At 39.6% G+C, this 72,089-nt stretch overlaps 3 protein-coding genes across 3 annotated transcripts; 2 read left to right on the top strand and 1 right to left on the bottom strand.

Annotated features, from left to right (window-relative positions):
* Window positions 1-18,996: 18,996 nt before the first annotated feature.
* On the top strand, window positions 18,997-35,798 carry ctsk (cathepsin K). Its single transcript, XM_023274887.3, has 8 exons — window positions 18,997-19,154; window positions 20,880-21,003; window positions 25,078-25,200; window positions 27,126-27,278; window positions 32,111-32,329; window positions 33,809-33,974; window positions 34,635-34,743; window positions 34,952-35,798. Exons 2-8 carry the CDS (start codon window positions 20,881-20,883, stop codon window positions 35,049-35,051), a joined length of 993 nt encoding a protein of 330 aa, XP_023130655.1. The 5' UTR covers window positions 18,997-19,154; window position 20,880; the 3' UTR covers window positions 35,052-35,798.
* Window positions 35,799-37,867: 2,069 nt separating this feature from the next.
* Window positions 37,868-51,498, top strand: ctss2.1 (cathepsin S, ortholog2, tandem duplicate 1). The gene is made up of 8 exons (XM_023274886.3): window positions 37,868-38,003; window positions 42,323-42,447; window positions 42,556-42,678; window positions 45,619-45,771; window positions 46,927-47,151; window positions 48,837-49,002; window positions 49,241-49,343; window positions 50,128-51,498. Exons 1-8 carry the CDS (start codon window positions 37,991-37,993, stop codon window positions 50,225-50,227), a joined length of 1,008 nt encoding a protein of 335 aa, XP_023130654.2. The 5' UTR covers window positions 37,868-37,990; the 3' UTR covers window positions 50,228-51,498.
* A 299-nt stretch (window positions 51,499-51,797) lies between these two features.
* onecutl (one cut domain, family member, like) lies at window positions 51,798-65,620 on the bottom strand. The gene is made up of 3 exons (XM_023274931.3): window positions 65,188-65,620; window positions 63,347-64,741; window positions 51,798-56,737 (listed from the first exon to the last, which is right to left on the bottom strand). The coding sequence occupies exons 2-3, from the start codon at window positions 64,392-64,394 to the stop codon at window positions 56,427-56,429; spliced, it is 1,359 nt and encodes a 452-aa protein (XP_023130699.1). The 5' UTR covers window positions 64,395-64,741; window positions 65,188-65,620; the 3' UTR covers window positions 51,798-56,426.
* Window positions 65,621-72,089: the final 6,469 nt, after the last annotated feature.

The following is a 72,089-nucleotide window of genomic DNA, read 5'->3' as shown; positions in this document are numbered from 1 at the left end:
TGCAGGAGTCTGCAGACAAGTAGAGTTGTAAGACTGATATGAGGACACCTGTGTAGGCTTGTACACAGCTTATATAAGCTAGACTTAACCATCCTGTCTCCTCCTAATATCCCCATTTTTCGCCCTTGGTCTGTTTTTTCCATTTGTTTGTCAGTGATAATATTACAATACACATCTCAACCATCCATTTCCCACCACCAACTCATGCTCGCTATTAGTTGTCCTTATGTTCCTTTTGCAATTAAGTGCAGAATTGGCTTCCCAAACCTGTCTGCTCTCTCCTCTTTTTCACTGGCTATGAGCCAGCTTGTGACAGATGGTAATATCAAAGGGTTTCCTTTCCCAACTAACACGCTGTAGATCGCAATACAGTAAATTGCTCAGAGCCTCCTGATGATGACCATGGGAGGTGGGTGGAAGCACTAATAAATGCTAGTAAGTGGACCTTGAACTGTTTCCAAGGTCAGGAATAAACTTCCAAGCAAAGTGACAGTAAATATGAAGAATGTTGAATTATTTGTTGGGCTGTGAGCAGTTTTATATCTCCATAGGTGAATATCTATTTTTATTTTTGCCATTTTTCATTCTGATCTCTTATCCACTTCAGCCACAAATGCTGGCATCACCCATATCTGACCAGTCATTCTTGCGCTTTTCTTGAGATTAATGGTCTTTGAATGCTGTTCTTGGATCACAGAAATTCTACCGTTGTCTTTCTCAAGTCTTTCACACCTACCAAATTCCTATCTTCACTCCAAAATAATATTCCACTGTTTACTGGTCTATACTTAATGAGGATACTTCATGTAGGAGGGGTCCTGAAGCCTGGTGTTGCAAAACTCAGTAAATTTTTTCATTCCCCTCTGACTGACTGTTTGCTAAGGCAGTCTGTGGTTAGTGTTGATGCATGTGTTAAGAGAACAGTGGCAATTCATACAGCTTGAACTTTTTAGTAGTTAAAACAGGGATTCCTTGATGTAAGAGAGAGGTAAAACTGTATACGAGTCCAACTATCTATATACCAATGTTAAACTGAATATCATTGAAGTAAACCAAAATCAGAACCCTCCATTCAGCTGAAAAAACAACCTACCCCTGCCAGAAGCTTTACACAGATATTAGATGTTAGATTTGATGTGCATAAAACAGACTACATTATTGATAATGGACACAATTAATCAATACTATGTCTTCAAAGTGATCTGGAACTTGTCTAGTTTTTTGTTCATGCATGGAAGTTGTATATAGTTGCACATCAGCATCCAGCAGACTGACGGCTACCACAACAAAACCGCAAAATGGTTCAACACTTTTTGAGTAAAAAAAACTCAGCAACTGAAGTGGTACTGACTCAAATTTGTTGATTTTCTGATTTTTCAGCGCCATAAAAAGGTGAAAATATCTGCTTCATAAACGCTTGTTCATCAAGTGGTTCCTGACATCATTGTCATTTCATGAAATGCTTATCTTGTTCTGGTAATCCTAGCAGGTACTGGGTGAGAAACAGGGTGGCCCGACAAGTATCATTAATAATAAATCGAAGCATGTTAGCATGCTATGCTGGTGGGAAGCTCATGAAATATTGAAACGGAATTCATCTTCTGGGCAACATGAATGTCCATAACATATTTTCTGCAACAAACACAGACAGTGTACAAGAGAACACCGCTGTCTATCGCTTCAGTCTCAAGGGTTCAGAAAAATATCACCTCTCAATAACTGTCTTATTTAGAAGTTGACAAGCAGATCTTTTTTTCTTTCTACAATCAAAAACAGATACCTGAGAAAGTCTATATTGAAAATACAGATCTGATAATGAAAGCACAATGCAACAAAAGTGAATACACCTGTGATCACTGACACAGCACTTAGAGATCCTGGGATCATTGCAACAAAACTGAATACACCTGTGATTTTTAATTGCATGAACATGGTTAAAATGGCCAGTGAACACCAGAACTTTGTCAGTTTTGGACCTCTATTGTATCTGCCTGAATCTCTGCATCTTGACTCCACCTGAGAGAGAATTCCCAAAGGAACTGAAAAATCACAATGTAAGACTTCACAAAGATGGAACGGGATAAAGCAAATTTAAAAAAAATAAATAAATCAGTCCAACTTCAGTTGTGTAACTAGTCATGGGGTGTAATGTGATGCCCCTCAGTCTACCTCAGTGGGTAATTGACTGGCATGTGAGGGTCATCAGCTAATGTAGCTCACCTTGGTCTTCCAGGCTATAAAAGCTGGATTGTGCATTAACTCACTTCCATCTACCTAGCATTTACGCTCTCATCTGTTAGCGCCTTTGACACCTCTACAGCACACATGACGTATTCACTTCATCCCTCACATCGCTGATAATGCTGACTTCCACACTACATTGTTGATTTGTTAGTTTAGCTTCAATAATTTTCACCTGACTTGAATAAATTACTTGCATGAACTTCCTACTTGTCACATCCTTTGAGCCAGTGTGTGGCAGTAGAATGAACAAAAGAACCACATATCAGAGCGACAGTGGCCGTCCTCCTGAAATGACACCACCAGTGATGTGTTACTTGCATAATAGCTCTGAGACATTGACTGGCAAGTGCTTTAGACTTGTTGTAGTGGTTATCATTGGAAAGCTGTGTTTGTGTGACAGCTCAGATAATGCAAAGGACACTGCATAACATCAAAATCTATGGATACCGTCCATGTAAAAGAACTCGACAAGATTTAATTCAATAAGAAACATGTAAAGAAGCTTGGTGAATAATGGGGGCACAGTGTTTGGTCAGACCACACCAAGATAAATTTGAAAGATGGATTCCAGCTTGTTTGGTGTGAACCTAACCAGGACCACCACAGTGAATGCATAGTCCTGACAGTGAAACACAAAGGTGGGAGTGTAAAGATACGGGGCTGCATGAGGGAAAAAGATGTTGTGGAAATTACATTTATAGATGGTACTAGGATTACCTGTGGATATACCACAATACTGCCAGGCAAGATGACTTCCTGTCTGTTGGCAGAAGAGGAATATTCCAGCATAACAGCAGCCAAAATCACACAAGATTGTTTTAAAGAAGAAAAATGCTGTTGCCTTAAAGAAGAAAAGTATGTCGCTTCACTGAAAAATGACATGACATATTAAGTGGTGGATAGATAATGGATGGATGGATGGATGGATGGAGCAACACAACCCCTCCAGCAAAGAAGAGCTGAAAAAAAAATTATCCATGAAAAATTGAAATATTGGTGGATATAAAAAGTACCAAAAAAATACCAAAAAAACTTTAAAGATATGAATCTCAGTAATGAAGCGATGTACTATTATTTGTTCCACTGTTTTCCTACTTTGTGAGTTTTTCATATAATAAATCAAAAAAGTTTTTTTTAAAGTTTGACAGAAGTGCAAATACCCCATTATTTACCTTATGAATTAAGGAATTACCGTATGGTTGATACAATTTTTAATTCTTTGACAATATTGTGTGGCAGTGTACTCACTATAACGTTAAAGCTGCATGAATCCATTTTTTGCCACCAGGGGGCAGAAAAAAATGTTTTTAAATCTTTTTCAGATTCACAGGCTGTCCCTTGTTGATTCACTCACTGCTTTCTACTGAAATTTTCAACACATATCAGTCGTCACCCATATCACAATTTTTACCTGCCTGTAGAAAATGCAAGAAATTTATTCGCAGGCTTCTTAGCAGAGAGCAGCATGCATGCCATGGAAATTAATTCCATATATTTATTCAGTTGTGTAAATATCAGACACATAGATCCTAAGAGTGCACACTTGATTTCTGCACTAGCAAATCCCCCGACTGTCATTTGTTGCAGGACAGGTTGCTGCACACTGGGTTAATCTGTGCTTGTTTCATGAAAACAACAGCCTGGCACTCCTGCTGCAGGAAATGGAGCTAATGAGAGAATGTGAAATCCAAACAAAAAGTAAATGTGGCCAAAAACAACTCCAAAAAGCTCTTGAGGACTGCAAAATTGGGTGTGAATTTAGCCAGATTTTGGTTTAGCCTTTGAAATGACATAAGCACCGTCTTCCAGTGTTGCAGAAACATCAAATTTAAATAATAATCCCTCAATTGCAGTCACTCTTCCAACAGTTATCTGAATAACTTCCCCGAATCTCCTAACTTTAATCCCAAAAATGGTCAGAAAACAAACCCTATGGATGTATCGGTGATTCAGAGATGTGTGATGTGTGTACTTCTCTATTGTCTGTAAGTTCTTGCTTGGCCTATTTGTTATCCCACAGTCCCTGTGTGGCCAAAAGGGACTCCTGCATCTCCATAAGGATGATTAATTTGCCTTTAATCAGCTTGCTGAACATAGCTGGTTAGTGCAGACTCATTTTACATTCCACTGTAGTTCTTTGAATGCTTTTAACCGTGGTAATGAAATAAATACGCATATATTTTTTATGTGAGCGAAAAAGTTTCTTGTTCAGTTTTGACTTTACATTGCACTTTGATTCATCTGATGGCAACACTGACCTCAGATTGTCTGAATATTATTACAAAGATGCAAAATCAGATCACATTTTTCCAAATATAGCAGTTTGAAATGAGTCTCTTAATGCACTGTAACAAACATGAACAAAGTACTGCAGCATGAAAAAATAACTTGTTTTCTACCAGAACAGATACTGACTGATCTTTTCGGTATACAGTCTCTGCTTGGAATCAAAGGGTTCCAATTTTGATCTAATCTGTCTGGATGAAAACAAGAATTTAAAATGCTTTCTAATGTCTGGTGAACTCATGAACTGATAAGAGAACAGAACAAACAGTTCTATTGAGAAATAATCAGATTATAATATTGTAATCAGTTGGCTGCTGCTGAAGCGATTCTTAGGTCAAAATTATTTTTTATATATCTATTTTTTTTTTTTTTTTTTTTTATCCAAGTTGCCCCCATACGGCCATGTCAGCCTCCACCTCCCTTGGTTTAGGGATCAGACTCCTCCTTCTTTAAGAGCTATTCATCACTGGATCACATCACAGCTGGGAAAAGGAGTTGAACTCTTTGTATTTTTAAATGTGGCCAATATCCATCTAGAACATTCTGAAGTGACAAACAGAGTAATACCCTGGAAGAAATAACCAGGGATGAAAGTAATAAAAGCTATAAAAGACTATAAAAATGTTTTTATTACCCAGGAAGCTCATACCGAAATGTACAAATGAAAATGAAGGTCACAACAAATATTAAAGCTGCAAGCAGCGTTGGACGGGTCCTCGCATCCGAGCGGCCCGGCTTGCCCACTCATATCCACCAGGAGGTGCTGTAACTGAGAGAGTCAAGTTTCAGGCAGATTGGACCATGTAGAGGCTACTTACACAGCACTTCCTGTTTCATGGCGAGAAATCCAAAATGGCTGCCAGGTGGTGCATAGATATGATTAGGGCCGGACTCTGATCATACATGTAAAATTTCAGGCAGATTGGAGCATGTACAGGCTGGTTACACAGCACTTCCTGTTTCTTGGCGAGATATCCAAAATGGCCGCCAAGTGGCGCAAAGATGTGATTAGGGCCGGACTCTGATCATACATGTAAAATTTCAAGCAGATTGGAGCATGTACAGGCTGGTTACACAGCACTTCCTGTTTCATGGCGAGAAATCCAAAATGGCCGCCAAGTTGTACAAAGATGTGATTAGGGCTGGACTCTGATCATGCAAGTAAAATTTCAGGCAGATTGGAGCATGCACAGGCTAGTTAGACAGCACTTCCTGTTTAATGGCGAGAAATTCAAAATGGCCGCCAGGTGGTGCTATGACTGTGAGTATATATCGACCTATGGACATGATTAGGGCTGGACTCTGATCACACATGTAAAGTTAGAAGCAGATTGGAGCATGTACAGGCTAGTTAGATAGCACTTCCTGTTTCATGGCGAGACATTCAAAATGGCCGCATTCCACTGGTTGCCATGGCCACGCCCTCAGACTTTTGCGGAGCGTTTTGATAACATTTGATCACCCATGATTGGCATACATCCTGACCAAATTTGAGCTCTCTCACGGTTACGCTGTTTGAGTTAATAGCTTTTGAAAATGTCCAAAAATGACAAAATATGAATCATATTTCAAAATGGCCACATTCCGTGGCTCGCCATTTCCACGCCCTCAGACTTTTGCGGAGCGTTTTGATAACTTTTGATCACCCGTGACGGGAGTACATCCTGGCCAAGTTTCAGCTCTCTTGGGGTTACGCTGTTTGAGTTTATAGATTTTAAAAAATGTCCAAAAATGACACAAAATTGTCCAAAACATGACTCATAATTCAAAATGGCCGACTTCCTGTTGCATTATGGGTAATGATGCAAGAGGCTTTTTTGTGCGTCTTGATGAGTTACATATGTGTGCCGAATTTCAGAAGTCTAGGTCGAACGCTGTCCGGGGGCTGAATTTTCGTAATTTTCTAGGGGGCGCTATTGAGCCATTTTGGCACGCACACGTGCCATTCCCCTAAAATATCAAATTTTTCGCCAGTCCTGACGTGTGTGGCGATTTTCATGCGTTTTCGTATATGTTTAGGGCGTCAAAAAGGCCGTTTTTGAGGCCGACAAAGAATAATAATAATTAAAGCTGCAAGCAGCGTTGGACGGGTCCTCGCATCCTTGCTGGTCGGCGAATCCGCGCACGTCCACCAGGTGGCGCTGCGACCGAGAATGCATGTCGGCCTATGGATGTGATCAGGACTGGACTCTGATCACACGTAAAGTTTGAGGCAGATTGGAGCATGTTTAGGGCAGTTACACAGCAGTTGATGTTTCATGGCGAAGCATCAGAATTCACGAGGCCGCCATGGCCACGCCCTCAGACTTAAGGTGAGCATTTTGATAACTTTTGATCACCCATGCCTGGAGTACATCCTGGCAGAATTTCATATCTGTCGGTGTTACCCTGTTTGAGTTGATAGCTTTTCAAAATGTCAAAAAATGACCCAAAATTTAAGGTTGGTGTAAAATTCTAGAAAGAAGAAGAAGATTAAAGAAAGAAAATACATAAAAAAAGAAGCAATTAAATAAATGGGAAAAAGTTAAGACAATTAAACTTTTATAAAGTATGGGGGGGAAAAAAGATGTAAGAAATTAAAGAATTGTATTTAATAAAGAAACAGGAAATTTGTAAATAAGTGTTGTAGTCTTTTGCAGTTAATTGATGGATAGGCGTAGTGAGAGACAGCCAGACAATGGGGTAGAAATAAGAATGAGAACAATTCATACAGCACAGGGTTGCGAGCGGGAATCGAACCAGGGCCTCAGCGTTGAGGACCTACTACATGCGTCAGTGGCTTAACCCGCAGAGCTATATGATCACACATGTTGCATGTCAGCAAAGGTGTACCAACCCAATAGAAGTCTAGGGGAAGGGTTAGGGTTGGCGAGGTAGGTCCTGACAGTTGTAATGTATCATAAAAAATTGATATATAAATTAAAATTTTTTCATAATTTAATATTAAGCCACTCAACCCAAAAAATTTATAAAATAAAGTTGGGGTTTTCCCTTCAGCATTGTGGTTGCACGTCTCCGATAGAGGATATTTAGACCCACAATGCTGAAGGGAAAACCGTGGATTAATTTCTCGGATTATTCTGTTGCTTAGTATTAATATTAAAAATATTTATGTGTCATATTAAATTTACCTTATTTTTCATTAATGCTGTAAGGACCTTGCTCTGTAACCCTAACTCTATCCCTAGACTTTCTATGGGATTTATACACGTTTACAAGGCGAGAACATATGTGCTCATGTAGCTCTACGGGTTACGCCTCTGACGTATGTACTTGGTCCCCGCCGCTGAGGCCCGGGTTCGACTCCCGCTTGTACACCCCATGCTGTATGCGCTGGCCTACCTCTTATTTCTAACCCCGTTGTCTGGCTGTCTCTCACTACGCCTATCCAAACAAAAAGTGAAAGAGACTACTACACTTATTTAAATAGTTAAATGTTTATTTACAAATAAACACCTTAAAGACAATAACACTTTTACTAGGAATTAAACACAATTTACTATGAAAACTTTAAATATACAATTACACATTAAAATCTACTACAAGTTCTTAAAATTACAAACTACAACAGTTTATCTAAACATTTAATATTGAAAATAATATTTTAACTCATCACATCCAATAATACTTTTGACTCAACAATTACACATTAAAAAGACAGAACATTTGGACATCTAATCCAATATTATAAAATCATACAGAATGACAAAAGACCAAGACTACACTTTTAAGATGAATCTAAATACAGACAAAAAATTTGAAAAACACCAGTGACACTTTTGAATATCTAATTACACAGAAGACACGATAACAAAATCCAAAAAAACAAATAAATTTACATATCTTAAAACGTTTTCTATTCTGAAACAAAAACATCTGGTTGTTTCTTCAAACAGTTCCTCTTTCAATGTTCTGGGTTGCACTATGAATTGATTTACTAATAACTCTTTTCTCAAAACTGCTTCCCTCATAAAGTCTACTAATAGTTGAAATCATTGATCAAACTATTGTTACCTTCTGATCACCACTAACTATACTTTTCAGTGAATACAATCAAAGTTTCTGGACCATTTCTAAATAGCACACAGGTGAACATCTCACCAAAACTCAAATGGATACTCTAAATGTGAAATCAAGACTCATGTTCACAACTTTTAAGGCTTCGATTAAACAGAAATTTCTAACTAACAGAGAAGTACTAAGACACTTTGCACATTTCAGTCCTCACACTATCTGACATTTCAAACTAACAGACAACTACACATGGACATAGAAGACACGAGTCCTTGGACTATCTCAAGGTTCTAGTTTACAGACAGCTACTGTGAAACTTCGAAAATTTCAGCCCTCACACTGTGTGAAAGCTCATCTCCTCAGGACTCAAGAGGTCTGTACACTTAGAACATCTTGGAAATCAGGGTTCAACCCTCCAGCACAAAGCCGAAAGTCCAACCTCCTCACAAAAACTGTCGAGTCCAAACTCAAGTTAAAAATTAATTGGACGGGTCATCCATCTTTCTCTACAAAACTCCTTTATGTCCCCGAACTGTGGCCGTGAAAACAAAAAAAAAAACAAATAAAAGCTTTGCGCTCTTTGCGCTCTTTGCGCTCTTTGCGCTCTTTGCGCTCTTTGCGCTCTTTGCGCTCTTTGCGCTCTTTGCGCTCTTTGCGCTCTTTGCGCTCTTTGCGCTCTTTGCGCTCTTTGCGCTCTTTGCGCTCTTTGCGCTCTTTGCGCTCTTTGCGCTCTTTGCGCTCTTTGCGCTCTTTGCGCTCTTTGCGCTCTTTGCGCTCTTTGCCTTTTTCAGGCAACTTCTGGGTTTTGCCAGGAACCACCCTTCAACTCCAATCCACTGACACTCCACACCACAGACCACAACCTTTCCACTCCACTATCATCCTCCGCAACGTTCCCAGTGGGGATTCGAACCGTGACCCTCCACATGACAGACACACAACCTATGTGTGAGCTATCTTTCACACAAGGTCCTTCGTGGACTTTGTTGTAATGATGGTTGAAAGAGGTTGTCATACAGCCAAAGTATGTATATATTGTAAATAAAGCTGCTGTAACAATGTAAATTTCCCCTGGAGTGGGGAGAAATAAAGAACTTTATCTTATCTTTATCTTATCTTAAAAAGTGTCAAAAGAGCCCTGGGCTGGATTCGAACCAAAAACCTCCTGGATGACAGGCAGATAACTTACCACTGCGCTATCCTTCCTACTGGGTGTAACTCTTAGTTTTCGTAAATGATGGTACACAAAACTATTAAGGAGGTGAAGATAATAAAGGTACTAAGGTGGATTTCAACCGGGCACCTTCAACATGCCAGGCAAAAAACTTACCTCTACACCACCTGTCCTACAAGATGCTGCTCTAACTTTGCTTAAATGATGCTAGCAATTAGTACTGGAGCATCCAAAGGACACATAAAAAGTGTGAGTGGGGATTTGAACCATGGACCTTCAACATGTGAGGCACAGAACTTACCTCTGCACCACATTTCCTACAAGGTGTTGTTGTAAATTGGCTTAAATGATGGCATCAATCAGTACTGGAGCAATCAAAGGACAAATAAAAGGTGTGAGTGGAGATTTGAATCATGTGAGGTACAGAACTTACATTGTAGGTTTGTTTCTGAGACTGAATACACCCAATCTCATCTGATCTGCAAAGCTAAGCAGGGTTGGGCCTGGTTAGTATTTGGATGGGAGACTACCTGGGAATACCAGCTGCTGTAAGCTTTTTACTTCTCCTCACAACCTGAACAAGACACTGCTGGTCATTCACTAGAGACAGCTATCAACTAAAACCTCTTGGTTTCTTTATTATACACTCTATGAGGTGGATAAGCTGCAGCTCATGCTGATTTATTGCTGGTTCTGGTTGGAGCCAAAGAACAAAGGCGTCACCTGTTGGAGCAGCTGATGTCCTGCAGCCTCTTCACCACAGAAAGCCTCTGACAGCTTCAATTCTTTACACTCTGACTGCAAGACACCAATCACATAGGAACATATACATGTGTGGAACAAAGAGCTGAACTGACACTCAACATGTGTTTGACCATTTATTGATAAAGACATTCAAACATGTCTAGAGATAGAACACCAACGCACGGTGTAAGAAAGGTCAGAACAGACTTCACCTGCTCAGGAAACTGAGGTCCTTCGGGGTGCAGGGAGCAATTCTGAGGACCTTTTATGGTTGTGTGGTGGTATCAGCCATCCTGTATGGAGTGGTCTGCTGGAGCAGCAGCATCACGGCTGCAGACAGGAAGAGACTAAAGAAACTGGTTAAGAAAGCAAGCTCTGTCCTGGGCTGGTGTTAGACAGGAGGATGATGACAAAGCTGTTGTCTATCATGGAGGACATCTCCCACCCCCTGCAGGAAACAGGACCATCACCGGCAGCTCCTTCAGGGACAGACTGCTTCACCCACAATGTTTGAAGGAGGTCCTTCCTTCCTGCAGCAGTCAGACTGTGTTCAATCAAACCTGCTCCCAGTAGTTCAGATCACCCATGAAGTAACTGCAATAAAATGTAAATAAGTCAATATGTGCAATTTCACAAGGTTTTTTTTTTTTACAAGCATTTCTATTTCTTCTCTAAGGAGAAAGCATCTATTTATATCTGTGCACTGAGTGCTGCTTTTCTTTTTACTTTTTTTCCTATCTGCTACTGCCACACTGAAAATTTCCCCACTGCAGAATCTACCTATCCATCCATCTATCTATGGTCCATCTACCTCCCTACCTATCTATCCATCCATCCATCCATCCATCCATCTCTCTCACAGGTGTGGGGGTTGATTCACCTGTTCTCAATCACCTTAATCCACGAAGGCCCGGTTCTTCATTCTTCCGCTCTCTGCCAGACCAGAGACTTTGAAACCAGAACCTTTCTCCTACAATTAGTCTGGTTTCCCCTTTTTGTTTTCACCTTGGTTTAGTTATCCTTTCTGTGTTGGTTTTAGTTTCATTCGTTAAATAAACTCCTTGTAATCTTTGACCTGTGTCTGCAGATGTCCTGTGACACCAATGATCCCATCTGATATTTAGCATGTTTTCAATTATTGGTCCCATTTCTTAAAAAAAAAAAAAAAAAAAAAAAAAAAGCCCCCTGAAATCTGATCAGATAAATGAATGTGAAACTACTTTGTGTCTGCTGCAGCTGCCTCCCTCTGATCTTGTTCCTGCCCATAGCACAATCTGATCAGTGAAACACTGAAGGACAACTTCAGCATGTAAAACATAAATAAGCAAAGGCTGCAACTCGTGATTATTTTAATTTTAACTTAACTTTATGTGCTGTTCAAAAACTTTATTTTTTCTGCAAATGTGTAGTGATTCCAAATCTTGGTTATTGATCTCCTTGATTACAAAAAAAATCTGTATCGACCCGGAAAAAAAACAAACATGTCAGGCACCCTATGGTGTTAACTGTTTGCCTGAATGTTTTTGTTTAAAATCCTCAGTAATAACCTTTGACTGGTTGCTCTTAACCCTGTAAAACTCACTGCTGCAAAAATACAACATCAGCTTATTTTTTAATTACTTTTTCTATTATATATATCTGAAATAAACCCTAATCTGGGGTCTGACAGCAGCGTGAGGTCAAAGAAGCTGCCATCAGCTGCTGCACTTCTGTCCGTCCAGCAGATGGAGCCATGGAGCTGCAGTGAAGTGAAGAGCAGCACAAGGCAACCACCACTTCCATCCACTGACGCATTCAATTTGACTGACGCTAATGTTTTATTGACTTCCAACCACTAAACCAATAAAAGCTGCAAGCAGCGTTGGACGGGTCCTCGCATCCGAGCGGCCCGACTGGCCCACGCATATCCACCAGGAGGCGCTGCAACTGAGAGAGTAAAGTTTCAGGCAGATTGGAGCATGTACAGGCTACTTACACAGCACTTCCTGTTTCATGGCGAGAAATCCAAAATGGCCGCCAAGTGGTGCAAAGATGTGATTAGGGCCGGACTCTGATCATACATGTAAAATTTCAGGCAGATTGGAGCATGTACAGGCTGGTTACACAGCACTTCCTGTTTCATGGCGAGAAATTCAAAATGGCCGCCAGGTGGTGCTATGACAGTGAGTCTATATCGACCTATGGATGTGATTAGGGCTGGACTCTGATCACACATGTAAAGTTTGAGGCAGATTGATGCATGTCCAGGCTAGTTAGACAGCACTTCCTGTTTCATGGCGAGACATCCAAAATGGCCGCATTCTGCTGGTCACCATGGCCACACCGTCAGACTGTTGCAGAGTATTTTGATAACCTTTGATCAACCATGACTGGTGTCCATCCTGACCAAATTTGAGCTCTCTCGTGGTTACGGTGTTTGAGTTAATAGCTTTTTAAAATGTCCAAAAATGACAAAATGTCCAAAATATGAATCATATTTCAAAATGGCCGCATTCCGTGGCTCGCCATTTCCACGCCTTCAGACTTTTGCGGAGCGTTTTGATAACTTTTGATCACCCGTGATTGGAGTACATCCTGGCCAAATTTCAGCTCTCTTGGAGTTACGCTGTTTGAGTTTATAGATTTTAAAAAATGTCCAAAAATGACACAAAATTGTCCAAAACATGACTCATAATTCAAAATGGCCGACTTCCTGTTGCATTATGGGTAATGATGCAAGAGGCTTTTTTGTGCGTCTTGATGAGTTACATATGTGTGCCGAATTTCAGAAGTCTAGGTCGAACGCTGTCCGGGGGCTGAATTTTCGTAATTTTCTAGGGGGCGCTATTGAGCCATTTTGGCACGCACGCGTGCCATTCCCCTAAAATATCAAATTTTTCGCCAGTCCTGATGTGTGTGGCGATTTTCATGCGTTTTCGTGTATGTTTAGGGCGTCAAAAATGCTTTTTCCCCGTCCGTAGAAAAAAGTATAATAATAATAATAATAATAATAATTCCTAGGGTTTCAATAGGTTCCTCGCACCACTTCGTGGTGCTCGGACCCTAATAATAATAATTCCTAGGGTTTCAATAGGTTCCTCGCACCACTTCGTGGTGCTCGGACCCTAATGATATCGTTATCTGTTGTAAAATATTATCACAAAGCCCTGGTGGCTCATAGCTGCTTTATTACAACAAATGGCTCACTCGTTGTAAAATGCACACAGTCCTCCCACGGCTGCCTCTTTTTACTGCGAGTCTTCAGTTTCTTGACTTTACTTTCACATTGAGGTGACGATCTCTTGAGGCTGTCTGTTCGCCACTTCTTTTGGTGTCCTCGAAGATGCATTTCAGTTGTGTTTCTGTGTTATTTTTGCAGGATACGGGACGTATAAAAGATCATAAAATTAATTATTTTCCAGACGCTGTAATGGAACAAATCAACTATTAGACATAGGACGACTGTTAGAAGATACAAAAATCTTCTGATAATATGAATATTCCTGTAAAATCTGACACTTGGATACTTAGTATGGACACCAGCAACCACCAGAAGGTACCACTTTGGTACAGCTTTTTTAATATTTTATGAATATACAATATATGGCATGAGTTGTGCTGAATCTAATTTGAGTCACATTCATTTGCATAATAAGACATACGAAGTTTGCAGTACAACTCTCGGAAAAAAAACATCATCAGCATCACTGTACTCCTCGTTATCTTCATCAACGAAATCAGACAAGCCTGACCCCTCTCTGCTCCTGATGACATTAAAGCCCTCATTTCCATAAATATAACAATCAAGTGTGCATTGAATAGAGCAAACAGAAACAGAGATGATCACTGTGTTGAAAGCTTTCACAAAATCACAAAGAAACAGAGAAAGACTCGCGCATTGGAGGGCATCTGTTCTATTGCTGAAGTTTATGCTTAAAATAAGTGGGCATTTTTAGAGAAATAGTTCAATATTTTGAAAATTTGACGGCTTTGCTGTACTTGCATGAAAACTTCAATACCACTCAATTCATTGTGAAGATGCAACCAGCAGTCAGCAAACTTAGCATGGCATCAAGGCTGGAAAAGGAGGAAGCAGCCAGCTGGGTCTGTCCGAAGGGAAATAAACATGCCTGCCAGCTGAAGTGTAATAAAAGCTGTTGGTGTTTTGTAGGGGGGTTATGTCTCAGACTATCCTGCCTTTTCTCATCACGTCAGTGGCATTAGTTTCATATTTACCAGTCCCAGTTCTTCAAAAATGTCAAACTGTGCCTTCAAAGCTGTCTTTATAGCTTAGTTTTTCAGTAAGACTAGTGTATTTTTGGTTTGCATTTGAAAAAGTAGAAGAAAAACACACTTGCATATTAACCTACTTTTACGTATAGTAGGAACACATTAGAATTTCTAGAAATGACAAATCTATACAGCAACAGCTCATGACAGCTTCAGAGCGTGGCAGATTTTTTTCAGTTCGCTTTTTCAATGTGAAACATCCAAACCCGTTTACATAAAGAGAGAAGAAATCAGTGCTCAGACGACCACTGTGAATACATTTAATGTTTTTTCCTTCCAGACAATCTGAACTTTGAATGAAAAAAGACAACACAGTCTAATCTGCTGGAATCAAAACAAGCCTTTAAAACCTCTTTGGTGTCTGCTGCACTAATCTCTGAACTGGTCAGTGAAAAGTGCATACAGTTCAGATGAGGATTTAAAGCCTCTCGAGCTCTCTCAGTAGATTGGCAAGGGACAAGAGTCTAAATGAGGTCTGATATTTTCTAGTGCTGATACACAATTCATTTCAGCGGGGAACAACATTAGGGTTACATAATCTGTGCCCTGAGGGAGTCGTATGGATGCATATAGAAAATGGGATGTCATTGGGTTTTCGCTCTGCCTCACCGCTGTGATGTAAGATTACTTCTCGCTATTACCGAGCCAGCGTGGCTTTGTAATGGCAAGAAGCCGGTGTCCCGTGATGGCGTGAGTCAGTGGGTTGATCATATGACGGGAGGGGGGGCATTCTGGGAGCCGAGCTGTTTCCAGTTTTGCGGTGGGTTTTGACAGTATGAGCTGAGATGGGAAACAGATGTGGCCCAACAGAAGGAGGAAGCAAGAAGACAGGAATGTGCTGTCAGCTGGACTTCACATCACTTTTCATTGTACACAACAAAGAGACAGATTAGAGGAGAAAATCAATCCCAACTACAAAATAATGCCTCCCAGCGCTCACATCAGAGTCCAAGCGTTTGGATTGTCGAAATGCATTCTGAACATCAGTCCTGTGTAGAGATATTAATAGATTGTTTTAACACTCGGGATAAAAATAGAGCCATCCTCACTGCTTGCTAACCACCTTAGTAAAGGATATTGGATAATAAATCTTTCAAAACACACACACATACAGTACATTTACACACAGGTCATGACCCGCTGCCTGATAGATGCAGAGACGGGGGTTGGGTACCGGATGATGGATCAATCAGGACACCAACGTTCATGATTCTCATTATCTAAAGTGGCCCAAGAGGGTGAGGAGTCTTAAAGGAGCTTAAGATGCACTCTCCAACCTGGTGACATGAAGCGAACAGACCTTTTATAAAACAACATTGATCAGCTAGATAGTGAACTGTCAGCGATTAAAGCCGATGCCTGATGCTGCTCACCAGCGTTGCACTTAACACACCAGACATCTTAACACAACATAGATCTTAGAACTGCACCCGAGATTGTCCTTGAGGAGAGAGATAGATGTTCCATCTGTAGGACACTCTCATCAAATCATGTTGTTGGGCCACTGATGGCATTTTGCTGTGAGTAGAGTTTATTGCTGTATTAAGTTTATTACTATTTTCTCAAATCATTTCATTTGCTCCAAGTTTGACCTCAGGCTTTTCCATTCCATTTAAATTTGAAGCTGTATCATTTCGAGGCCATATGATACACCCTCCCAAACACGATACAAACTTCTCATTTGAATTCTGAGAAACTTTATCCAATAGTTGTACTTATTTCATTCGATTGTTGTGGAAAATTTTAACTTGTACATGATTTACAGGTCCATGCATTTTTAAACGTTATCGACTCTTTTGACTTTATTTGACATGTTAAAAGACTAACACATAAATGCAGCAACATCCTTGACTTAGTTTATCAAAGGGCATTGACCTCAATACTACTACTGCCTCTAATCTGACCATCTCAGAACACGTTTGTAGTAGGTTTGAAGCGTCCATTTCCACAGCAAAGCAAAGTATAAATCATCTTGTCAAGAAACTTTATCGATGTCTCTGCAGATGCCTTCTTTTCTGACATCATGAGTGAAATTACCAAGTCTCTCCCCTCCACCAGCTCCATACACAACATGGTCATTGACCTTAGTAGCCAACTTCTTGGTGCAAGAAAAGACCGATGGTGACACCTATTCTTTGTTGAAACAGTGGCATTGGAAATGAATAAGTGAATGTAGAAGAGCAGAATACATGAATTTTACTGTCTGCCATGATGTACATAAAGAACGTATTACTAACCATAAAAAAAACAGCGCAAGATGAGAAACAAACCTATTTCTCCAGGATTACCAAAGCCAGCTCGTATCTACCTGTTATGCTGCCTCTTGGCCAGGCCGTCATTGTAAATGAGAACTGGTTCTCAATTGACCTACCTGGTTAAATAAATGTTTACATAAACAAATAAAAAAAACTTAAACAATCCCAGAATACGATTATCAACAGCATTTTAAATCCATCCAACCTCACACATATAAAACCAGGCTTGTTCGAGTAAATGTCTCTTTCTTGAACAAAACATATATATATATATATATATATATATATATATATATATGTATATATATATATATATATATATCACCTAAATCATTCAATATTAATGGCATGATGGCACTCTGATAAGAAAAGTCCAATCAAACATAACAGAAGCATGAATAATAACATATATTGCGTATTATGTTGCATTAGGTGTAGGTAATATTATCGTTAGTTGTAGTGATCGCAGAGATGGTGTTAGCTATAGTATTATTGAAACTTTTCTATTCAAACTAAAGGTATTGTTTGTGGAGACATCATTGCATGTGTGAGTAACCTGCTGCAACACAGCCATGTATCATTGGACATATGAGGTACACGGGACGCTCTTATATTTAGACCAGTGACTACATGTGCTAGACTTCTGTATGACTATAGGAGTCACACGACATGTTCATATATACACACATGACTAACGGCACGAGGAAGTACCCATCACCAAAAACCAGACAAAATGTCATCAAATATAAATATGGTAAAGATCTATTTAGGTTATGCCATGAGAACTTTGTTTCAATAAGCTGTTGCTCGTGATCAAGTGTGTCCCGTTAAAGCAGTGACCCAATTGTTCTTTGTCTGCACATAAATGGGCATTTTTTTTTAAACATAGCTTTATCTATGCATTTTGGCCTTTTGCTTACAGTCAGTTATACTAGTTGTGCTGGTTTGGCATGGTTTTGACAGTGTTTCAACTGTGTTTTTGCAAGAGGGACAAACTGTTTTGGAAAAATGATTGTGTATGTATAAACAAGGCCTAACACTTATGGTGACCCGTAATACTGAGCAACAATCACTGCCTTGGACACTTGGATCATGCCAGTTTGTTGCATTTCTTTTTTTCTTTAATTGTCACATTCGTACTTTTGGCATCAGAAAGACTTCAGTCAGTCATTAATCATGGCCTTATTACTGCAGAGGTGCATCTATTTTTCTGCATAAACACAGAATTAGTACTGTATTTTGACTCTGCTGTGGGGAATTTATTTTTATAAGTTGTTGCTTGTGATCAACTTTAATCCTACTGGAGTAATGATCCCATTTCTCTGAGAACTGTCCACACTGCATGGTTATTTTTTTGTAAAACGTTGCGTTTTCTACGCATTTTACCCTTTAATCCACACACAAATTCAGCTCTGTTGGTTTGGAATGCTATTGATAGTATTTCAATAATGTTTTTCAATCATCTTTTTGTGTTTTTAATGTTGAAAACAAATGGGGAAAGGCCCCTACAGGCCTAACACTCATGATTCACCTCACCACTGGCTGACACTATGTACTTACTTTTGGCAACCAACAAATGTCATTCAATCGTTAATCGCGGCCTTCCAGCTGCAGGGCTTAAGGTGCATCCATTCATCTACATACAATACAATGCAATACAATACAATGCAATACAGTAAATATTCTTGAATATCATTTCACAGAGTTGAAAACAAACTGCTATGCTTCTGAATCACTTTAAAAGTCTGATACTTTTCCTCTTTCATAACAACTTTTTCCTTCTATATTGTACATGGTCAGATTTTTCAGTGGTCTGGTAAATATTACAAGCAATGTCTGCGATGAAGTCCAAGGTGCAAGTTATTTTTATTAAAAATCCAAGAGGCTTTTCCATTTTTCAACAGTGACCCAGACTGCAGCAGTTCACCAGCCTCTGAGAAATTTTCAGACATGCCTTTGTAACTTGACACCTGACAGCTATTCTAGTGAAACCAGATGTAATTCCCCTGTATGGAAAAAATAAAACTCCTCCCCGGGACCTGGACCTTCCATTGTACTTCCTTAAAATCCAGGCAATAAAAACTCAAACAGTGACCTACTTCAACAGCAAAGGAAGACGGTGTCAGATTCAGAGGACTTCACCAAACTCCTTGACTTTTGGAAATAAGGTAAATTTTTTTGCTGTTGACTTCCTGGTTCAGAGTTTTACTTTCTGTTTTGTTGGTACCGTTTCTTGAACAGGGCTTTTTTTTCTCAGTTAGTCAAAACCATCCGTAACAAACAGTTGTCTTGTAACGTTTTCTACAAAAGTAAAGTAACTTATATAACTTGGCTGAAGTGAAGTGTAATGACAGAAAACACATTTTATTGTAGGCAGTGATTTCCCAGTAAAATCTTTGAGTTTGACTCTCTTTCCTTTTAATTCAGGCTCAGATGAATTCAAAAGAATTTGTCCAGCTAAAAAAAGTAATTAGTCTTAATAGGATTAGGATTAGAGACTGATTTTTGAGCTGCACCTCAATAGAGTGATACTTGGAACTCAGAGTTTCAGTCTTAACTGAGAGCCATTTTGAGCTGTGCAGAGTTAATGTGACACATCTGTGGAAAAATGCAACAGGGTTATGGAGGGAAAAGCTTACATAAATATTAATGCTTTATCTAAAGCAAGAATTCATTTCTCAAACATAGAAGAACTCCCAGGAGAATTTTCTTCTGAAACTCATGCAGCGACAGCATCGTGCACATACTGTACATTATTTGCATATCTCATGAAACTTTGCTATTTAAAACATGGCAGTTCCATCGAACTCACCTCAAGGTGAAGCCATGCTGGGTATAATCAATGTGTGTAGGAAGCTGACGTTGTAAAGTAGCGCACTTCTCGTTTTCTCAAAGCTGAAGAAGCCGATTGGCTTCTGCTTTTAGTTGAGTAAACCTACAAGGTCAGTGGCCTTTACTGGAAACGATGTACACAAATGCAGATTAGAAGCACAAAGTGAAAAAAAAAAAAACGGAGGAACTGATGAATGGCAGATGGTGGGAAAGTAGAGAGCAGCGAAGGTGGAGGAAAAAGTGCAGACTGCTGTGAATTTTTTTAAAGACTCAACTTAAAAATGCACAGAGAAAGTGTTTGAGTCCCTGATGACAGAGCGAGGAAACTTTTTCACCACACTTCACTAAAGTTTTATTCTCCGTCTTGTGACTCCTACTCATATGTTCAGTGTGAAGCCACTGTGAGACAATATCCATTAACTTCAAATTTACTCATACTCATTGCACGAGAAGCAAAAATCATCTGAGTGCAGCCTTTTTCCGAAAAAAGTTTTACGTGTAGCAGACTGGAAACAGACCTCAGACCAGCACTTACCTGTTCTGACCAACCGAGTGAAGGACGCTAGGAAGTTTATCCCTCCAAAATCAGCTGCTGGAGGCTTCCTTAGAAAAACAAACTAGCATTTTTTTTGATCTGCCGTGTGACTGAAACACAGGAAGTGAAACAATCATGTAACAGAAAATCACACATTTATGGTGTATGTCAGACTAATTGTAAACAGAAGTACATATTCATTAATGAAAAATTTAATTAACTCTATCTGTGGACATCCGTAATTAAAGGCTGCTTGTACAAACAGATAAAAATAATGTAATAAAACACTAGTAATAGTACAAATTTGTCTTTGATGAGCTTAATTGTCTTTGCATTTTGTTACATTATAGCTGCACACAACTACGCAATAGTGTGGAATTTTTTAATACCATCTCGGTAGACCGTCATTTATCAGTCCTCACTGAAAAAAAATTCCAGCCAATACCCAGGTCTTGATAAAAGGCAAATATTTGTACATATTTCAGTCTGGATTTTGTGCATATAAACTATGTGTTTTTTCTTCTAGGATGTTGTCGTGTGTGTGCGTGTTGCTGCTGGCTGCCACAGCTCTGGGCCATCTGGATGAAGCTGCTCTGGACACCCAATGGGAAGAGTGGAAGATGACACACAGGAGAGAATACAATGGCCTGGTTAGTGTCTGTTGGTTTGTCCTGTAAAGTACAGCAGAGGCAGAACACTTTACTGTTTATAGACCCTTTTTAGATTTGTGGTAGAAGTGAAGAATGAAACACAGAAATAGCTATTAAAAAAAAACGCAATTAGTGAGATGCACAAATTAAAGAAAAAATAATAAAACCGCACATAGATTGTTTAATACATTGTTCAGATTCAAAAAAACAGATTTTGCACTGCTGGCATAAGAGATGGGGACTTCTACAGCTAACAAGGGCGACTGAGAAACAAACAGCAAAACAGTTTTGAGCAATGGGTGGTTTATTCAAGTGTTTGGCTAAAGACATCATGCCATCACATGAAAATGCATTAGGTTTCAATATAAACAATAAAGTAACCTTTTAGCATGTTGGATTCTGGGAACCTGCTATTTGGTGAATATCACTATACTTACACTACACTATCTGGAACCACAGAACTTCCACATCTTAAAACTCACTTTGAATATATGTGGCAAGCATGCTGGTTTTCTGACTTGCTTTGGATGTTTTATTCAAGTGGAAAAAAGGTCATTGCGCAATGTTCAGAAACATGCCGTAATTTATAAGGTGCATACTTCAGTGAACCCGTGTGCTTTTGCGGTGAAGCCGAATGGTTTATTAACAGACTGCAGTTGAAATCTGTGGCTAAGATGGGCTTTGTACAAACAAAACTGTCCTTTAAAAACTACTCTGACATCCTGATAAGCAATTCTGACTTGTATACACATTACTCAGAACTGCAGAGTAGCAAATTTCCAGAGAATCTACCTCCATGTTTTACAGAATTTCAATAAGCAGCCAGGACAAAGAAAACGGGGAGCAGCAGAGTGACAGAGGGGACGATGAGAGTGACATTAATGGGACACGATGTCAATTTTTCATTATAGTGTGATCCTCAGTTGTCTCCACTAAAGGCATACCGTAGCTGCGTTTACTGAACAATTTCCTTTTTTTCAAAGCTGACTCGTATTCTTTCATCAGAGCATCTCTCTAGAAACTGTCTGATTTTACTCCCTTGACTACGTCTCTATGCATGAATGTATTGACAAGCTCTGTGCATTTATTCTTTTGTCTTCTCACTGTTTTCAGTCTTTTTGTGTTTCATCTTTCCTCCCTGTTTCTCTCTCTCTGCTTCGGTGAGTTGCTCGTGTCGACGTCTTTGACTCACTGTCTGCCTCCATCTGACTCAATTTAACGGCCAGTCAGTTCAGGGTTAGTCTCGTCCTCCTCTCAACTGGCCTGTTTCTGCTGCCACCAGTCTGGTGAGAGCGCATTAAACAGAGAGAGGAAATGTTCTTTAAGAGGTTTAAAGTAACTTGGTGCTGATACCAAATCTTAATTTGGCTGACTTTGAGGTTCTGTATCGTTGCCAGCACTCAGAATCAGAATTCTAATTTGCATCCATGATAAACTGCACTGGGCTATTTAAAAATGTTCATAATATAGTGTCTTGTCTAATTTCAGTTTCTAAGATCCACCTGACAGTACAGTTGAAAAACCAAAACAACAATCGGCGCTGTATATATGAATAGTTAGCAAAACAACACAATTAACTGCCACTTTCTGCAAGTCATCCTTCATTATTATCCGTAAATCTTGAACTCATATGTTTTCTGTAACCAGAAATGGAATAACTTCTGAGGGAAACAATGTTGCCTAGAAAAACAAGAAATATGAGGCTGTAACCGGTTGCTCTACTTCCTTGTTTTGGCCCAGAGTGGAAACAAGACAGATGGAGTTAGAGAACAGAGAAGCAAAAGTAAAGCAGGACATGCACAATGAGAATTTACTGTGACTCCAGCTATCTTATCTTTTGCCGGTAAAGTTAATTTCCATAAAGCTTCAGATCCTCTGACTGTGTCTATTTTGTTTACTTTGATTTAGGAGGTTTTAAAGGTTGAATCTGGCAAACATACGCTTTATAAATCATTGTTTCATCAGCTAATAAATATCTTAGTCAGTATAGCAGATGTAGGAAATTTCTAACAGGGGACACTCCATTCACCAAGGGAACTGTTTTCCTGGTGCTAAAGTTTCTAATTCTGTGGTTTCTTTTTTCAATTGATTTTTTTTTCATTCCTGGCCTCAAGAAAGCAAGTGAATGTAGCTTATTTGGTGTTAAACCATGGATGACTACGAATTTCCTTCCTGAATGCTTACTGAGCATCTGTTATCCCTCTGCTCTTCACCTCTGGCTAGAGGTCAGATCATCACAGCTGTGGAGAGTGTTTGTGTGTGTGTGTTTGTGTGTGTGTGTGTGTGTGTGTGTGTGTGTGTGTGTGTGTGTGTGTGTGTGTGTGTGTGTGTGTGTGTGTGTGTGTGTGTGTTTGTAGCTAAACTGCATGTGAGTGAACTGCATGTGTGCAAATGCCTTAGTTAATGAGCAGAACTGGACAGTGCGTGTGTGCGCTTTCTGTTGTTTTCATGTGTACCTGTGTGTACATGCATGTATTTACTGTAATGTGTGCATGTTCGTATGATCACAGCGTGTATTTATATTCCTGTGTAGTCAGCAGAAAACACATCTCTCCCCCTCTCTCACGGTGATTTTAATCAGTATTCATCCAGCACGCTCCTCTGATTCAACCCTCCTTGAACTGACATCACTGTAATAAAATCAAAAATCTCCATGCAGCATTTGCATTTTCCATTACTGGAATGGATATCAAGATAGAAATGATTATAGTTATGCTCATGATTGTTAAAGCCACGAATGCTAAGTAGAGCTTGTGTTTTTCTAGGTGGCCAACCAAGCATTTGTTGTATTTTGTTCCCATAATGTACGTTTAAGCAATAAAACTTGACATCAATAGTTGGTATATACTAAATTATAGCTACTCTTTCAAACAGATTTCTTATCATAAAACTGGCACACGGTGGTGAATAATGGATAAAGTCATATTTTAACACGTATCTGTGAAAGCTGCATGAGGGAAGGTTATTGTGTGAATGTGCACTGGTTTAATAGGCCTAATTAATGAAATGGGGCTGTAACACAGACAAGGTTTTTCTTTATTGGCTAATTATAATGAAAACTTGCTATGTTTACCCATATTAGTTTCTTTGAGTTATCAGGTGTAAGGAACAAAGGGAAGGAAAGGAGATTAGCCTGAAGACAGAAATAAAATTAATAGAATTATTATTTATTTCATACTTATTAAGCCCGTTCTGTTCAGGTGAAATGAAATGTTCCTGACTCAGTTACCTCAACCCAAAAGGGGGCAGAACCCTCAATCTAATAGGTTAAAATAGTTTTTTTTTTTTTGTAGTTTGCTTATAATAATTTCTGGTTTAAATAATGAAAGCAATGAAGAAAAGACCATATGAAGGTTGGTGTTTTTTAATGTAATTCAGCCCCCAACTATGAAAACTTGGCATGTTACAGTATAGAATGGCTTAAATCCCTGCAGCTTTAAGTTGTTGTTTTTTTAATCAAATAAATGTGTCTTTAAGCTGTAATACTGTATTTGGAAGCAAATCTGGAAGTGTGACTGAACCCTTACTGATTCAATATATTATCTTAAATATATTTTACTTCTTTTTTCAAGTCCAGTTAACTTAAATCAGTTAGTTTCACATTTTCAAAACACCCAAGATGATTCAGAGTTCACTTAATTCATTAAAAATGTGCTGCTACACTGAAAAAGGTAATAGAGTAGGAAATGAATTTCATTCTACCATTTGTGATGATTAGCATTGTGTTCTTTGTTATGAAAAAAAACAATCATTTAATGTGTCACAGCAAGATTCCATCATGAATACTTTCTTCAACATACAAAAAAGAGGAACCGCTACGGAGTTTTAGCTCTCAATCAGTGCATGCTGGGAGGTTATTGTGCGAACGCTCAGCAGCATATTCACTCGACAAAGTAACAAAATTTCTAGAATTACAGTGAGTTTATTGTTGAGTTTATTTTGTTGCTTTAGACTACTGGAACACTAAGAAAGATACTATTAAACAGATTTTGGATTCAAGGTGAAAAGTACTAGTTCAGTTTTTATTTTTTGAGTTGAAAACAGAACTTTATTCCTTGTTTTTGTTTGCTGTAGGATGAAGAGGGGATCCGCAAGGCCATCTGGGAGAAGAACATGCGCATGATTGAAGCCCACAACCAGGAGGCAGCGCTGGGGATCCACTCTTATGAGCTGGGCATGAACCACCTGGGAGACATGGTGAGTCCCTCCACGCTCAAAACTGAATGAAATCCCACTAATAAGCCCCCAGTCCAGCTCATATTTATGTCAAATTCCAGGCAGGTATAATGTCTTTATGCCATGTTAGTGCATCACAGTGGAGGACATGAGCCTCTATGTTAAGGAAAGAGAGACGAGCGTGTCAGCATTTTCTTTTCCTCCTCTCCCTTGTGTGCTCTGCGATGCTTCGTGTTCCACAGCTGACAGTTCTGTTAACAGGAGTCTATTTCTGGTCCAGACAAACCACAAGCTATGATTCGAGATGGAGTCTGACGCGTCTCTTTCCACATCACAGCACCGTGATCAGTTTTTTTGACGCTGTGACCAAACAGACAAACAATATTATGTTCTTTGATCCCAGCTTCAGTTTCCTTATTTTGAACACATTTCAGGTAAAGTGGTATGACCTCAAATGTGACATGACGTCACAGGTTTAGCTCAGCTGGTTTGATGCTTTGAGGGAGCTATATGGCTTCTGCATCATTTGCGTGCCACATGAGCTGATTTTGTATCGCACATCCCAGTTTTGTCAATTAAACAGCCAACAGTTCTTTTATTTTCTAATTAATATGATGATTATTTTCTCAATTCATTGATTTATCAATCAAAATATGCCTTTGATAGTTTAATCCAGCCTTAGGTGATGTCTTTCAATGTTTTGTTGTGTCTCTCCAACTGTTTATAACCCAAAGAGATTCAGTTTATTATCATGGATGACACAGAAAATCATGAAATCCTCACTTTAAAGAAGCTGGATCCAACAAAAGCAAATGTAAAACTCACTGAAAACTAGCTCCTTATTGTCAGAGATCTATATGTCCCCCAGTAGTTTTGACTTTTAGCTGCTGTAGTCTGTTGTCATCTCCTTCTTCTGTTTCACTCATGCGTGCTTCAGCGCTGTGAGGTGAAGCTGAATGGGTTTGGTGTCCTTAAATAAGCTCAAAAATCAGTGACAGTGCATGGCTGATGGTTGTTTTTGCATTGAATGTCAGCCATAACAAGCTGTAGATCAAAAATGAGTGGAAAGCAGGCTTCATGAAGTGCAGCATGTCAGGGCTCGGGCTCATTTATTAGTGACAGGAGCATGTATACGCATCTGAACTCTGGATAAATGGCCAATTTCATGTTTATGTAGGAACAGGTGGCCAGAAATGAAGGATGTCTTTCCGTTTCCAGTCTGACTGAAAGCACTTAAATTAAATGAAAGAAATCAACAGATGGCCTGTATTTCTTCCATTAATGATCCATTCTGCTTTTAGAGTGAGTAGTAATGAAAACCCTGGGGAATTCTCATAAAAATAAATGGAAGATTTCCTTTTTTTAAAAAAAATAACTGCTAAATATTGTATTACCAGCAATTCCATCCAAGCAGTGCAGAGATCTCTTATTTTAATTCCTCTTGTGCTCTTCATGTCCCTCTTTGATCTACTGCTTTTTTTTTTATGTGACTGTTTCGTAAATATTTCAGTTTCTTGTGTGCAGTTTTGTGCCTCCTTTTTGACATTTGCTCACTGAAAGGTGACATTTCACTTTGGAGTAAATGATGTTAAACCCATCTCTTCATGTACAACTTTTCATCCTTTGTCACCCCGCTGAATCAAATCCTCTCGCTCCCATATCTTCTTTTACTTGTTCTCGTCTTAAATCTAAAAATAAACCCTGCGTACCTCTCTCCTCTCTTGTTCCTGTCCTGAAACATCTTTTTAAAATATATAGATATAAACCAAGGAAAGATTCATCCCATCTGTTGTCAGTATGTTCCAATCTGTGACCCTTAACTTTTGAACCCTTTGTTTCAAGTAACACTTTTGATCTAGAAACTACTATCGCACATTTTCAACAAAGCCTCAGCAACTTCCCTAAAACTTGGAACCTGAAAAATGTAACTGTCTTTATTCACGCAGACGTCAGAGGAAGTGGTTGAGAAGATGACCGGTCTGCAGACTCCATTGAACCCAGACCGCAACTTCAACATGGCTCTGGACGACAAGGTGTCCAAGCTTCCCAAATCTGTTGACTACCGCAAGAAGGGCATGGTGACTCCAGTGAAGGACCAGGTCGGTAAACAAAAGTTTTTGAATGCAATTAGACTATTTTGAGGGCTTAAAATATATGGATTTCTTTGCCTTTTGGAGCCTTTGGCCACAACAAAACACAATCTGTCACACATAAATCACTGTAGTTTACATTTTAGAAAAAGCTGTAACCAATACTGTTACGTCATTGTGAAGAGGTTTCTCGAATTGATGAACCTAAAGAGAATTATCACTCTGAATTCACAGCCTCCTCACCCCACTTTACTGCTGTTGTGGTTCACTTAGCAGGAAGTATTTTTAGCTAAAACTTGCGAAAACCTGTTGATTTCTATCAACACCTAGTGGACATAGCAAAGTATTCAGGATTAAATGGGCCAAGTATTTCCGTCAGGAGTAGATCTGTGGGTTACTTTTGTCAAAGTGGACAGAAACATGATTCTAAATGAATGATACTACTGAGACGTTCATGTATCAAGAAGATTGTATATCAGTGTTGAGTTCACAGCCTGTTCTTGCTGATTTAAATAGAGAAGAAATGGGGGGTTGCCAAAAGAAACTTATGCACAAATCAGAGATTAGACTCTTTAGTTCAAGTTCAAGGAAATGTGACAGTGAGCACAATAAGTTATAAAGACTCTGCCAAGTAATCACAAATATTTGTCACAGGTGCAGCAGAGCAAGTGGGTGTGGAAACGGGTTGATTCTAATGTGGCATCAACGTCTTTACGACCACAAATCTACCATGAACAATCAGATATTCACACACTGTCACACAGAAAAACAACCGCATGGAAAACGCTTATGCTGAGATGAAGAAAAAAATCTCCAAAATTGGTTTTGATGTGGAATCATCCCATCACAAAGAGCATATTTACAGATATAGAACAGAGTCTTGGCCTGTACTCATAGTGGCTTGAAGATCCACAATGTTTCTCTTTGTAGCAGCTTCTGTAGTCTATCTCCTCTCTTGCACATTTCTATGGTCTCTGCACCTACTGCTTTAAATGAGTCTGGGTCATATAGCTTTCATCTCCTATACGAATGCCATATTTGTCCTCATTTTTTCTACCTTGAATCAAGAAGTACACCATTTTTTCAAGTGCCCATAATGTTACGAATACCAGAAAAACATACATGCAATAGATATTGAACTCCTTAGAATTCTAATTTCTTTCTGTGTTTGTCGCCTATCTGCTTTGTGTAAACATAACCTGCAGTTCACCCCAGTTCAGCAAAAAATTCCCTTCATTTTTTTGTCATATGACTGGTTAGTCACAGCTGAGTCAATATCACATCCTGCCAGGATGATCCTGACAGAATCTTCTGGTTTTTACAGACCTTTATTAGGGCAAACAGATTTTTTAAATGACATGAAATAAAGGGATTTTGATGAAATAGCACTATTTTGGGCTTAATTCTGGTTATTTTTCTGACAGAACAGCAAATTACACACAGATGGATAGTTCAAGGACTGTCAAAAAGTTTTGAAAAACAATGATTCTTTCAGTTTTTACAATTTCTGACTTAACTAACTGGTGTCTTTATGGCGACTTCTAAAAAATAACCTGCCTTTCAAATCTGTCTGTTTGTTACATAGCATCACAGTGATCTACCACACTAAAAACAAACCTTGTGGTCTGTGATTGAGCCCAGCCACTTTGGTCTCCAGGTAGATAGCTATGATCGGGCTGACTGCTTGTAAACGTCTCTCCTCTTTACAGTAAACCAACTTCAGAAAAACATTGGAACCTGTTTGTGAACACCTGATTGTTAATGGGGAATTTACTAGTTAGACACATTGATGCCTTGTTGAAAAGGTAAGCACGCCCATTTGGCAGCTGACACCAGTGTTATTAGATCTGTGAGCTGCTGCTTCTGAAGAATGCCAATTGAGTTTTTGGCATTTTATTAAAGACCAGAGGGGGAATTCAATACATTCATATTTTCCTAACTCTGGTCTTATGAACTCTATCAATGGATGAGTTCAAAAATGGGTCTTGAACATACACCTGATAGTGAAAAGCCTCTATATTAATCTCCAAGTTGAATGAAAATATTCAAAGACATTCTAAAACATGAGTGGGTGGTTTTCTTTAGAGATCAGCATCATGTCACCTCAGAAAGGCTGAATGAGATTCAGAGTTTGTGGTGGATATTTTACCAAGTTTCAGCCTTATTTTTACTGCAGAAGTCTTAAAAGGTGAAAACAATTAGAGTTAGAGTGTGATCATGTAACACCCCAGAGGAAGGAAACAGGCCAGTCTCGCTGCTAATGGACTTTGAAAACAAAGGATGGTTTTGATTATTGCATCTAATTAGTAATTATGATAGGCTTGAACATACTGGCCTTATTTATGTAAACAAGAGTTGTGCAGAATGTGAAGTACATAGATTTGAAATATGCATATGTGTGTTTTCTGCTAACAGGCACATTAGCAGCAGAGAGACGTCATGTTATCTAATGAACATCAGAGCTGATGGAGAAGCAATGAGCACTCAGCCCAGTTAATGTGTTGTTTAACTTTGTTTATGTTCAGTTGGTTTTCAGTTTGTCTCACCATTTTAGCTGTTTTTAGCCTGAGCAGACAGCAATAAATAATTTTCTAGTACGGCATGATCACACATACAGACCAGAGGGACTTTTTTGTTTTATATCCTGCACCAAGAATGCAAATGTGAAGAATTTATCTTAGCTGGTTTTCAATATGACTGATGTAAAGATTTGTTTTTATCAAATTATCCTATAGGATGTTTTGTTGTCTGTAAACAGAAAAGCTCCTGAATAATAGATGACTGTGACATTCGCTTTATGGGTTTGGCAAACAGAAGCACACAACACTAAAATATACATTCACTGCCAGATTAAGAGCGGATCTGGTTGCCTCAGTGTATTAAGTCAGACTTGTTGTGGATGACATCGTCACCCCCTGGTGGGTGAATTTAAATCTGCAGCTGTAAACAGGATTTATTGAGCTGCTCCTCTGCTTCCTGACTTTCATGAATTATGCAACAGACCAGCTACGCTCTCTGCATTCTAACAAGTCTGCCGCTTCATCTATACTCGCTTTTATGATCACTGAACAGTGTTTTGATGTTTTGTTTGTTTCAGGCAAATTTCAGTTATAACAAAACTCAAAGACGCATTCAGAACATCCCCCCAGTGAAAAGAGGCAATTACACATTTACAAAGTTTTTAATTGGGCCAACTCAGAGCAGCAGAATGTCAGAGTGGTTTTTGTTTTTTGAGGAGGAGGAGGAGGAGGAGGAGGAGGAGGAGGAGGAGAAGGAGGAGGAGGAGGAGGAAGAGGAGGAGGAGGAGGAGGATGAGCAGCAGAGGTGGTTTAATTCAAAGCCGGATGAGAGTTTGCAGTCAGACGACATCTCTGGTAGAGTTTTACGACAGTTTTTTTCTAAAAAGAAAAGAAAAAAGAATAATAAATGAATAAGAAAATCTGTAAAACAGCTGTAAACATCTGGCATCTAGAGTGTCATAGAAATACATTGAAAAAACAACACTATGAAAATAACTGAATATCTGCAAAATTATTATATTTTTTTTGTCAAAAAACAAAAAAAATAGTGTTTGTATGTTTTTTTTTCTTTTTTGATTTGCATACTAACTCCTCTTGCTAGGTTTTTTTTCAGCATATTTAATGTTTTTTTTTTTACTAGATATTATCTGTAAGATAAAGTAGGTAAAATCCATAAGATAACAGTTTCAAATGATGAACCATTTTTTGATCATCTGCCCCTTTTTTCTGATTTACGTACAAAAAGAATAATGTAATTTTATGCTCAAACATTATAAAATAAATAATTGGAAGTTTTTAAAATTCTGATTTTTGATATGAACATTATTTATTGTTTTCTTAGGGTTTTTTCATAATGAATAGAATCAAATAAGGGAATCCATTGCTACACACTGCCGAACGCATATAGACTCCTGAATGCTATGTTCATTTGAGCCTGCTGAACGTCTCTTTCTAAATTCAGGGGCATTAATCTGGTGCTATTACAGCATCCATTCCTCGAGGAAGGCTTTCCTCAAGTGCCTGCTGCAGGGATTCGCTCCAATTTAGACACAGAAACATTAGTGAGATCCAGCAGTGATGTTAGTGTTCAAGATGTGGTTGATGTCATGGCAATGTGCAGACAATGTCTTCCACCTCAGAGATTTGAAATTCATTTATTACTTTAATTTCAACAAATACATTCATTTATACTATAGCATAGGTTTCCATTCCCTGAGTCAACTCAAAAATGCAGCATCAGTGTCTGTCATACAGGATATTTATCACAAACACTCCTCCTCTACATCTGCTTAAACATTAGCAACCCAAATTCAGTGGCGATCTTTCATCGAACTAACAGAAATATCTTTAGTTGTTAAAGTTGTCAGAGCCTGCCCCTCAGTGGACACTTAGGAGAAGGCATGCCCAATTCCTCTTCGATTTTGAGTTCTCTTAGTCTGTTTGGTTTCATGATGCTGATGAATAAGGTGTAAATGTGCTGTTTTCTCTATTGATTGATCTACTGATTATTTGTTTGGTGTATAAAATCTCTACTACAATAATCTAAACCCAAGGATGCTCTCTATAGATTGCTAGTTTTGGAGGTAACAGTGAACTAGACAAACAGTTTTTAACCAGAGCAGCTGTATACATAAAGTTATTCTTATTTTATACCGTCTCCAGTCAAAACTCACAGTTCAAGCCTGTAATACTTTCATACATTTCTACACTTTATTTCTGTCTTGCTGTCTGCTTAGCTTCTTCTTACTGTTATCAGCAAAAATACAGTGATTGTTATGCATTTACTGCATCACTCTCCTCACTTTCATTCACTCCTGACAGGGATCCTGTGGCTCCTGTTGGGCCTTCAGTTCTGTCGGGGCCCTTGAGGGCCAGTTGGCCAAGACAACGGGTCAACTCATAAATCTCAGTCCTCAGAACCTGGTGGACTGTGTCAAAGAGAACGACGGCTGCGGAGGAGGGTACATGACCAATGCCTTTAGGTATGTGCAGGAAAATGGAGGCATTGACTCTGAGGAGAGCTACCCCTACGTCGGAGAGGTAAGAATCCTGTTTACGAGCTTAGCTAACCGAGAATACCTCATTAAACCATCACTTTCCCATCAATGGGTCACATCTTACTCTAACAAACTTTCAGTCTTTGGTAAGAAAGTATGATGTATCACAAGACTGGAGCTGAGGCTTCATTTTTCTTTCTGTTCATGTGTTTAACACATACATCATTGTTAGTGTCACATCCTGTTCTGTGATCACACGCCACAATTGGAACTAGTCTCAGTATGACCTAAGGTCTTGCATGGTAAACCTTAATGTCCTAAGGTTGGGGGAGAACTTATCTCAGCTGATTTAGGACAAACTTAGGGTGACACCCTGGACAGTCACCAGTCAATCGCACAGATACACAGAGAAACAAACAAGCACGCTCACATTCACACGTACAGACAATTTAGAATCACCGGTTAACCTCAGCATGTTTTTGGACTGTGGGAGGAAGCTGGTGGACCCGGTGAAAACCCACACATGTACAGGGAGAACATGCAAACTCCATGCAGAAATATCCCAGGCCCAGGCTGGGACGCAACCTGGGGACAACTTGACATATACATGTCAGATAAAAATATATTTGCAAATGATTGCCATGGGATACAGTAACCATATGTCTACGCATACTTCTAATGTTTAAATTATATAGAAACTCCTATAATTGTATTGCACTTCTATAGAGTTTCAAAAGTTGTGGAATGAAAACTAGAAACATGCCCTGACTTTTGACCCTGAGAGTCACACTTCATAGAACTCTGCCTACCAGCACCTCTCTAAAGCTCACTTATTAACACAGTATACCTCATTAGTTTTGATCCTTGAACATAACAATGACAGGTTCGGGGGTTTGTTAATTTTAGGATGAGCAGTCATTCCAGTCCAAGAGGAAAAACAACATTGTGACCGCTTTCAGTAATCACTTGCTGCACACACAGAGTAAAACCACGGTGATTGACATTTCCTTATTTTGCTGCCAAGGTGCCACTCTTGACTTATTCACGTGTTGCAACAAACTCATACAAAAAGGAAAAAAATAATACCAGTAATTCCATTATGACATTAGAGACGCAGCAAGTGTTTGGCTGAGTTGACTGGATGTGATTCAGCAGAAATGATGATGAGCGAGAAACTCTACCACAAAGCAAACATAGTTTCCACTTCAGTCATTTTTAAATGCGAGAAGGAAGTACATCTGCTGGGGTAATTATTAAAAGCAGAAGTCTCCCCGTACGTGTGAATAAAGGGATCAGTCATGTTATGAAAAATGAACATGTGACAGTGAAAACACAGTGTGTGGCGCCTTACTGATTAGTCTCCTTTTGCATAAAACATCCTAAACATTCAGATCTCTAGTCACGAGTATTTTGTGTGTAGTTTACTGATAAACTGAAGCATTTCTTACATTTCAAAGAGTCCCACTTTTGAGCTCAGAAACAGATATTTTCAGCATCTTCTCCTCATTTGTCTTGTCTGCAGGACCAGCCGTGCCGCTACAATTCGACAGGCATGGCAGCCCAGTGCAAAGGCTACCAGGAGATCCCACAGGGTGACGAGCACGCGCTGGCTGTCGCGCTCTTTAAAGTGGGTCCAGTGTCTGTGGGCATCGATGCCACGCAGTCCACCTTCCAGTTCTACCAGCGAGGTCAGTGGACTGATGAAGTGACCCGGTTGTGATGTGTGGCCTTTCATGCAGTAGAGTAAATTACAATAATAAAATAAATATCATTATAGTCAAAGTTATGTCTTCTCATGGTAAGCTCGCTGCTGCGCTGAAACCTTCTCAATGCGGGAAGCCAAATTCAAATTATTTTTAGAGAATGTTATTTTCTTACACATTTTCTGTCCCCTTGCCAAGATTTTCAGTCAAAATAGCTCACATATGCAGTATTTTACGGCCACTAGTTCTAAAATGTTGAATTCTCAACTTTGCTTTCAACAATTTAGAAAACTAATACATAGTGGACATTTTTGTTGCCATGTAGGGTTTCTTCACTAGACATTGCATCCTGTCAACATGGAGTGTTTTTTTTTTTTTTCAACTAAAAATTTGAGAATAGTGTCGCTAATAAAATAAAAATAGAACTCACCAAAAACATTATTAAAGATTGGAAAAACTGTACCCTAATTTTCACTCAAAACAAAACACAAATATAACAGTGAACATCAACATCATCTCAGGCAAGTTTTAGCATGATGACAAGTGATTTTCAATACAAACACTGAATGAGCAGCACAGTTTGGTACACTGATGCACTTTGGCCTCACAGTTTGCTTCTTTGCCTCCTCTCTGCCATGTGCCCAGGTGTTTACTACGACGCAAACTGTAACAAAGACGACATCAATCATGCCGTGTTGGCCGTAGGCTACGGAGTGAACACCAAGGGGAAGAAGTACTGGATTGTCAAGAACAGGTGGGGCACATCACCTGTCGGAATGGCATCAGGTGGCTCATAGAGCCGCCAAAATGAAATGACAGTTGTTTGTTGGTGCGGCGTTTGATGTGTCCTGTCAGCCGTGTTTGTTGGTGACAAAGCTGTAAGGCTGTTTGACTCCTGGCGATGCTCAACACTTCTCATGTCTCTATGTTTCCGTCTGTGTCCTTTGTCTTTCCTGTGACAGCTGGAGTGAAAGGTGGGGCAACAAAGGCTACATCCTGATGGCACGTAACCGTGGCAACCTCTGCGGCATCGCCAACCTCGCCAGCTACCCCATCATGTGAAGGCAGTGTGGATGAGGGATGAAGGGGCTTTGCTTAGACTACTACACACATAAATACACTTGGAAATGTTCGTAGAGTTCATTTCAACATGTCAGCAACCACTACAAAAAAATACAGTATATCGCTTTGTTTACACAGATTTTTCAAACAGCAAATATATATCTTGATTGTCAAACAATTAAAGAAATTCAAATTGGACTGATTTGATATTTTGGAATTCCAGTGAGGAAAAGGGGTTAAATGTTGTGGAGTCTTGGATTCCGACATTGAGGACATTTGGTTATCTTAAGTTATATGAAGCACTTTGAACCCCTCAAGTCTTTGCAGTTTATCTCCAAAGCAGCAGACCTCCACTGATCCACGAATAAACATGTCCACTCTCAGTACCTTCAGGGCATTGTGTTGGTGGAGAACTCCTAACCCGGAACATGGGTTAGTTTTGTGCCAGAGCACCAAGTTAAATTTACAAACCCACACAACACATTTTATAATATTTGGCCAGTGGTTGATGACAGTTTCAGCCCCTAGTTTTAGTTATATTTTGTATGAAAACTACCAGATAGGAAGCATTGCTGGGCAATGGGAGCTCCTCCTTTCCTGTTGATGGAGAGTCAGTTCTTATAAATCTTAACTATTTTTTCTCTTGATCATGTGGACTGCTGTTGTTGTGTTCAGCACTTTTCGAATGATTCAATTGTAAACTGATGTTTTCTATGAAATTGAATAAAGGTTTCATTTTGAAGTTGACACATCACATGATGTTTTTATTGGCAAACCAAGGAAATAGGGTAAAACCTATCATAAAAATTAGCACATAGCCAGCACCAGAAATGTATAATTAAAGGAATTTCCACTTATTCTTAACTGCATCTCTGCAATCTGATATATGTAGTATCTGGCCACTTGATAACTGAATGATGCGTCTTCACACCTCGATGTAAGACACACACACACACACACACACACACACACACACACACACACACACACACACACACACACACACACATACACACACACACACACACACACACAGGCTACTAAAATTTATGAATTTACATCCTGTAAAAATGGTAAAGGGCTGCATTAGACTCAGTAAATAATTAAGTTTGAAATACTGCCAATATATACTTTAAAAAAATGAAAGTTTTAAGCACAGCAGCACTAAAAGTTTTTGATTTTTTCAGTCTGGTAAGAAACTACAGTTTCTCAAATGCCTTATTTCAATCACTTAAGTCTCTGTCCTTTTTAATAATTATTGCTACACACAGGCTTTGTCACTGTTTACTGATAAAAAAAAACGCATTATTAATCATCAGGCAGCCTTTTTGTTGAAACAATAAAAATAAAGTAGAAATCTGCACATTTCAACTACATTGTCATTTTAAATAGCAGCACTTGATGGCATAATTCTTCATTTTGGGAAAGATGCTTAATAACTCTCTTGTCAAGTGTTAAATGCAAAGATTGATAGAGATTGACAGGTCCAGTAAATATAAAACCTGAGCCAATAACTATATTGCTGAGGTTACCATAAAAAATTTAGCAGAACATATATAGCATAGAACTTCTAACTAGCAAGTATAAAAGGTGTCTTAACATATTGCTGTTTGCTGTGGAGATCTCTGACCTTTACACGCTCATAAGGACATTTGCCAATGCTTGAATAAAATACCAGAGAGACATTGCTGAGTTGCATCGTTTGTTGACCAATTTCCACCGCAAGGCTTATTTATGTACTTTGTAAATTTAAAAAGTCAGTGGACAACTGCAAAAGTTCCTATGTATGTATGTATGTATGTATCTATCTATCTATCTATCTATCTATCTATCTATCTATCTATCTATCTATCTATCTATCTATCTATCTATCTATCTATCTATCTATCTATCTATCTATCTATCTATCTATCTATTTCTCCATCCATCCATCCATCCATCCATCCATCCATCCATCCATCCATCCATCCATCCATCCATCTATCTATCTATCTCTTCAGCTGGGTAAGATGTAAGCTATTAATTTTATAACTGTCATACAGCACAGAATACACAGTAGTATGTGTACTTTGTACTACACAAATCTTTAAAAAGCAAGTAGTATGGCTTAAAAAAATATAATTTCTATGTTGAGGACTTTTATTCTGCGATCAGTCATTCAACAATAGGCTGCAAGTACACATGGTGACCTCCTCACCTTTCAACTAGAACTCTTACCAGGTCAAATGTTCATCTTGACCTACACTTCAGTCCAGAAGCACAAAGCAACAGACTGGATTTCCAACATTTGAGCAGTGCTCCTCATTTTAGCGACCTCCTTGACCTTTCCAATTCCATCGCCATCCAACCAAAATGCTGAGTTCTACACAATAACTACCAAAATCTAATGAGAAGATTGCCATTATATTCATTTTCCCCAGAGAAGAAGAGGAGTGTTTTCCATTTTCTTTTTCTCACAGCCTCCAGGCAAGTCAGGAGATGCCATCTCTGCACAAAGATAGTCTCTTATTCTCACTGGCTGCCATGAAAAGTACAGCCCTGGATGGTAAATGCTCCTGACAGAGATTTTTCTCAGTTTCCACCTGCATTGTGATATGTAATTCAAATCCTTGCCTCTAGAGGCTAATAAGTGGGACATGTATAAAACATTTCCATCACTTTTTTGTGTTGTTGTGTGTTTTAAAAAATGCAAAATAAGATAACTTGTCTCTATTATATTATCCTGTTATATGTTGTCCAGTTATTAGGCTTTAATGTTATTAAAAAATACACATGAACAGCTTTTTTTTTTCTCTTTTTGAGGTAATTACCACACACAAGAATGTGATGCAGCTTTCTGTTTCATAAGAGGAAGAAGTGCGACAGACCATGTGACACTTTGTTCATAAATATCAAACCAGGAAAGTACAAGCGAGACCAGGTTCAACGAGGAAGCAGCGATGACTGATCGAGGCAAGTAAAACGCTTTTCAGCAACACATTCACAGCTTACACCAAAATAAACTCATTTAAGACGAGTCGATACATAAATTAAACGTGAGTTTGCTTTTACTTTCGTTTCTGTGCTGTTCAAACTGTTGCCTTTGTTTCAGGCTGCAGGTGTGTTGATCCAAACCCCAGAGAATCACTGTAATGTTATTATAACGTTGTTTTACTGAGGTAAAGTGCGACTGTGTTGATTAATAATGACTTAAGGACGATCAAATTAATCAGATATATTGTTAATGTAGCCTCAAAATATTACAGAGTAATTTAAAAGGCTGTGCTGTGTAGTTAAGGCATTTGTATAGTATTCCTGTTAAAAACATTTATCAAGAGCATGATATAGATCTTTTTCTTATTAGTATTTATGAAATTGGTAATTAGGTAAGCCAGACAACCAGTTGAAATGTTTGTCTTTGGATCAAGTTCAACCTTATTTGGCTAGAAATCCAATTCTCACTACTGAAAGTCACTGAAAGTCTACCGAGTTTCAAATTCTGATGAGAAGTCCTTCACTAGCATTTAAGATTTAGAGTATGAATTTAGCAATGTTAGAAAGTAACTAAGTATGTTTACTCCAGTACTGTTCTTCAGTTTTGTAATTTACTTGAGCATTTAATGCTGCTTTATACCTCCACTGCACTACAAATCAGAAGGAAATGTTCTACTTTGTACTTGATTTCTTCATTTGTTTAACCTTGTTATTTACGTTTAAGTTAAAAAAAAATTCCAACAATAGATTATACAACAAGCTAGTAAAATACAACACACTGTTAAAGACTGATGCATTTTTTTTGGCTTCTGACGTATTCCAAAGACAGGGTGTGGTGAAGCTCATATTTCAGTCGCTCAGCGCTCCACTAAATAGATATTTTTCCCTTTAAACTTCTTACATGGTTTCATTTCAGTAAATGTCCCAGTAACCCAACATGTTACCAAAGATCAAGGGTTAGAGAAAAAGTCCAAAAACTGCTTTGTGTCAGAATTTTGTTTTTTCTTTCCCCTTTAGTCATTTCAAGTCCTCAGATTTACCTGCTTTCCCTGCACTTAAAACTGTATATGCAGTAGTTTAACTCAACCTGCAGCAGCTTCAACAGTAACATGCTATTAATATGATGTAGTACGTCAGTTAGAGAGACGAAATCAGCACTTTTTTCTTCGTCATCCTCTAGTAGATGAGGTGTTTCCATGGCAGACCTGAATCCTGAACATGGAAACTAAAACCTAACTAACCTGACTTTCATGACTGCTTTCTTCCTTAAAGAAATGCTGATTCTGTCACTTCTGGCACCAAAGTCTGTCTAATGTTGATGCCTGGTGACATGCACTGTACTTCTTACTTGTTCATTAGTTTCAGTTCAGGTCTTGTGACAGTTGCATCATTTGGGGATTCATGTCCAATAATCAGCTTAAAATTTGTGGAAGTGATACTTATGTTGCTCGTGAGTTAGAGATATGAAGAAACAATAATTTTTAATAGTCTGTTGTGCATTGTCAGAATATCTGGACCACCTCAGTCAGACCACCTGACCTGACTCTTCCTAAAAAAAAAAAACTGTTATCTCATGCTAAATATAATGAGCACATTTTCCAGTGTTGATGTAAGTTGAACTTGTAATGCTTCATCTGGTAATTGACCAGTCAGTTGTAAGAACATTCTACCTCCAAAATGTTGATGTTATTTTTCAAGCAAAAAAAATTAATATTTGGTAGTTAAAGGGTCATAAATATAACAGTCAACTTTTTAAATATTTTTATTATGTTGTAAAAAACAAATAATTAATCTAGTAAATATTCAACAGATTAAATATTGGTGAAAATAGCTGCTAATACATGTACAATATGTACACTGCAATGCAAATGTCAGGAAACTCTTTACCTGTGCCTAAATGCATTATTTTGTTAACCTGCTCAGAATTTGAATTTTGCTCAGCATTAATTTGTATAAAAATTACCAGTAAGATTCAGCTGAAAGTTGATTAATCATACAGTTAAATAATTTCTCAGGCCCCAGGTTATTTTTTTTCCATACAGCCAAACTCGGAAACAGGGCTGTAAGATCTGAATAAAATATATAATTGTGATTTTTGTGACTAATATTGCTATCTTATTTATGATACAATTATTTACAGTTCCATTTAAGTTCCATATTTACTATGTATAGGTTTAAAACAGCGACTATCACATGTGAATCATGGCATGGATCTGTAAAAACATCGATACAACAGTTTAAACCCTGACTAACACACGCTACAAAATGTACATCCTGAATTTCAGCCATTGCAATTTGCTAGTTACATGGTTTCAAATTGCATTATTTGCTTTGAAAGCAATTAATTGTTCTAGGAAGTAAAGTTTTTAGGCTTTTTACCCTAACCTTACTTCCATAACTTTTACCACTTGCCCAACACAAATTGTAAAAAGTATCACTATACCTTTCAGGGGCAGATATTGGTAGCAGTGAATATTTTCTGAACGTATAAATATATGTGCCTGTTGAAATAGATTGAGGTCATGGGACGAAAATAAGCTATTGGGCTGTATCCTCAGGGCTTCCTGGTAAAATGTAACATTGTATTATTGTAAAACTCATTTTATCAGGGTTTTGCCTATCAGGCTGTTGCAAAATGTTGTGAAAAGCATATGAGGATATAAGATCAGCTTGACTTGCTTGTGTTTTTGCTAAAGTTAATATACTCATGGTGGTGGAAAAAACCTATTTCTGTATGAATTAATAACTTTTATAAACTCATCATCTCCCTTTGGAGTTCATCTCAGCTTCTGTCCTGCAGCTGGAAACCAGATGTCTAGACACATGCAAGTACTTTTCATATTCACTTTGCTTAGAAACTTTTCAGTTTATTCAGCTCGGTGCCAGCAGTTTAGTAGGTATATATTTATTCTCCTCTGTAAAGTAAAAAAAATGCACAAGATGTTCTGGGCAAAACTATGCCCTCTATTCTTGAGTTTTTTGCCCTACTGGTTGTTTTTATTTTGTGCTGATATGTGTTTTACTTTTTACTACTTTCAATGTGATGCCAGCTATTTCTTTAATGTGTTAGTATGTGTACAGGTTTTTTGACAGACATTTTTAAATGTTTTCGCTTTGATTTCACTGATATAACAAAGAAGTGAACATAAAAGTAAAATACTTGTTGCATCCTGGTGTACAATCCCTCCTGTTTATTACCGTACTAAAGACAATTACACATAGCCCACATTTTAACCTTGTGTTTGGAAAAACTGAAGTGAAATCGGACTATGTGTTCGTTGTTCCTGCTCATCTATTGTTCAACTTACGTGCAGAGGTAACACCTGCAGCCAATTTATGAAAACCACATCCTTGTCTTACATCAACAGTTAAAGAATGTTTTGTTCCTCATGAAGTCAACTCTCTGAGTGCTGTACAGTAGATTACTGCGCTGTACACCAGCCTGGTTATGACTGTATCTTATTATTCTGTCTTATTATGAAGCATATATATAGTAGTGAGGTAGCAGTTAGCTGATTAGCCTAGCTGACCTTCCCAGTTTAGACCACACTGGCACACACAACGAAAGCAAGTAATGGTTGGCAAATTACCCTAGCTAGTGTTTAAAGTTTAAACCTCACAATTAAGCCTCGTACACCTTTAAAGCTTGAGGAATGAGGCAAGACAGGAAAGTTAAGCTTGCTATTTTTATTTATTTATTGTTTAACAAAGTTTGAAAATTAAACTAACAACAGGTAAGCAATTTTAAAAACTGAATGTTTGCATTCTCACAATAGCACATAAAAATACATGTATTTATTGAATTAATTATTTACTTTTTCAATTAAATGTTTATTGGTTCCAGAATTAACCAGAAAGCTAACTATATCGCTAATAGATTTAATTTGATACATAATTAGTTATCCAGAGATGAATATAAGCAAGACGTCTGCAAACTCAATGGAGTGTATGACAATCATGAAATCAATGTCCAGGGCTTTCGTGAACAAACAATAAGTTGAATTGTGCTCATATTTTCAGAAACTATTCTTCTTTGCTTTGTCTGTCTTCTTCTTTTTGTTTCTTTTGCTGGTTCGTCTGCCAACATTTAATGCAGCTCTGAAAATGTTTAGTCATATCTAATCCCACAGTCTCACAGAAGTTGCTTTTGTGTGTGGTTTTTCTGAAGTGAAAACCATTTGTGTGTTTCTGACTCTAAGCGGTCTCTGCCAGGGAGATTGTTTAGCCAACATCTGTCTCATGAAAGGTTAGATGACATCCTGTCTTCTCATGTGGCCCTTGTCTCTGTGTGTTTGCAGGCCTGATGTTGGGGAGCCTGCTGCTCATCTCCCTGCTTGTCGGGGCAACAGCCATGTTTGACAGCAGGCTGGACCTCCACTGGGAGCTGTGGAAGAAGACACACGGGAAGATGTACAAAAATGATGTATGTAATTAAGAAAAAAAATTATATATATATGGAAGAATTTTCTGTTTCTGGAAGGTATACCTTAAATTGACCTTTTGCACTTTTTCTCTGTGTTTTTGTGTTGAGGTGGAGGATGAGCAACGCAGGGATTTGTGGGAGAAGAACCTGATGCTTATTACCCAGCACAACCTTGAGGCCTCGATGGGGCTTCATTCCTACGAACTGAGTATGAACCACATGGGAGACCTGGTGAGACTTTTTTATTGATTCATGATTATCATTTTTATTTATTATTGACCACAGGCTTGATGATGTTGGAAGCTTAGCTTAGCTGAATACAGACTAGATGGAGTAAAATTCAACTGAATTTAGAAGCTGAGCAGCTAATTTTTAGTGTGGCTGCGGATATTTTTACATGTGATGTGTTTCTAGCAAGGTAGTAGGCAACTAAACCCTCAAGGCCTCCTAAAGGTTCTGTTTTAGCTGTCTGCCACCAGCTTCAGGGTCAATAAGGTTAGATTCTGAGTGGCTTGTTAAAATGAAACCTTAAGATTTGTTATCAGCTGAAAAGAATGTGTGTGAAAAAGAATCGCACACTTAAAATGAGGATCTTGAAGTCAGTGTCTCTTTATTCAGGCAGTGCACAGAATCTCACCGGGTTATGGAAGATGAGCTTTCCTAACAAAAAGGATGACAATATTCATAAATTTGTATCACGTTGTTTCGCTACTTGTTAGTTCTGTCTGTTCAGAATAGTTAGTCTGTTTTTCTGTCACGCGATAGAAGCACAAAATCTCCTATTTATCTATCATCGGAGTGTAAGTCTTCCTGCCCAAAATTCTGGGAGTGTGGCTCTCTCCTCTCAGGCCACCTGCACACATTGATTTTCTGCACTTTCACACAGATCTTAAATGTTATGATCCTGCTCCAGCCCCTGCCTTTCTTTCCCCTTCTTCCTCTTTTTCCTCCTTTCTCCCTTGAGTCCTGATTTGTTTCTGCTTTGACCTGTCTCTTTGGCTCCCTCTATCTGTCTGTCTCCATTGTTTCACTTACCTGCCTGCACCTTGCTGATTGCAGTAATACACATCAGCTGCAGCAATTACTTCACTATTTTCACCTGTTCTCTACTTCACCTCCTGCTACTTAAGCCCTGTGCGTTCATTCACTCTCCGCTGGGTCATCAACCCACATACTGTCAAAGACTCACATCTTGTCATGGACTCAGGACATTCTTTTGGATTTGCTTCCCCACCTTTTGGACTCTCTTTTCACCCCTCCTGGTTTTTTCTCACACATGGACTCAGTTCTCCTCCTGGTTTCTCGTCAGCTCAGCTTCAGTCTCCAGCTAGCTGTTCCTACCTCATCCTCATTTTCCCCTGGATTACCTCAGCCTGTTTTCCCCTCTGTATTCAGTTCCCCCATCTAGTGAGTACTCCTCCTTAATTTAGTTTTGTAAATTCAGTTTTGTTTTGGTAGACTTTCATTTTAGTATTCATAGTGTTTATTGTCGAGTTTTGAGTTGTTTGGTTTAAGTCTGTTCTCTCAGTTCTGTTCTCTTTATGTATTGGTTTAGTTTTTGGATTAAATAAATCTATAACCTTTATTCACCTGTCTGCCAGTTTCTGTGAGTCTGTGCTTGGGTTCTCCTGCTACCTCTGTAACATTAAACCTCTCAAAGAACAGTTAATACAATCCTCAATATTTTTCCATCACTCTTAAAGCACAAGGTCCATGCCACCAAAGGTTCTTTACGTTGCGACTTTAAGAAGCCCCTAACAAATGCACTATTTCCCTCTGTTTCAGTAACATTCTTTGAAAACAACAGTGCCAAGCTTCTTTGTGAAATTTCAGCACTTCTTTAAAAAAAAAAAAAAAAAAGTAGGAAATACAAAATTGTGACCCATTTTGTTAAAATGTCTGTCTTCAGTAGGAACCAATAGACTTGGTGCTGAAAGCCACACATAGGTTGGAGAATACATAAAGTACTGTGAGACAAGCAAAGAGTTTTAAGTGCATATTAGCAGCAAGCAGAATGCAACCAGGCAAAATATTCTTCTGTTTTATTTATTTATTCATTTTTTATCACATATAGGGCAGCAAATACTAGTAATTTTCAATATTAAAGTATCTAACAGTGACTGTATTTGCTTGCTTCATTAATTCACATTTAGTTCTTTCTTATTTTCAGTCAAAGGTATTCATTTATTCATTCATTAACACTGATATGGAATTTGAGAAGCTGGAGACCCTGTTAGATGTAATGACTGTGTTAACGTTTTAGCTAAATAATATGAGAAAATAAATTACTGTGACTTTGAGTTAACCTCATGCAAAATGTAAATGAGCCAATGTTGCTGCTGAGCACAGGGTTTTATCTTCTTACACTTTGGTTCTTCCAACTTACATTTTCTGGGAAGCAGTTGTTTCTTGGCTCTGGCCTTTGAGGCTTAACTAAAGTAATGAGATGATTTCTGCTCTCAGTTTGACCACCGATCAAGCTCACCAGGGTGTTTTATCCACACTTGTAGTCGGCTTCCCACAGTTTATTCTGGGTCTAGATTAATGAATGACTCAAGCACATACTGGAACGATAACCAAGTGGTGTCTGGTCTGTGTCCTTTAACCTGCCTCATCTCAGTCTGTTTTGGAGATTTTTTTTTTTTGCAATGTTTAAATCAAGAATTCAAGTGGAAGTAAACTGAGCTGTGACTTAGCTCAGTTCAGAGACCAGAAGGTGAAACTGTTAAAAAATGATAATAATAATGAAACTGGTTTGCCTGGTTGGCTTCATTGGTCTTACTCTGTGTACCAGAATGGATCTTATCTGGGGCATTGAAATGTGTACTCATAAAATTCTGATGTAGGAGTTATTTATATACTTATAATCTCATGGAACATCTTTGATAATAAAACTGAATGCGACTGTTATCTTTTCAATTGCTCTTTCCCCCTGATAGCATTAAAAGGAGGAGCATCACGAGTTAAGTCATCATAATTATGACACTTATTCTTGGCTAGGAAAAAAAGTACATTAAAATTACATCCAAATCTTCATTCATTTATTTAAATTTTATTTCTTGGCCACTGGGGGACATATGACGTTCTTGGGGTAAACTCGTAGGCTTGGTTCAATACTTCATTGTTTGCTGCCCTTTTTAATACTTGTTACCTTCTCCTTCTTCCTTATAGACACAAGAGGAGATCATGCAGTCATTTGCCACACTCACTCCTCCCACTGACATCCAGAGGGCGCCATCTCCCTTCACAGGAGCATCAGGAGTGGATGTTCCAGACACCATGGACTGGAGAGAGAAGGGCTGTGTCACAAGCGTCAAGATGCAGGTAAAAGAAAAGTGCACTGTGGTTCTGTTTTTGTCAGTCTTTCAGTTCACTCAACGTATGAACCTTCTCAGGATTAATTCGTGTTATTGGTGGAAGCAGAAACACCTCGTCATGTCTCATCGTGGAGTCAACAGTGTCATTTTTCTTACATTTCAACCATTTGTCCTGTTCCTTATTCTTTGAATCAGTTCATGTTTTTCACGGGATGTTGTCACCACAATAATGTTTCTATCACATCCCCTTTTCCCCAGAGGACTGGTGGCATCAGTGTCAAATGTATTCAAACCTCAAAATCCAACTCACCATCTCACAACAGTTATTTATAAATGTTATCACTTTAAAATCAGACCTATGAAAATTATGTCATGAACAAGTGTGTTAGTGAGACCTGAGTTCTAACAGCTTGTCCTTGAAAGTAAATTTGCGTCTTTTTTTAATAGATTTGCCTGGTAAAAGAAGTGAAAAATCTCCATGTGTAGATTGTTTACTGTATTTTGGGAAAAAAGAAAGAGAGAAATTCGGACCCAACTTATTACAAACTTGTGTTGTGCAGATGAGTATCATTCAACTAGAGACATAGAAATATTGATTTTGGCATTCCTTCTATTCTGTGCAACATGCTAAATGTAATTGACAAACAAAACATTTTCTCAAACAGTCAGTGCAATTGTTTAACCTCTTAAACTGTGCTGGACCCTGTGGGCTCCATCTTTACAATCTCGTGTTGTGCTGCCAAACATGGAAATGTGTATAAAATGATACGCAAGACAAATGGACAATTTACATTTTAATACTGCAGCTGTGGGAACTCTATTTGGCTGAAATAGTTCACATAGTATTAGTTTGACATAATAATAATACGGCGTTGGTTAATTATGAGTGGAACTTATGCTAGAATCCACATGTGATGTTTTAAAGCAGGCGTTTCTTGTACTGCTTTACCTACTTCTAAAATGCATGGAGAAAGAGAAGATAGTCAAAAATCCAACAACAATAATAATACAAAGAACACCTTTAATGTCAGACCAGTGTCAGATTGAATGTATAATAAAACGAAAAAGTGTTTCGTCTGACTTTGAGGCTAACAAAGTGGATATTTTTAAAGAATACTGAGAATATGATGAATATGTTTGTTTTGGATTTTGTGTAATCTAGGGTGCCTGTGGCTCCTGCTGGGCCTTCAGTGCTGCAGGGGCCCTGGAGGGTCAGTTGGCCAAGACAACAGGGAAGTTGGTGGACCTCAGTCCTCAAAATCTGGTGGACTGCTCCGGCAAATATGGCAACCACGGCTGTAACGGAGGCTTCATGCACAAAGCCTTCATATACGTCATTGACAACCAGGGCATCGACTCTGATGCTTCATACCCCTACACAGGACATGTGAGTATTTAAACACCAGAAACAGCGAGTCGTACTGTACACCTTTTTGCATCTGCATCCTAAACCAAGTGCATTATGTATCTAACCCTCTGAATAATTAAGTAACTGTTCTGCAGCTTTTCCTTGTAGAACAAGATCTTCATCAGTAAATAAAATTTGCACGGTTCTCATGAGATTTTTGTTTTTCTGAAGACTTAAAGGAAATCACTAATAAGTGAACCTTGTGGTAACATTCTTTCCTCAGTTTTCATGGACATTACATTTTGGCTACATTACAGACTATTCATTCCGAAAATAAAATAAAATTTTGTGACACTTAGTAGAAAAATGGACTGTAGCCAAGGAAAAAGCCTATTAAATTTTGGTGCAGATCTGAGTGACTATCTTAACAAAGAGAACATTTTTTAAAAGGCAGAGATAGGGCAGTGGCCCTGGTGGAGAATATGCTCTCTGAGTGCCCTTTTAGTTTCTGCTGTGGTCCACAATGTGAGTTTGAGTGTGGACTTGTTTTACGACTGCTCACTGATTCTGCATTCTGTTTTGCTTGTATTCCTGTCCTTTTAACTTTGTATATAGAAATGGCAGGGTTTGCCTTAGACAGGTAATATTTTTTGTTAAAATGGAGAACAAATCACAGGTTCAAGTTTCCATCCATCATCTTTACACCGTTTAGTCCTCTGTAGGGGTGCAGCTAAAGTCCATCCCAACCAACGCAAGGCGAGTACATCCTGGACAGGTTGTTCATCTATCACAGGGCTATACATAGGTACAGGCAACCAGGCGCACTCACATTCGCACCTATGGACTAGTTAGTTGCAACTGCAATATTAGATAAGTTAATGCTGCTTTAGTGTTGCTTGGTTTGAAAAATTTGTACTTAATGTTGTTCGTCTTTGTGCTTTCTCCACACACTTGATTGAGGACAGAGTATTATTTTTGTTCTTTTTGGTTTGCTGCTTTCCAAGTTTACATATTCTACTGCAGTGCTCGTTTTAAATGAACAGATCTTAGGCGTCCAATGCAAACTTAGGTTTACATTGAACCGATTCCTGTGTGAGACACCAATGTGGGTGTATGAACAGCAGCACCAAGTTAAGTTCGACCCTTCAGGCTGCAGACAGCAACACTCTTCTCACTTGTCTGTGGTCTGCTGTTAATGTCTCTTTGGAGCAACAATAAATTAATCGGAGCGGACAACATGTTTGTCCTCCAGGCTTCATCTGGTTCGCTGTTGTTTGTGTGGAGGAGGAGGGCATTTCTGTTCCAGCCTTCGCGAAGGTATTGTGGTTTTAATTCGACCAAAAAATGAATAAAGACTCTATCGGGGATGTGAAATAGTCTCTTCTGTCATGTGACACTGACATTCAGCTTCCAGGAAAATTCTGAAGAGACTAAAGGAGTTTATATTTTTCAGACTTGGACATCATCCAAACCAGAATGATGTGAGGGAGTCTGTTTGACAAAGTTTTTTTGAGAAACATCTAGTCCCATATAAATAGTGTCAGCTCATATTCTAAAATCAGTTACAATATCACCAAAAAGTGCCAGATATTTAATAACATTGTTTTTGCCTAGTTCAGTTCTGCTTCAGGGCAACTTTGCCATATAGCAGCACAAAAAAAAAATAAAATAGAAATTGTTTTCTCCAACAGATCCTTTAACCCCATTTTGTCCTGTAACTTCAGCAACAACAGTGCCGCTACAACCCCAAGTACCGTGCCGCCAACTGCTCCCAGTACAGCTTTCTGCCTCAAGGGGACGAAGGAGCACTGAAGGAGGCGATCGCCACCATCGGACCCATTTCCGTCGCGATTGATGCCACACGGCCCAAATTTACTTTCTATAGGAGCGGTAAGGTCACACATCATCTGCTACACAGACTATCTTTATCATTTTTCTAATCAAAACAGAAAGTTACAAAAATAATTTTAAGAAGGGTGAAGGGGTTGGATGAAGTTGTCTTTTTGCATTTGTTATTAGATAAGCTCAAGTTTTCATTCCTCCTCATATGTTTCAATAAAGCGCAATTTTAAAAAAAAAACTTGAATATAATGAGATGAATTTGTGTTTTATATTTGTATTATTTCAGGAGTGTACGACGACCCAACCTGCACCCAGAAAGTGAACCACGGGGTGTTGGCTGTGGGCTACGGCACTCTGAACGGAAAAGACTACTGGCTGGTAAAGAACAGGTGAGACATTTTCAGTGCTCCAACTTCCCTTCTATATATATATCTATATCTATATATATCTATATCTATATCTATATATATATATATATATATATATATATATATATATATATATATATATATATATATATATATATATATATATACATATACATATATATACATATACATATATATACATATACATATATATATAGGTCCTGTCTATTCTTCCTCTGTCACGCATTCTGGCTGATCTGGAGGACGAACAAGAAGTGAAACAGGAAAGTCTGAACTGTGCAAAAAAGTACATGTATCAATAAGCAAGAAATGGTTGTTACGTGCTGTTCAGACTTTTGGTATTTTGCTGACATGAGTGCAGTGGTTAACTTAAAATTCCACAAACTTCTCTAGCTACCATTAACCCAGACTGTTGGTCTGGTCTCATGAAATTATTTGTCTGTAATGGAGAAGTTTCATTAATTATCATAATCATAATGCATGAAAAGCATAATTTTTTTTGAACCATTTTTGATGAGAAATATATTTTTCATTTTTCCATATATATTCACCACTATTCATATCAATGCATCAAAATATACTAAGAAGTGAATAGCATTATCGAAAATAGGAGAAAAAAAGTCAATTTTTTGTGATTGTTCTGCTTCAAACCCATTGATGATTTTCTTGGTAATATTTTAATACATGGCAGCTACATTTACTGATGATTAATTTCCCCATAAATCTTGTACTGTGCCTTCAGTCATGTTTTTTCTTTTTGTTCTTTTTCATTTTTCTAATCCAGCTGGGGAGCTAATTTCGGGGATAAGGGCTTCATCAGAATGGCACGCAACAGGAACGACCAGTGTGGCATCGCTCTGTATGGTTGCTATCCAATAATGTAGCTGCAGATGAGATGTGAACTGAATTTGTTGCAAAATTAATAATGCAAAATCCTTTACGTTCATTTTTATTATAAACTTTTAATACACTTTTAAAGCAGCACTGCTGGTGCTTCTTTAGAAACTCATATCTGGAGGAGAACTTTGTTTGTCTTGTGTTCCTGTTTGTGTCAGATTGGGTGTATCTTTAATAAAGAGACGGATGCACTCTTTGCTGAGGATTAGGGATACGCGGCAAGTTCGGATTTATCAGTTTACCAATCAGTCCTATGTCAACATTTAAGTACAAAGAAGTTGCAATGAAAGTAAGAATCAGATTTTTCTCTTCTAGTTTTAGGTTTGTCTGTTAAACCTGCCATGAAAACTGTCTGAAAGGATTCCATTGACTCTTTGGGAAATTGGCTTGTTGGTCAATTTAGCTTTTACATGTTACGACAGAAGGAAGGCTTAAATCAATACTAGTGTCTCTGGTAAATATCCTGTGAACATGCTGATGTGATAGCAAACCTTGTACTAGCTGCCTGTAGGCAAGTAGCCTCGTCTTGTGTAAGAAGAAAAATATTTTTAGTATATTTTTATTTTCTCTTATCAAACAGCTTTTCCAGAAAGTCCATAGAGATCTTTTAAGGAATAGTTCAGCATTTGCTTGGTACGTGCAGAGAGTTGAGGGGAGGAGATGGAAATATACAGTCAGCAGCTAGTTAGTTAAGCTTAGTACTAAGAGTAGAAGCAGGGACATCAGCCCAAGGGTAAAAAAATCTGCCTGTCCAATGAAGTGTAAAAACAAGAAGTCATGCTTTTATTACAAGCTAAGTGCTGGACCATTTTTTTTGACTTGGTGCAGGGAGCTTTAGAGGTTACCTTTGGAAAGCTGATCAGCTGCTTTACTGTTACCATAGCATACAGATATGAGTGTGGCATTGATCTTCTTACCTGACTCTCTGCAAGAAAGTGAATAAAGGTGTTTCCCGAAATGTAGAACTATTGCTTGAAAAGCTGGCTTCATATCCAAGAAAGAATAAAACTGGTGAAGCATTTGATTAATTTTTATCGCTTGAATGTGGCCACTTCCAGTCGTGGTCCATCATTAGAAACACTTATTGTTTAGACAAGGATGATTTAACATGAAAATCTTCACATATTTGTTATTTTTTAAATGCTTAAGGTATCCACTACCATGTAAAGTGAAGTTTAGTGAGGAGAATTTGTGTAAAAACAATGGACACGGTATCTAGAAGATCTGCATTAATGAAAAAAATAAACTATATCTAAGATTTGAATGTCTCAGTGTGCTAAAAGAAGCAAATGCGATATATATTTTTGTGATGCACTGAATTAAAGCTACTTAAATCCAATTTTTAAGGGAAGATTTTAATTGATGAAGCCAATTTCATGCATTTTTCTTGGACAAATAAAATCCAGTGTAGGACTATAGTTTAAGACCATACAGTATTGGATAACAGCATTTTCAAAGAATATCGGTGTCTGTATTTGCCTTCAAAAACCCAGAGAGCTTCTCAGCAAACACCTTCAACAAGGTCAGAAGTAGAGTCGACAGAGTACAGTGTTGGGTTACAAATGAGTCATTTTTATTTTTTTAGTGCAACATCACAACAAACAATTTTCACATGAGGTATTCAAAGGGATTTTTCTTTAGTTGTTGATACAAAATGTCCCACCATGATTGACGTTTAAAGTGTTGTGTATCTTTTTTTAAAGCCTTTGGTTGGTTAGCCACATTCATTAGTAAGTCTAACACATGGACAAGAATGGCACGATAAAGCATGGTGGGCCGAGTCCAAGCTGAGGAAACCCAGACTCAGTCAAATACTTCCCTCAGCTCTTCCCCATTTAAAGCTTTTTGTATGGATTTCATTAATTCCTACTTACAACAGTGGGATCGAACAGTATTTCAACTACACTAAACATTTTGGAAAAAACGGGTGGGAAGGGGTGGCTTACAAATGTGGAAAAATAGCTTCTGTCTCCTTTGACCTTTTTTATTTTGGGATGAACGCTTGATTCTTGGGCTTTTTCTATTACAGCAAGTCGCATGATTCTAGTTTTCAGAAAACAAGGAATAGGCAACGTTGATTACAGCAAGATCCTCCTTGCTTGGATTGTCACCTCCTTCTTTTTTGGTCTTGAAAATGATTTTATTTATATACAGAACATGGATCAATGGGACACTCTAGCATACTGGACTTCAGCTTTGGCTGGATGGGAGGCCTCGTTCGGCTCCTGTTACAGATTGATTCCAGCACATTTGGTTTGGAGTAAAAGGCATGAAGAAGAGATGGATGGACAGACAAGATAGATAGATAGACAGACACCCTGACAGGATGGATTCTTTGGTTAAGGAATATCTTTGCCACACAACATCTCACACAGTTGAGGTAGATGGGTAAAGTCTTCATGTACACACACGGGAAAAGGTGGGGACAGACAGGGGGACACTGGAGTTTACAAAGTCCAAAGACTTCCATCTGAAGACACTGCCTCATGTCAGTTTCTCAGTTCCAGCTCAACATAATACTGTTTTATGCAACATAAATAATTAGCACGCGGAACCCCACTGGTGCTTTTTGAATCCTCTGAGTGCTACGGTAGCTCTGATAGGAAACTGCTAAAACTACCTATGATACATACTGATTCAGCAGTTACCCATTAATCTTTGGTTGTTTCTTTTGGTTTAAACATCATCAAAAAAAAAGTTAGGTTTTTTTTTTTGCCTTTTTTCTATTTTTTTAATTCTGAAAGTATATATTAGCTTTCAGTTCTGCTATTATTTACGTGCTCCTCAGAATTGCTCTGCAACGGCCTCAGCTGCCAGGCTTGTCTCTGGGTCAAGTTTCTAGAAAAGTCACTAGGGGGTGCCGCAGGCTAAAATGGCAATGTGGATCACCTGCAGCAGCCAACTGGATTCACTCCTCCCTCCCGCCTCCCCTCTGTACAGAAAAGGAAGAGCCTCCCTGCTTGACATGGAGCAGAAGGTGGCTCAATACAAAAAGCTCCGTCTCCATTTTAGGCTCCCAGTCAGAGAGACAAAGAGAAACCTGAAAGGTGTCACCTCAGCTTTGATACAATGACAGTGGTGAGCAGGGGTCGGCAGAAGAGTCTTCAAGCTCTTTCATTTTTTATATTTTTTCACCCTTGTACAGACTCAACCACACATCCCCACCACCGCCCCCTTCGCTCTCAGCATGCTTACAATTGTTGCTCATTAAAGTTTAATTCAGCTCCATGCCCCACTACTCTAACACCTCCTGTTCCTCAAACAACCCCCCTCGCACACCACTACCACCTTCCTCATTCTGGATGATTCAGCCTCCTCTCTGATCTCCCCCCGCCCCCTTTGAATGCCCCCTAAAGCCCACAGGTCTGGCCAAGAGCGGACCCCAGACCAGATACCCAGAGAGGAGACGGTATGAAAAAAGCCTCCCCTTTGAAGTCCGCGAAAAAGTCGATGGCCTCTTTCATGACCGCCTGTCTTTCAAGTGCACGCTGTGAAGGGGGCCCCGGCAATCCGCCCCTTCCAACGTTAAAGACAGAGAAAGAGAGAAAATGAGACAGAGAGAGAGTGAGGGTGGAAAACTGCCAAGCTAGCCTTGCCACTCTTTGGCAGCATTTACACAGGGGTCAGAGAATGAGATCTTGGGTGACTTTCTCCTGATTTAGGCATCCAGCACACAACGCTGGAAAATCAAATCACTTGCGCTGTGCAAATTGCTGGGGGAACCATTGAGGACCTGGAACAAATGAGATGAGGAATGAACCCTTAGACTCTTGGAAGGCCGTGGACATAGCCCACAAACCTGAGGCGTCGCAGTCAAATTAGAGCTCTCTCCAGATCAGAAACCAACCGGAAGTACCCCTCAAATCCAGGGACAAACCATAGGTACATGAACCTAAGATCCCCTGAAGATGAGGAATGGTATAAGAACCCTATAAGACCAAGAACAAACTCCAAGACCTTCAGAACCCAGGGAACAGAAGTCCAATATCCTCAGAAGATGGACCAACACATTAAGAACCTCAGAAAACTGAGAGTGAACCCTAAGAACCTTCTTGGAACTGAGACAACTGGCAGAAGGGTTTGGCATATGGAGGATGGTGAGATCACACTGAGTTGAACATAGAAGTGTCTGCACTACACTGGGGAGGGCGTTAGGTGAGGGAGATAGAAGTGTCACAACCATGCATTTCCCCCAGCAGACACACAGTACGCATGTTTGCATGTGACCCTGAAGGATTCAACTTTGGACAGCACTTCAAGTGGGTCCCCAGACACTTAACACACTCCGCCACATGGCATTGGTCTAAACACAACTTTACAAGCAACTTGTGAGCCTATGGGATGCCACATCATCTTTGTCATTATTATTATTGTTATTATTCATAGTATTATTCATTATAAATATTATCACAACATTCAAACAAGCTTTGGCCTTGGCGTTAAGAGCTGACAGCAGAGACATTTGCAAGAGTAAAGAATTTCCCCATTATTCTACAAAAAACAAAGAAAACAAAACAAAAATAAAGGCCAGGCCTTAAAGATAGAGAGATACGTAACATCACTGGGTGGGTCGGGCTGGATTGGGTTTGGGATAGGGATACTGGGTTTAGGGATTCAGGCCGTACATTCAGGGAGGCAATGTTAATCTTTGGTATTACGATGGGATTCTACAGCTAAAAGTGCCCATCAGAAAAAGTCTTCAGTTTCACACAGACATACAGAGCAGTGTTAAATAAATACTTACAGTATATAGATAGCATAAATAAATAACCAAATAAATAGAGAGAAAAAACAAAAGGGAAAACAATAAATACACAAATGCAGTAATAAATACGTTGATCAGATCAGTAATTGCATTTGAAAGGTTCTTGGTTTGATTTATCTATTGGCTATAAGGAGGCATGTTAAAGCCTTTCCTTTGTGGACCAAAAAAATGACCTTGTACGTCAGCAGGGCTGAAACAAACTGCCCTGCACTTCCAACGTGTTTCTATAAATAGAGCGATGTGCTTGAAATCTGTACAAAAAGGGCGGAAAGAATCACATTCCTCCATTTTCTAGACATCTGTAAAAAAAGATTTCATAATGGAGCAGAGGTGTGTACAGTTATTTGGAAATGAGTGAAAAAAAATACTACAATGTCACTATACATTGTGTCAGGTGTACCTCTTCTCCATGGAGCCTTTGTGTTCAAAGGATGTTTGTCATTTTTCTCTTTTTTTGGCTTGATTTTGAGTCAAAAAATGGCTGTGGAGCTTTCACTTGGAAGCTCAGTGAGAGTCTTAAAGCTAGACGGTTGCACCAACAAGTCTGTTTTTGCGTCCTATTTGTGTTTATTGATTCTGTCCTGGCATACAGCGAGATGCACTGTGGTTCCCCCTTGAAAACTCTGATTCATTCAAGGTGGAACCTTCTTGACAAAAATACAGGAATGGCTCCTGTTGATGGTAAATGATTGAGAGCTGGGAGTCATGGACGCTACAGAACCATCCTGATAATTCCAGGCTCCGAGCTAGGAGCAACGCCATACAGTCCTGGGAACCATTGCCATGGAAACACATGCTAAGAAAGAGGAATTAGGTTCTTCAGAAAAAAATGGAAATTAAAAAAGTCTTTTCTTCCTCTTTCACCTTGATTCTTGAGGAAAAAATAGGGCTATAAGAACATTGGGGGAGGATTAACGTCTTTGGATGATGGCGAACACTTTTGATTAAGAAGTTACACAATGGAGCTCTCTGGATGTGAGCAAACGGCACCTCTTGATTCTTCACGTTTGCAGAGATGAGAATAAATTTGAAGGTACACCAAAATATGCTTCCTCCTGATTTGTAATACCCTCATTATCTCTAATCTACATAATCAAAATAATGTAATGAGATGGTGTCTATGTAAGGGTGTGACTCTTCTTTGAGTCAAATACTCTTTCCACCCTTGACTATACAAGCAGGGCCTCACACCCTGCAATCATATCACTCTAGGCATCGCTCCCCTTCCATTTCAAGGGAGCAATCAACTTTGGTTTGGGAAAATGCTTCATCTTCATAAAATCATCTATATTAGCTGGCTCCGTCGCTCCTTCTGATAACGAGGAGGACATTTATTACGGCTGATCTCTGCCTAGACCAGTCTATGTGCCCCCTTGCTCCCTCAGTGCCCTCCCCTCCGCACCTCCTCGGCGGGTCCATCATCACGCCGTGCTGCAGGACACTGCGGAGGAGGAAACACTGGAGCCCGAGGAACCGGTGGAGGAGGGACGGCCCTCATCTGCCCACTTGTTGAGGTTGCGTCGGCGGGCGTTCATGAAGAAGTTGCTGACTGTTGAGAGCTCCAGGCCCAGCTGCTGGGAGATGGTGACCTGCAGCTCTTTGGTCGGGCGGTGGTTCTCCCTGAAGATGGCCATGAGCGTACGTCGCTGCAGGTCCGTGAACACCAGCCGAGTGCGCTTCGGGCCCTGGTTGCGCTCCAGTTTGCTCTGCTCCTGCTCCTTACGCTTGCAAGCTGCAGGCAGATGGATAAAAGATAAATTTAAAAAAAAGGAAAGGGGGAAACAGGGTAGATAACAGACTGGCTGGCTAACTAGGACAAATGGATTAAGCTGAGGGAAAGTGGATTTGTTGAAAGAAAACAGATTAGCTAAGCAACTCTGATTAGTTAAAAGAGATGAATCAGCAACTTGTTTCATTGTGCAGTAAAGGAATCAAGATGTTCAACCTAGCACATCTTATTGCCAGTCAGCTGCTGTAGGCTGCCTGGAGAGAAAAAACTCCATCCAGGCCAAAGCTCTGACGTTTTTCATCATGGTTTTCATTATTCTCTTTAATTACTTTTTGGAAGACCGTCTATATTTTTACATAGATCTGGCCTGGAGACAAAGTGCAAAATATGGTGTCGTCATTCACTTACAATTTCTATGTCTTCCAAAAAATAATCAAATTCAAAAACATAAACAGATGCGTAGCAAAGTTGTTGCTTTTTTGGCAAAATGACTCTAGTACTAGTCCTTTTCAGGTACAATATTTAACTTTTTTTATTCTCTGTCTTGCGCTACAATGGAATTATTGCCTTTTTACAGTACTACCGCAACTTATTTGTTGTTAAATTACAGTACACGCTGGTTTTAGCTCATTTATGTCTGTTTTACCTGTAAACTGCAATCAGAGAAAGAAGAGAAAATAATAGAGACAATCCAGAAACATTAAGGGAATCATTCATGTGCAAATTAGCGAGACATATTAGCTGTACAAAAGAAAGAATAATGTTTTTTTTTCATTTAATCATAGAAGATGCTACATTTTAGTCAGACCTTAGTTAAAATTCATATATCTCTATGTGTTGTCCTCAGAGGATAGAAACATTCATTATTTCTTAGCTCAGTGTCAAAGCGGTCCATTTTCAAACTGGTGAAGTGTTCACAGAGGTGATGAAGCCTTCTGGTAATTTGTTTTTCATTCTTTTCTATTTTTTTTATACATCAGTCTTGCGTACACCAACCACAAATTAAAAAAAAATAAAAATAAAAAACCAGGGTCTGGGTTAAACACCACTGTAGCCGCGGCAGCCCGCCCAATTATATAATCAATACTTGCTCATGAAAAAGTCTGAAATTTAAAAAAATAATAAAATAAAATTACCCTACACACTAAAAAAGAGCTGGATTTTGCTCAGTGAGGAAGAAAAATAGCCTGATGTGTGTGGGTTGAGCTCAGATCCATTTTGAGAATCAGACAAGCATTTTGAATTCAGGCTGCATGTTCCTCTGCATATCCATCGCTGAACCTTTCACCTCTAACACGCTGTAATTCTGTATTTACAGGAAACACAACACCAACCTCTGCCTTTGTGTACCGAGCCAACTTCTCCTCCCCTCCTCTCCCCGCCCTGCTCTTCCTCTCTATCCATCTCCCTCCACTTCCTCTCTTTCCCTTTCCCTTAGTGGACACTTCAACATCATTAGTTTCTCATAAAAGTCATTTACATGTGGCGGCAGTGAGTGAGTAATAATCACTTTAGGGGGAACTAATTTATTTTCTATTAAAGGCGGGTTACGTCAGGGGTGAGTGAAACAAGCAGAGTCGGCATTGCCCAGGGTGTTTAGAAGCCTTAAGTGGACTAAAACATATTTGGGAGAGTCGTGCAATTACCTAAATGCACACTTTTAAGAGGTTTCAATCAGCACTGCGGTTGTTGGGAGACTGTTTTGCTGATGGTATCAAATGCGTTTCTAAGTGTAAGCACTGGTGTATGTGCACACAACACAGCGGGACATGCACACCAACACACACACACACACATAAATACACACACGTGGATGGATTAGTGCCTGCACTGGACTCTTAGTGTGTTTTCTTGTTTTAGTTTATTACTGTGATTTTTGTGTGTTGTTGCACGTATTAACGTGATAATTTGACTTTAAACTATTCTTTTAATTAGTATGGGGTTAAATAGCAGCCTGAAATGTTGATGACATTTTGCAGACCTTCAGAATAAAATGCTGGCATGGCTCCTTGAGCAAGAAAGATTATTATGGACAGATTATTCCAACCTGTTTTCAAATTATTCTAGCAATTTTATATTGACTGGTTTTGAAAGGAAGAGAAATGACACTTTTTTTTGTGGAGACTGGCTGAAATAATCTTGCAGCTGGCAGTTTTTTTCCACTCGTGTTAAGAAAACAGAAAAAAAATAGAGTGCATTGCTCCATTATTGACAAAAATGACTTGATTAGATGGAGATATCAGGTAGCAATAACCTTGAAATCCTATATTTCAAACCTTAACATGCGCTCAGACACAATCCAACTCACACCAGCTCACAAACATACATTATAGAAAGCACAGATGCTGCCTTTTGCTCTCACAACAGCACTGACACGTTCAATTGATTGGCTTACAGCTTCCCATTGAGAAACATCTCACACAGCAGAGCGGTTGTTGATGTTTACTGTATGACCGGCTTCTTCGCTCCTCAAACTCACGGCGGCAAATTTCTCTCATTAGCAGAGCGCTCGAGAAATAAGTGTGACCTTACTGTCGTCTTTTTCCACCTGCCATCGCAACAACAACATCAGACCCAGGTCCAAGAGCTGCGTGTGCATGTACTCGGCATCGCTTTGCTTTGATTGCTCTGACATCCAGCTGAGTTTCTGAAACTTAAGTACTCAACTGGACATGAATAAATCTCCCCGTGAACATTCTGCTCTAAAATCATTATCTGAAGGAAATGTTTTGACTCGGGGATGCACTCTTGTCAACTTGAGATTACAGGGGCCTGTTAGCTTTTAGGCATCCAAAGCTCGTTTGCATTTCTGAGAGTTATCGAACCACGTCTCATTAAAATCTGAACAGGCCGAGATGTCAGCGGCATGTCAATATCACCACAAGTGAAATAATTTTTTTTTTTTGCTCCAAATGCTACATTTTTTGCGGGTGTTACACCATCCCCACCATCAATATTTCTGTGTTGGGAGTTGGGAGGTGGGCTGTAGCTACAGAAGGTATATACAGTGGTGCACTCTCAGCTCATGTAGTAATGAAAGGAATGACATGATAGTGCTGGCTAGCTTGCTTGTAGCGTGGATTTATGGCTTGTTGGAGGAGTCGCGGTGTCCTCACGGTCTCCTCCTCCTCCTCGCCTCCATCCCATCCTCAGCTCGCTCCCTTACTGACGATCATAACGCCGACCATTAAGTAAATGCTTCCTTATGCTGTAATCATGTGTAAAAGGCTCACAATTACCATGCTATAAATCCCCGGCACCGGGGCTACTCCTGGAGACATAAATATTCCCCTATAGGCTTCTTATGATCGTGGGAACAGCCCCTAATCATGATGTATGCCCCTGTCTCGTGTTGCTGAAACGTGATCGAAAGCCCTTTCCCTACCCCCCGGCGTCTCAACCTACACCCCCCCACCCCACCCCCCCTCCCAGCCAGAACCCACCCCACCCCACCCCTCGCTCTCCCTCCCTCCCTGTCCTCTCCCCCCCCATCCACCTCAGCCCCAGCCCACCCCCTGCTGATTTCTTGGGCCAGGGGCTGATAGAAATTATTGATTAAATCTGTGCAGCTCAGACTCCTCGACCCACAGAGGCTGGTTAACCCCTTCAGCGCCGGAGTAGGGGGGTGTGGGGGAGCTGCAAGAGTCAGATAAAAACAAAAAAAACAAACAAAAAAAACCCCACACAATAATAAAAACAACAACCCCATTTAGCTTGATGCTGCACGGCTCTAAGGCCGCGTCGCCCTGCTTGCGATTCCTGATATGCAAATGGAATCGGCTTTGACCTTTGAGCCTCGCGAGCTGAATGTGAACTGTACGCAGTGAGAGGTGGACAAGGCTTTGTGGCTTTCATTACTGTGGGGGTGGTGCAGGCACTGGAGTCGACACGTAAACCGCATTGACCTTTCTTATTCATTTAGACCTTTAGTCAAGGGCTTCGGCCATCATCTTTAAAGTTATAGTCTCTGATCCCCTCCTCCTCGACTTTAAGTGTCAGAGCACGGCTGTGTGGTCTTTATCCTGCCTTCTTCTCCGACTAAATCCTGATTGCCTCCTCCACAGCCTGAGGTTGGTCTGGAGATGCATCTCATATACAGTGCAGTAATCCATAGAGCACACACACACACACACTCACACAAACAAGATACTGCAGATAAATCCAAGGGATCACCTCCTCCATGTTTAGCAAAATGTCTCTGCAGAAAGATGTTATTTGAAAAGACAAAATGGCAGCAACTACATTCCATAATTACTCTTCGTCGAGCTTCGGTGAGAGCTCTGCATAGCCCTCTACAGAAAAGACATAGTTATGGAAATAACACAGCGCTTCTAGCTGACACTAAAGGGTCTTCTATGTATTTAAGCGAGTGCTGCATTAAGGAGGATCATCTTAAAACTTGAGGCGTGAAGCAGAGAGCACTTGAGCTATCTTCAGACTGGGGAGCACAGGGCACCGCGCATTCTAATTCCAGTCTCGATTTGCCGATGCGGCCGAGGTGTGTGTGGGCAAAGCGTGCTGCTCTTTCCCATGGAAATCAATAGAGGCTTGTAATTAAACAAAAGGGGGTTGGCCAGGGGGGGAAAAAAACACAACAACCCCCTTCGGAAAGTAGGTTATGTAGAAAAGTGCAGAGCTGTCCAAATTGTGGCTTTGCCAAGAACTAAATATGCAATTTCAGAGTGTGTGGGAGCAGAGAGAGAGAGCAGCATTGTCAAACATTAGCACACTTCTCTGTGTAGGGACTTCAATTTTTTATGAGTCTGATTGATCGGTGCTCGGACTTGGCGCGCTGACTCGTTAAAAATAACGTTTGTGTTTGTAAAGATGAAGAAACAAGGATGCTGCGAATAAAGAAAGAATGATTGATGATTAGAAATCTGCTCCAAGGAACAAAGGGCTGTTTAATCACGGTGACGGCTGCACAGAAAAAAGGTGTTTTTGCATACAAACCATTCACACGTCGCAAGATTGGATTAATCAAAACAACACTGCAGTCAAATCACAGAACAAACCCCCGAGATAAGTCATCTTTAGATAAGAGGTCTGCTTGTGATTGCTGTAACGTTTTGCTGAATGGAGGATGTACACATGTGCTCTCAGAGTTGAACAATCAAAGATCAATAATTGTGAAGGGATTGCAAGAGTGCACAATCATTACCTATGAACCCTATTGTGTTGCTGGGCTTAATCAGTCGAGCTGCTGACAGAGAGCGAAAAGCAGTGATCAACTGTGCAGGCTCACACATGTACAGCTCACAGACCCCCGCAGTGAGCAGACCACTGTCACATCCACACACACACACACACACACACACACACACACACACACACACTCGTCTATGCTCGTCTCATATTACCCTGTTCACTTGGATCTCTTTCTGTGCTCCGTGTATCAGATGGGCCCTTGGTCCCTGTGGAGGGACAACACTGTAACACGGCACTGTACAGCGTGCTGTCGTGTCTTCAATCCACATCCCCAAAGAATATTAAATGTCAAGCAGCAGATTACAATGTGCCTTTCAAAAAAAACAAAAAAGAAAATCTTTACCCTGTAAAATCTGTATAAACACCACTAGGCCTGCAAATGATTTATTTTTTTTTTTTGGCTATTGATTCATTTCTTTTTAATATTTGTCAAATTATTTGTGTATGTAAAGTTTATAAAATGTCAGAAAATAGTTGGAAAAAAATGCAAAAAGCACTTTTCTTAGCTCATGGTGATGTTTTTAAATTGCTAGTTTTGTCTCTCTCCCTAAAAATGTATCAAGTTCTCACATTTTCAGAAGCTGGAAGAATCTAATGTTCACCTTAGTTTTGCTTAATGAAAAAATTTTATGAAAAATTTCACAACCGACTAATCGATTCAGCAGTTCCAGCTCCAGATAAATCTCATCTTTCCTAGATATGAGGAATCTCACCAACCTGAACGTGCTGCCTCCAAGCTGAGCAACATTTGTATTTAGCCTCGCAGTAATTGCCTCAGTGACGACGTTGATAAAAGACGTCTGGCAAACGCTCAAGTCTAATTTGCATCAGCTACCTTGCCAAGTCAACTTCAGTCAGGCGCTGAGCAGATACAAATCACTGCTCAAATTAATCAATCGCTCCAGAATGGCATATCTGCACAAATTATTTTGTGGGCTCAAAAGCGATTAAATTGCCAACCGCTGCTCACGCTGATCTTCATGGTTCATTTAAGAGGAGGGCAAATGTCTGTGGCTTTTTTTATTGTAGCTACTGTATAAATCAATAGGAGCTGTTTGGAAGCAAAGTAAACAAAGGAACGGCACATATGGCCCTTTCTTGCTCAAACTGTCCTCAATGTGCTGCTAAGTTCTGATTATCCCGGCTGATGAGACAATAGACACAACGGTGGTAAATTCACAGTGGTGTGAAGAAGGGAAACATCAGTGTGATGCTTTTGCTTTTCCTCATGTATCAACCTGAGCTGCATACTGATTGCTGGAGAGGAGAATTTTTTGGAAGACACAGAGAAAGGAGGTGTTTGGGGAAAACAAGGAGAGAGAACGTGTGTGTTTTTGTGGTTTCTGTGCGAGTGTGTATATGTGTACATGTGTGAGGCAAAGAGAGAGCAAAGCCAGATCTTACCCTCCAGCCGGAGCGAGGCCATTCTTTGAAACTCGGGTTCCTGGAGCCAGCGGGACATCCTCTTAAAGGTCTCGCGGCCGGACTTGAGCTTGCCCCAGGGCTTGGGGTTCCTCAGGAGGTCAGACAGTGTGCCCTGTGACCTACACAGAACCCTCTCAGCAAAGATGGCCTGAGGGATGCTGTACCTCTTCAGCTCGGTGATGATCCTCTGGGCCACGTCCCTGGTGTTGATCTCCTCCCCGGTGCCGCCTCCGCTGACTTGTGAGCCTGGCAGCATGCCCTCGCCAGGCGAGGACGAGGCGGACGATGAGGAGTGCAGGTGCTCGCCCATCTTGGCGGCCTGCTGGCTCGGGTGATGGTGGGGCTGGTAATGCTGGCTGTAGATGTGTGGGTGGTGGCCCGGGGCGTGCTGGTGAGCCTCCATTTTATTCAGTTGATGCCCCACTGACACATCGCCTCCTCCAAGGCCTGGTGGTGACATTTCTCGGCCGAAATCCGTTGTCCTGCAGAAGAGGCTCCCCCCATGGACGTCGTAGCCGCCGTGGAGCATCTGACTGCCATTGCCATTGGGGCTGTTGCCCAGACTGCCATAGCCGTGCATGGTGGAGCCCAAGCCTGAACCTGTGGAGGGGGGCGACAGGCTTTGGGACATGGCCAGTTCCTTCCCATATGGGTTGTAGAAGTTGGTGCTGAGGCCTCGGTCCTCACGCATGAGGGTGAAGCTGCCAATGACGTTGCTGACCGGGAGGCAGGGGTGATGGTGATGGTGGTGGTGGTGGAACTTGTCGTCGAAGGGCTGCAGGGGGGTCAGGGTGGTGTAGGTGCTGCCAGAGCTGGACGGGGAGTCGCCACTGTAGCCCAGTGCCGACATGGAGTGGTCGAAACCCGGGGGACGGGGCTCAGGTTCCAGAGACATGGAGGAGCCCCCGAGGGAAGGCCTGGGGAAAGCAGCTGAAAGGTCCCGCGAGTGCAGCATCGCCCTGCCGTCCTGGCTGTGGGCCAGATCAGAGTGGCTGTGGAGGGACATCTCCCCTAGACTCCCATCCATCTTCAATTTCAGCAAATAAATGAGTATTTCTTGCTTCCCTGTGCTGTTGCTCTTCTTCTTGTTATTGTTGTTCAACAGCCAGGCTAACAGTCTGGAAGGTCTCTTGTTACACCAGACTATGGATTTATTGATTTGTGAATTAATTGATTTCCGGGCTTATGGGGTGTCTAATTAATTATCTGATAACGTTAAGTACTGTCTTCAAACTCCCTCAAACTCCCAGAAAACCAGTTTGCAACGGCATCAGGAGCTTGAACTGTGGGTTTTATTCGCACTTGTGCATCAGCGCTCTGGCTTGTCTCTTTGGTGCTCAGCTGTGTCTTCGGCCAGGAGCCTCGCTTTTGTGCCTGCGTGAGACAAGACAAGCGCTGTTATTCCCTGTGTTTAAACTTTCATCCGCACAGAGACAGGAAACAGCCGAATAACGTGTGTCTGCTCATTCTATAACCAATAATTCACACTCAAGCACCCAAAACAGCAACAATGAAAGAGGCACTCGGGCGATTTTGCCAACACACATCCCGCGGAACACACGAGAAAACACCGAGATCAGTGTTTTAATCACTTCATGCTGAGCTCATCTTGGATAATAACTGGGATTTTTGTGGTTCTTACGCAAAGTTATGAATGCAGAAGCAGCGCGCATGCGAGACGCAGCGAATTACCGGTGCGTTTGCCTATTTGCTCCACATGCACGGTGCGTTTACTAACTACCAAACATGATGGCGATCCGGACACAGCATCAGCAGCAGGAGCAGCTTTCGCAGGAGATCCGGAAAAAAAAATCTCTTACCTTTATGATCCACTTCTCAGTGCGCGTCCGCGGCTGTTGTCCGTCCTGTGCATCTCTCCGATTGTGTCGCCGAGCAGCCCTGCAGATTCACGCAATTGGTCCGCTGCGCCCCGGGGTGCTACATTCACCAAAACCAGATTGAAAAAAAAAGGAAAAAAAAAACATCTGCGGTTACAGACGACCCTCTCTCGTGCTCTTCGTTATCCCCTTGTTTTTTTTCCTCTCTCTCTCTCTCTCTCTCCCTCCAGTCTTTGTTTTGCACTCCAAAAAATCTCCGGGTCTAGCCTGGTTTTTTTGGCGTGTGTGTGTGTTGCTCTCCACTAGCAGCTCTCCTCTTTTTCTTTCATTATCTCGTGAGATTTTCCTCCTCCTCCTCCCCTTCCCTCTGCCTGCCACTTCATCGATCTCACCACCAACTCTTTCTCCTTCTCCTCCTCCTCCTCCCCCTCCCCCTCCTCCCCCCTTTTGCTCACATTGACTCTCTGCTTTCAGTGCGTCACGGCCTTAAAAATCTGACAGATGTGCGATGAAATTCCTACTCCAATTAACCCTTTCTCTCCGGGGTGGGGTGGTGATGGCGGTGGGGAGGAGGGGGGGAGAAAGGAGGGAGGGAGAGGGTGGGAGGTGTGGGTGGAAGGTGGAAGGGATGCTCCCTTTTCTCATAACCCCACAGGTTAAAGCCTTTCCTCCAGCCGATCGCATGCACAACTTATGAATTATGTGCGCACATCCTGGTCATTGGTGCTGCGCTCGGCTGTTTATCGTGTCTGATCAATAGATTTTACAGGCTGCGGCTAATGTCATTTTGTCCTTTTTATGTAACAAGTGATGCTGTTGCTGCTATTGTCACTGAGAGACATTATCTGTATCATGAAGATGGAATGGGACGCAGCCATATGGCACACAAGTTCTTGTTTTTTATGATCTTCTTATATTTCTAATTTCTAATATCAGTGCTGGGTTGAATTAGAAAGCTCTGGGATGGATAAAAAACGGAGTTAAGGGTGAATATGCAATTATGTGAATCGCCTCAGTAACTTATTGACTCCAGTAAAAAATGAAAAAATTCTGTTTACTCTCTGCTGTGCGCCATCTTCACGCCATACCACAGCCTGTTTTTTTTCTTCTTCTTTTTAGCACCAAAGAATCCAGAAGGATTTTGCAGATATCTTTCTTCTTCTTCTTCCTTTAACGCCTCCTGTTGGTTTAAGACAAATGTAAATCCCACTTTTCAGGATAAAAGCTGTCAAGTGACGCTCATGTTTTTGCTCAGCTCTTAATCAGCACTCAGCGCGCGGCTTCATTCACTCACACCGCCAACACTTGAGTCTGGAAAGTCCCTCAACAAGATCAATGTGACCCCCTTTTTTTTTTCAGAAGACCCACGACCTGCTGCTGATGCTGCACCACTGAGCACTGCAGGCCCGAGCGAGTGCATGTGTGCGCAAGTGCCAAAGTTTCCCCTTAATGCCATTAAATTTACGCACGTCTGCAATATGCATACTTGGTTCTATACTTAAAGTGACAATCATGATAATTTTCTGGCATGTGTGTGCGTGCATTCAGGCCCGTGCTTGTGCGCTCAAGCGTGTGCATGCCTGTGTATAAGACCGGTTGTATATTTATGTGAGCTGGCGCCTGTATGCGCATATAAGATGTATAAATACACACCTAGTCTGCATGGCCAGGCCTCGGCGTGCGTGTCTGCGTGCACGCCGGCCTCCGAGAGAAACCCAGAGACAGACAGAAGCAGGGAGGCAGAGCGCATACTAATCATATCTGTCTGTCAGTTTAATTTTCAGAGATGAGCAGTTCTGGCGTTTGGAAACAGCGAAGCGGTGCGCGGTGTGGGACCGCCGGCTTCCCGGAGCAGATGCTGCCCTATCGATCCGCCCGCGCGCAGCCAACACGGAGGGATGCATGTTTGGATGGCGAGTTGCTGGAGGTAAAAATGGTCAACGGCTATAGAGCGAAAATAAAAGGTCCTTTCGGAGGTCGGGGTGAAAGTTCACCTTCTGTGGCTGGAAAATCCGAGAAGGCAGCCTGACACCCGAGCTGCAAGCGCCCCAACTTCTTTTTTTTTTTTACACTGCGGGCCTGGAGGGAAACACTCCGGTGGGATGCTCAGAGTGTGGGGTTTGTCAACGCTGGGGCATTCAGCCACACAGAACCATTACAATAATCACGGAAAAAGCCCCCCTACTCGTGCGTAATGGCGAGTTAGGATGAAAAATATATTTCATTAACTGATGAATTCAAGCCTCAAATCTTTTGATCGCCAGTAATAAGGCCATTTCCATTTTAAGCATCTAGCTCATGCTCTCAGAGTCACTTTCCTCACACTGAGTGCACCAGCAGGATCAGCAACATTACAGCCAAAACATTTACATTTTAGCCATTTAGCTGATGCTCTCGGAGGGACTTGCAATGAGAGGGAACAGTGGAAGCTTGAATTCCTCCATTACCAATACAGGCAATAAATATACTGGGGAATACTCACGTTTTAGTCATTTAACTGCAGCTCTTATCCAAAGTGACTTCAGATATGGTGGGTGTAGAATAAGCTTTTAATCTAAAGCCAATACTGAGCGTGTGTAGATTTTGACCATTTAGCTGATGCTTTCATCCTGAGGGACATGTATGGCTGCATCAAATCCTGGTTCGCCAATATTACAAGCAGCCAATAGCAAGAGGGTCAAGGGTCAGGGGACATCGGTGTGACCTTAAAATGACCATGCAGGTGCTGGAAAATAAACAGAATCAGCCACAAGATAGACAGGAATAGGTTTTAGCTTTCTGGTGTTGCATCGATTAAGACTGGAGAGAGAAATTGCTCCTCCTGAGCAGATGAGTTTCCACCCTGTGACTTGTCAAGATTCATAAATTCAGATTTTATTAAAGAAAAAAATAAATAAGCAAGAGAAGAAGGTGTTTCCTGCAACCATGGGCGTGCTGGGAATACTGGACAGGAAGGCCTAAACACCGAGCAGCAGCAGCAACAGGATAAAGGGGGGAAATACGGTAACATTTTTCATCCTGTGTTTTACACTCGCCCCCCAAATCTGCTGTTTAATCACCGAGTAAACGTGATCACTTATTGGTAAATGATAATGGATGGAGCGTGGGGTTGCAGTTTTGAATGAGATATTGACTCACTGTTTGCAGCAGCGAAAGAAATAAATAAAAAAACAACTAAATGACAATTTTATGCAGCGTCCATCAGGGAGCCTAATCTGAAGGATTAAAAGAGCAAAAGCAGCATTCTTTTAATTTTATTGGCTTATATCGGGAGTTTTCGCCTAAAGAAGAAAATTCAGCTGCAAAGACCCCTACAGACATGAATACATTTATTTACAGCTTCTCAAAAATCTCAAAAATAATGATAAAAACAGTAATACTATCATTATACTTTATTTTAACCATATATATATATATATATATATATATATATATATATATATATATATATATATATATATATATATATATATATATATATATATTCAGTAATATCTGCTAAATATAAATGACATTCTAACATTCTTTTCTGTCTCTTCAGTGTGCGTCCACGTAAACACTTTAGTTCTACCCATACATACTGTTTACATACAGTAGCCTGCAGTGCACAATGATCACACAACACAAGTACTTACATTTCCAAGTTATTTATTGTCATATATAATAACACATTTAATGCTGTGCATTCTGGACAGTCAATGCTTTCATCTCTTATTTTCAAACGAAAACTAAACTTGACGCTGTTACAAAGTTTTCATCTCCAAAAAAGGAAATCAACTCCACAAATGCGCAAACCGGAAACAAAGATCAGTAGGGATACAGATTAACAAATATATGTTGTATATTTATTTATTGTACTGGTAGTGTGTTTTTTTCTTTCCCATATTTGCAGATGTTCTCTTACTTTAACTTCTTTTTCATTTTTGCGCCGCAGTATTACCTGTTGTAGCGCCTAGTCTCTGTTTGCTGCGTTCAAAAGCACCACAGTTGCGCATCTGTATGTCGAATAGCTTCTGTAAACCTGTCTGCGTTATAATCCAACCCAAACAATTTTAACCATAATTTCAGTTGTGTTTTAGAGTGATGTAGGAGTTTTCTGTGTGACACAAAGCAGTAGGGCTTCCTCGACTTACTACTGTTCAAAACACACGCACAACTTTCTTTAAGGTGCTCATCAAGAGAAAAAACACTTATAATGTATAGCACAATAATTAGTATTTCCTGCTCCAAATGCTTTTTAAAAATACATTTCGAATTATTATTTTGAGTTAACTTTATTTACCTGCAGAGGTACATATATACAAAATCCTGTTGCTCATAGAGTCGAAGTTTGCCTTTGAGAAGTCTATTTTTTCCAAATATAATTTAAATTCTTTAGTGTTCAGCGTCTGATGGAAAATTTTACAGCAGAAAACCAAAACTTTTCAGTGAAGATTAAAATTAAATTCTGTATTTTTGCTATAAAGGTAACGTATTTTCTTAGAAGTCCTTCATTGATCTTAACATCTTTTCAATGGCTGTCAATAAAACAGTTATCGTCAGAGGTAATAATGCTTTTTTAAAAATGTACCTTTTTTAAAAAAAATTAAAGTGTTTAAAGTGACTCAGTGTTAAATTCAGATTTCATTGCTGCAAAATGTATTAATTACTTTTTTTTAAATTAAAGGTGCGTGTGTGTGTGTGTGTGTGTCACTAATGCTGAGACTGCTACGACTTTCAATTTTCATTTGACAGAAACTACAGAGACTGTCTAATAATTATAATATATTATTGGATATAAAAAGGAATCAATAAATTATATACATTTAGGTTAAAAAAAATAAAATAAAATTGAATATTTACATTACAAACCAAAAGCAGTTTGGTCCCATTTACAGTATTTTAATTTGAAATTCAAACTTTCACACTCTGGCATAATGATATTTTGTCACTGTGACATTGCACTGTTTTTCTATTCCTTTTCTCTTGTTGTCATCTCCCTTTTTCTTTTTTTTATTTCCCTCTCATCCCTAACAAATCGATAAAATCAATTATTACCACGAGACCTGACGTTACACAGATCGCAATGTGAATAATCGATAACTGAATTAATTTGGCTGGATTAGTTTTTTTTTTTTTTTTTTGGAGGGGGGGGGAGCATAATAATAATAATAATAATAATGATAGAAATTAGCATTGATGTAAAAGATAACATTCTATTGACTGGGAACACGTTTAGGATCAGATAACGCACATAACCTGCAGCACTGATTCCCTGCAACATAAATATGGATGATTAGGAGGTTAAAAGGGTCTTTCACGAGTCTGATTTGATGTGTAATGCAACATAAAAAAAAATGCAATGATTAACATGATGCAAAATGATCTTTTCTTGGCTCTTTTTCATGGAACTCTTTTTTAAAAAGGGTCTTAAGACAAATAACCTGCAGGCAAATCTGTGCTCATGCAGGCCTGCAGTTTATTTGCATTAACAGCGTGTGGCCTTCTGCAAACACACACACTGCTACCTGAACAGAAGCACACAATTTCACACTTCATATTGCAGAAAGATAAATTAACAGCTTAATTTTATAATGTAATAAATAATATTAATTCCAGAAATAGCAGATCATTCCCACACTGTGCATGCACGAGTGGTTATATAAGCCTGTGATTCAAAACAGAGGCTTTTCGTTATAAAATAAAATAAATCATCTTTTTTTTTCTTTTTTTTTTTTTTTGCTGTTTTGATACTCTCAGTATTGCACCTGCCTCCACCAGGTCGAAAATGTAAACGAGCCTATATTGGAGCTGCTGTTGGAAACTTTGAGCAAGCGAATGAATGATAATCACATTATTTTCTTCTATTATTTGCAGGTTTAGTTGCAGTAATGATCGTGTACGCCCTGATGTGGAACTTGACTTCGCAGGCGTGAATAATGTTATTATCGATCATATCTGGATTAATGCAAATTCACTCGTTTAATTCACTGGATTCGGCTCTAGCCAATAATGCGCCACAGTATACTGGAGAGAGAGGGAAAGAGAGAAAAATAACATTTGAAAAAAAACTAGTTTTACTTGCAAAAATCAAACATCACATGAGGGGAAATAATTTGAAATATTTAGGGATGTGTTTTAAGTATTAATTGCAACACGGGTTTCTTTTTTAAATCTTTAGATAAAATTATGACAAGTTGTTTTAAACATTACTGCGGGGATGTTTGCTTTTATTTATTTATTTATTTTTAAAAAGCTTTTTACAAGCTTCTTCATTTAGAAATTGAAGAGATTGCATCTGTGTGTGTTTGTGTGTGTTTGGATATGTGTGTGAGCGCGCGTCCGGCGTGAGCGCGCATCAGCCCATATCGATCCATGCATTTTAAACAGGCTCCTATTTGCCCTACAACTATTTTTCATATAAAATGTAAATATCTCCCTCTGTAATTGGCTCCGCATTCTTTATGCAAATGAAATTATCTGGTGGCCCGAACCGCGCGGGGAGAGAAGGCAGGAGTGTTTAATTTATGCAAAATGGAGCTGGAGGGGGTGCAAAGGTCGATAAGTTGCAACTTGTCTGAGTTTACTTCTTTTCTCTGCCTCTCTGTCTCACTCTGAGTCAGGGCTCATTACAAGTTTTTAAAAGTTGCACAATTAGTGGTCTTCCATTACAGCTGGAGACGTAAGTTGTGTGTTTTCATAGGTGAAGAAGTTTTTTTTAAGTGTACTTATTCATGCAAGTTCAATCTGATACACCTGCAGAAATCATGCTTTTATTTTCCTAATCTCATGTTGACTATGTTTTCTTAAATTTTTATATGTGTGCATTTATTTTACTTTTTAAAAAAATCTATGGCACTAATATTTATTATTTATCATTAATATATTTCCTCAGATGATTGAAA

The sequence above is a fragment of the Amphiprion ocellaris genome, chromosome 9 (genome assembly GCF_022539595.1).
Source record: "Amphiprion ocellaris isolate individual 3 ecotype Okinawa chromosome 9, ASM2253959v1, whole genome shotgun sequence".
NCBI lineage: Eukaryota > Metazoa > Chordata > Actinopteri > Pomacentridae > Amphiprion > Amphiprion ocellaris.
The sequence above is the reverse complement of the archived record's forward strand: the minus strand, read 5'-3'. Positions and strand labels throughout refer to the sequence as shown.

What these genes read in the sequence shown, in the direction of transcription:
- onecutl (XM_023274931.3), bottom strand. Translation starts at nt 64,394, where the DNA reads ATGGATGGGAGTCTAGGGGAGATGTCCCTCCACAGCCACTCTGATCTG. An exon ending in GGCCTCGCTCCGGCTGGAGG is followed by an intron (nt 56,738 to 63,346) that starts GTAAGATCTGGC and finishes ATCTGCCTGCAG; the next exon opens with CTTGCAAGCGTAAGGAGCAG.
- ctss2.1 (XM_023274886.3), top strand. An exon ending in GGAAGATGTACAAAAATGAT is followed by an intron (nt 42,448 to 42,555) that starts GTATGTAATTAA and finishes TTTTGTGTTGAG; the next exon opens with GTGGAGGATGAGCAACGCAG. An exon ending in TACTGGCTGGTAAAGAACAG is followed by an intron (nt 49,344 to 50,127) that starts GTGAGACATTTT and finishes TTTCTAATCCAG; the next exon opens with CTGGGGAGCTAATTTCGGGG.
- ctsk (XM_023274887.3), top strand. Translation starts at nt 20,881, where the DNA reads ATGTTGTCGTGTGTGTGCGTGTTGCTGCTGGCTGCCACAGCTCTGGGC. An exon ending in GCTACCCCTACGTCGGAGAG is followed by an intron (nt 32,330 to 33,808) that starts GTAAGAATCCTG and finishes TCTTGTCTGCAG; the next exon opens with GACCAGCCGTGCCGCTACAA. An exon ending in CTTCCAGTTCTACCAGCGAG is followed by an intron (nt 33,975 to 34,634) that starts GTCAGTGGACTG and finishes CCATGTGCCCAG; the next exon opens with GTGTTTACTACGACGCAAAC.